The sequence below is a fragment of the Heterocephalus glaber genome, unplaced genomic scaffold (assembly GCF_053883595.1).
Source record: "Heterocephalus glaber isolate CG9 unplaced genomic scaffold, H.glaber_assembly_v1.0 deba00001761, whole genome shotgun sequence".
NCBI lineage: Eukaryota > Metazoa > Chordata > Mammalia > Rodentia > Bathyergidae > Heterocephalus > Heterocephalus glaber.
In genome coordinates, this window is record NW_028258458.1 from 4,440,075 (window position 1) to 4,511,786 (window position 71,712).

Sequence of the window (71,712 nt, forward strand, 5' to 3'; positions counted from 1 at the left end):
TTGAGCCCAATCAGTCTTATGTTATTCTTTTTTGCATCATCTAGCAGCTGCTGGATTGATTTCTCATGTTCCCTTATAATTTTGAAGCAATTTTTCTTTTCCTGGTCACTAATTGCAATCTTATCTTCTATATCTGAAATTCTGTCCTCACATTGGCTCATTCTGCTGTGTAGACTTTCAGTGGAGTTTTTCATGTCCTGGAAATCTATTTGCATCTGTTTTATGGATTCCATTTGTTTCTTATGTTGGGATTCCATCATGTTCCTCAGCTCCTCTCTAGATTTATTAACCATGTCTTGCACTAGGGGCACAGTTTCTCCTGTTATCTGAGAAATTATTTCTGATTTCATTTTTTCCAGATCCCCTTTTGTTGCCAGTTCAGTGGGTCCAGGTAGTTGAGTATCAGAGTGTTTCATCTCATTTCCCTTTGGGGCTGCTGTAGGTGACCTGGAAGTCTGGTTTTGAGACTTATTTATGTGTTTTCTCATTTCAAGTGGGGCAGGGGGCTGTTAGCGCCTGCACAGATTACCTCCTCTGAGCTGGATGAGGTGGGGCAGGGGCCGGGAGCAGCGGTAGGGATGGTGACCCTAAAGCCCTTTCCTGTGGGCTGGAAGCAGCCGGAGGGATGGTGGCCAGGAAACCCCTTCCTCTGGACCAGGAGCAGTGGGATGATGGCTCAGAAGCCCCTCCCTCTGGGCTGGGAACCGTGGGACTCAGTACCTTGGTCTGGTGGTCTGGTGCCCTCTGCGTCTTTGTAGTGTGGAATCAGGTGGCTGCCTGTCTGCAGCGGGGTGATTCAGTGTCTTCCCTGCGACTCAGGACTTCGGTAGGGCGTGGGCAGACCTGCCTGTCTGCAGCGGGCTGATTCGGCGTGTTCTGTGCTACTCAGGACTTCGGTAGGGCATCAACTTAGCGTATCTTGATGGGAAAAAAATAGATCTTATGGAAGCAAGAGGTCATAAAATCTTACAGGAACAAAGTTAACAACAGCCATAAGGTGGGGTGAAGTCTGAGGAGGAACTGCTTAGGGTTGGGGAGACTTGTTTTTCCTTTTCTTTAAAGTTTTGCTTTAGTAAGCTATGTTATTTAAAAACCTGAGATAAAAATTGGTATTCAAGCAAAGAACTATGTCTCAATTGGCAATGAATATGCCCTCTGTGTACTGATTTGCTCCATTGAGGAGACACAATTTCACATCTCTACACAGTCACCCACTTGCTGTTACTCTGACCCTAACCCTAACCCTTTAAGAAACAGCAAGAAATATGGTATCTCTTATGAGTTTATCAGAAGGTAGCTTTTCAAATTTGAAATAGCCTCACTGATGCATTTAGTGATTTGGGCGTTTTTGTTTGTTTGTTTGCAATCTGTCCCTGGATAATGTGTCAGAACATGTAGAATACAGTTTACCTCTGATATTTGTATCTGTGCTCAGATGAGATCAAAGCACTACCTCTGTGTGTGTGCCTGGAGGTCTTACAGTTTGGGGACCTAGCTTGCCACAGGCTGGGAACTGAGGAGAATCAAAGCTAGAAGGCCCCATCCAGCAGCTGATGCAGCCAATCACATGGAAGGTGAGCAGTGGGCCCAGGGCTGGCCATGTGGGTGGCATCTGGGGGCCGAGACCCCCAGTGTCCTGAGGCCTGGCTATTGCAGACAGGGCCTGTTGGGCCCTCTGTCTCCAGTGAGTCCCTGGCAGGCCAAGCAGAGATGGGGTCTGCAGGGCTGGATGTGTCTGCTGGTCCTCGGTTGGGGGCAGGTCTCCAGGGCCAGGTGGCCGGACTTCTGTGCGTGCTGCGGTGATGTCTGTCATTCCCGAGCCTCTGCTTGCATCCTTCCACAGCCCAGTGTGTGAGGAGATGCTGCATGCATGTTCCTGGCCTGGCATCCCCACCCCAAGGCTGCACGGGAAGTAGGGCTCCTCTGGTACTCAAGTGCACAGTCCTGCAGCTCCCATGAAGACAATTCAGAACTCAAGAAGTGCAGGTTCCAAGGCATAGCTCACCTTGTTATTTACAGTAGCCAGTTAAGAAGGTGTGGGTGGCCTCCCAAGTCTCCTGATCTCTGCCCCTGCTTGGTATTAGACACACTCACTAGTAATGTTTTCACCTGGGTGTCCTCAGACCATTGGTACAAAACCTGGGCCTACCAAGTTTACCTCTTTGCTAGTTGTTGCCATAAAATTCTGTCCTAAAAAAAGGTACCTCTCATAGTTCTTAAAAATCTAAATTATTTCATATGCTGTTCCAATTCATACAGCTCTGGGCAAGCTGTTTTTTCAGTTGGTGGCTCAATCAAATACCTCTACTTGGTCTCTTTTTCTGCAACTATGTCCTTATAGCCTTCCACAGCCCTTAAGAAAAAACTTAGGAAAACAGCCTTTTTTTCTTCCACCATGGTGACAATAATTTTTTAGGAAAAAGTAAGAAAGTTTTTAAGAAGAATTTGTCCAATCCAACACCTCTTTTACTGATTTTTTGAAATATGAATTCTTTACTCTTCATGAACATCCTTTGCTTGGGAAAAGCATCAACAGCTTCAAAACCTGATCACAGTTTAGATGTACAGTGGCCCCAGTGGAAGCCAACATACAGGCAGCTACACGGCATGGCTGATAATATTTGAAATGTTAACAGAGACATCAGAGAGAATAGTGGTTGCTGTTGAGTCTTCATAATCAAAGAGTAGTTTCAGGAAGCCAGGTCTTACTAGGCAGTGAACTTAATAGCCTGCACTGTAAGTACAATGTAGACAAATTCCCTGTCATGTCTTGGCATGGAGTAGAGCTCTCTTAAGAGAAAAAGCCAGCCCGGCTTCACACTGACTGTGGTTTCTCTTCCATCAGGATCTGCAAATCCACTTAGTAAGCATGGATTGGGTTTTAAGTAGAAGTAATGACCATTAGATATAAATGCCTCTCAAGATAGGAAGGATAGAGGTGAGCAGCGGGTCCTTGGCAGTCCTGTGTGCTCCTGGCCTGGGAGGAGGTGGGTGGCCATATTAATGCAAATGTGGCTTGTTATGGAGAAGTAGTTTGCTTGGGCAGGGGTTTCTAGGTAGATCTACATGGCCAGATGTTTTTCAAGACAGGGCCTCTCGACCTAGACCAGCCTGGCCTCAGAGTCACTCCTGCCTCAGTGTCCCAAGGTGTAATCTCACACCTGAGATTACAGGTGTGTGCACCACCTCCAGCCAATGTCTAGGTTTTAACCCCAGCTCTCCCATTTATCAGCTCTGTGGTTTTAAAGGAATAGTGTTTGTTAGTCAGTTTGCTCATCTATACCATGAGGTTAGCAGGCCTCCTTGCCTCACTGTGTATAGAGAGAAAGAAAGTAATGTATCAGATACTCAGCCCTGCCCTGGCAATTTTGTGGGATTCCTAAGAGAAAAACACCTGGCTTTGAGCAAATTTGGAGGGTATCACATGCCTGGCTTCTCAAGAATTAGGAATCTGCATTCATTGGGAGCCCATCAGGAAACCAGCTCAACTTGCAGGTGGAGGGAGGCCCACATCTGCCCTGCATGCTGCCTCTGACCTGGGCTTTTTCCAGATAGTTCTGTACATCTCCTGGGCCCACCCCTACCTCTGTCCTGCCAGGACTATAATTTAGAATAATTCAGTGGAAGTGGACATGTTGGTTTGGTGGGGCTGCTGGAATGGGATCAGGTGGGAGGGAGTCCCTGATACTGGGGCCTCTTTAAGTACTGCAGTCTTTATATCAACAGCAAAGACAGGGCAATTAAACACAACAGGTGCTTTCTTTTTAAAAATGTAGTGAAAGCCAGAGTGTGCTCATCTGTAATCCCAGATGCTCAGGAGGCTGATGGAAGAAGAATCCCATATGATGTGAGACATTTCTACATACCAAAATATTTCAAAGGTAACATCACTTCTAAAGACTTTGCTTATATCTGAGAATTTAACTCCAAATGAATCAGTTTCATTGTAACCTGAGGGATTGTTGGAAACAAATAGTTCTTAAAAGTGAGCCCAATACAAAGAATGCACTGATACATTTTTCTGGCCTTTTATCACAGCTGTTCTGGCTGTATTATACGTGATCAACAGGTCTCATAAGATCATGCTCCAAATCACTCCCTTTGCATTGAAACAAGCAAATCATATTTTAAAAAATATTTTGTGGCAAAAAAGGCTCATATGAGCCACCTCATATGAGGTGGCTTTTTTGGGGGGGGAGTCAATATCTAAAAAGTGCCAGGTACTTATTTTTCACCAGTATCAGACATTTTATAAATAGTATATACTATGAAGACATTTGTGTTTTCATGAACGCTGTGATTATTTGCACAACATGCTTGGTGAACGTAGCTAAGATGCAATAGGTTACAGGCACTGTTCATTTAACTACAAAGCTATATTCCTCCAACTAGATTTTAAATGTGTTGGTCACTAAATGAGGAACTGTACATAGTGTAGTATCTACATATATTCAGAACAAAGAAATGGTCAAAGCAAACTCCAACTTAATGACTTTGCTTTCATTTGCATAACTCCTACATACTGCACTGTATTGCACAACAGAACATAAAACTACAGCACTGTACTGTTCAGCATAATCAGCAAAAATGACCATACCATATAAACAATGGGTACTGTACCCAAAAAGGACATCGAGGCTCTTAATGACCGTGGTCCTGTGGGCCATCATCTCAGTGAGTGTTGACGCTGAGGACTGGCAACTGACACAAATACAAGAAAGTCAGAATGCGAAATGAATACCCCAATCCTTCCCACATGAAAACACGAATATACTTAACATCTCAGCCATGAAAGAAATGTAGCAATGATTTAATGGAATGTAGCAAATGTTGGTAAGGATGCAGAGAACCTGGAAACCTTACACATGGTGGAACCCCTGTGTGAAATTCTTTCACATTTCCTGAAAAAACTGTATATAGGTTTACTATACTACTCAACCCTTCCATTCCTAGGTAGATGCCCAAAAGAAAAGAAAGCATATATTCAAACAAAAAGGGATATGTTGTCCACATCTGTCAAAGTCATGGCAATGAAAGAGTCCTGGCCATGAGTTCCAGAAAAGAAAACTGGATCCCAATAAAAAAAGGATTTTTGTCTCATCCAAGAGAGACAGTGTAAGTGAAGGGGACCTAAGGATTGGCTATTCAAATGGAAGCTCTTAATTACTAACACGGGGGCTTTGTGGTGGTCATCTAGGAGTGTCTGGCAGTGTTTCGCATAGACTTGCAAATCTGGAAAAGCAATACCCACCGGAGAAGGTGAGTGGATAGCTGAAGGGTACTTCCTAACATGATTATAAATTTGAGATTATTGAAAAGTAAAGTACTTTTTACATTATCCATGTCAGCAACATGCCAGACAAAGAAACATCAATCTTCACTCTACTGGCTAAGTGATTAGTGAGCTTTCTCACTGTGGAGACGCAGTATCTGACACCCACAACTAAGGAGGGGGAAGTTTTAGCTCATGTCTGTTGGGGATTCAGTCCATGGCTGGCCCAAGAGGCAACATCATGGAGGAAGTGTGTGGCAGAAAAAGCTTCTTCATTCATGGTGGCCTGGAAGCAGAGCAGGCGAACAGAGAGGAAGGGGTAAGTGACCAGCTAGAGACATCAAGGTCACCTCCATGTCCCATGCAGACACGCCCACAAGTGTACACCAACTATTCCTGGGTAGATCTCAAAGCCAATCAAGGTGACACTCCACCTGAACTGTCATTTACATGACATTGACTCTACCACGTTGTTTATTATACATGTAGTTCAGCATTAGGTAGTGTTGTTAATCTCTACCTGTCCAAAATTTATCAAATAAATTTTATCATAGTTCTCATGTATAGGAAAAAGCAATATATATGTGGTTTATATGGTTATTAATATCTAGAGTTGGGTTTGAGACATACATTGGAGACGCTGAAACACAGCCCTTTCAAATAGGAAATATATGACTCAGTATATTTTTCATGGAAACAGAGAAGGGGCAGAACTGATGTTGTCTGAGCAGACTCATGGACGAATATCTTGCCTCCAGACAGGCAGCATAATATAATCTGTGTTATGTAGACCATGTGGGATGGGCCACAAAGAGTTGAGCTGCAATGGCAGAGCTCAAAACATGGGAAGAATTACCCACCCTGGTTTGGGTTGTAGAAGTGGAGAAATGAAAAAATCCTCCAGGTTTGGAAGGTGCCTGGACATCTTTCCCACTCTGTGTCTTGTTATCCAGCTGGCTCAGCTGCCTGATGTAGCTGCTAGGTCAATGGCTTTCATTATGTGGACATGTCTGCAGATTTTTTTCTCAAGACAGAGGAGGAGTGGATTTTACTGGTATCTTGTGACATTGGGCCACAGATGATGCTAAATATTATATAAGGAACAAGAGAGCTTTCATTACAAGTAAACAATTTTATGGTATATTGACATGACCGTTTAGACTTTTGGTTTTGATTATGAACTCAATCTCAAGCCCTTTTCTCCTCTGTACAGGTCTAGTGGATGCATCTTATCCTTTCATCCCACTTGTGAGTTATAAATAAAAATTATTCTGCCTTGCAAGCGCAAGGACCCAAGTTTGATCCCCGGTACCAAAAAGAAAAATAAATAAATAAATAAAAATTATTTTTACAAGCTCCATCTTTTAAGTATTATGTGGTCTTTCTGGATTTCAGACTACTCTCCATCAAGAAACTAATAACAGCCCCACAGCCACTAATGATCTTACTGTCGTACAAATCACAAGTTTCATGTAAGACCTTTCGAGGGGCATTGAATTTCTTGTATTAGAATTCCTAAACTATGATCCAATGATGTAATATTCTGGGTGCTTTCATAGTTCCTGTGATGTGACAGGCTGTGCAGAAGACCCACAGTAAATTTGTCCCTAGAGTTCACCTAAAATATCACTATATTCAACATAACACAATTTGAATTAAACAATTAGAGGAATGCAGTTGAACATCCAGAAGATTAAACCGTAAGGAAGGTACACTTATTTGAAAGGGAGAGGTACTAATAAATGATTAGGATTTGACTAGAGAAATAGGTGGGTCTATAGTGCCGGGAGAGGATCAAGAGTTTGTTCTAGAAAGGTAAACAGAATATGAAAATCCCTGGGCACGGAGCACCTCATGACAATATCCAGCTGGGATGATGAGGGAACCAATACACAGGACAATACAATGGACAATTCACATTCCGTTAGCTGTTTTTTATACGTTTGTCATAGGGATATACGTTCATGGTATTTATGTTTTTCTTTTTTTTTTTGGTATTTATGTTTTTCAATAAGTAATAATTCTTACATGTTTTGAATCCACATACAGAAACCTAGAATTGCCTTTTTCTTCTTCATTAACAAGCACAGAAGGAAAACAAAGTTGCTCCTGGTTTAAATTTATCTCATAACTCATCAGTATTGGTATAAAGCCCATGAATAAATTGTAGAGGGGAGCAGAGCTTTAAATTCGGTGACTTGAACCAGAGATGTACGTTGAGCCTAAAGCAGAAGGGTCAAGACCATCCCCCTGGGGCCTCACGGGCTGCGGATCTCTTTGGTGTGTCGCCACTGTTAGGAATTCCAAAGCCCCCACAGAGCAAGCTCCCTCCCCCTTCCCAACAGCGGCCAACAGGGACTTTCTGCGTAACCAAGGCTTGACCCCTCCTAGTTAATGACCTCCTACCGAGTTAGGGGCTTCTCTGCCCCACCAGTTTTCAGGACCAAATGTTCCCTTAAGATAGGGACTTCCTGGAGCCTGTTTCTCCGTCCTCCAGCCAGAATTCACTACTATATGGCCTAACCGCAATCACCCACCCCCACCAACGGACAACGTGCTCTTCCACATGCAAAGACCCCATATAAGCCTCCAGCTCAGCTCAAGCTGCTGCTGGTCTCCCTTTTGTGTCAGCCCGGCAGGCTGCAGACTGCCACCCCAATAAAGCTGGCTTGAACATTTGTGTGCCCCTTCCTCCTTTTCGGTGACCCTTTCAGCCACCAGCTGCTCAGAACAGCTCTAGGAGTGGTGACAGCCACAGGCTGCAGAGCAGTGGAAAGCAGGTGACATGTGCCAATTGGACTGGGGGTTTTGTCCTCTCAGAGGTTCTTACTGCTTACCATGGTGCTTTCCCTGGAAGTGGTCTTGATGTGCATAGCTGCTGGAGTCACACTGAAACATGTTCCTATGAAGATCTCTGAAGAGCATTCATAGAGATAACTCATTCATATAGAGGTCCTAAAGAAAGGGTTGATGCATTTGGCAGTTTATTTTGTTGAGACACCTACTGTAAATTTTACTAATTTTTTTGTTGTAAGTACAAAATACCTCACATACAAGACTTAAATATAATAGGATTCTTTTAACTTGTTACTTGACTCCACTGGACAAATACCATAGTGGAAGGAAATGAAGAAAGAAAAAATCCTGCTACATGAGAAACAGGAACCACAGAGCAAACCAGGTGCCAGAGAGGAAAAGGGAGGTAGAAGATAAGGTCCCTGATGTCTCACCTCCATGACTCCACCAGGTGCACCAGGAGTGGGCTTCACTAAGGTCCTACGCACTTCTCATGCCAGACAAGATATTGATCAAGAGCGTCACATGACTCTGTGTTGGGAGCAATGCTTCATAATTTTAGGGAAAAATCATTTGATTAGGCCTAGTTCTCCTGCCTACAGGCCAGCTATGGCATTTCAAGACACAATTCCATTTTGGCCTCGGATCACAACTGAGACCTCAATGATCCCGTGATGCTCTGATGTTCCTGGGCAAGAGCACACCAGCGGGAGACATCCTGGGAGGAACCAAATCTTCATCTGCATAGTTTCTCATTGCTCTTGGATTTCCACTGCCCCCCAGTCTTGTGTTACACTTTGTTTCTCCCGAGGTACTGAATAAAAAGTGGTGCAAGCTAGGGGTCTTTGTCTTTGCTGCCGAGAGCAGCACTGATCAGGCCCAAAGCTCAGCTTCTTCTCCAAGTCTCATTTTTCCTGCCTTTCCTGTGTAATATGTTAATTCGCCTTGTGCTGCCACGGTTTGCAGGAGACTAGGACTCACTGCAGAGGTTCTAGTAACGTTCTCTTTCCCTGTTCCCTACAACTCCGGATAATATTTCCTTCTAGCAATATTAATGTGTTAAAGACAGATAGTTGCAACTTTTGAGGAGGGAACTACAGGGCACAGTGAGCTTACAGGCTGAAGTCCTTTGGTTTCCCTGCCTCAACACCAGAAAGTGTGTTTATTCAGCAATCCTACGCCTCTCTCTGGCATGTATTTCCTTGGCTTAGAATGAGTAAATCAAGAGCTACAGCACGAGAAAGCTGTTAGAGTTGGAGCCCCCACAAAGCAAGCCCCTCCTCTCCCTTTTCCCCCTGCCCCACTCTGGCCACAGAGAGCAGGGAACTTGCGCGTAACTAAGGCATGACCTCCCTTTGTTAGTGACTCTCTGCCTAGTTAAGGACTTTCTGCCCCACTGGTTTCGTGGCCAGATGTTCCCGTAAGACAGGGGCTTCCCGAAAACGGTGACTCCATCCCCCGAGCCGAAACCTGTTGCTACACGCCCCAGCCCCAACCAATCACCCACCCACACCAATGTACTAGTGCTCTCCTGTCTATCGGCCTCGAGAAGATAGGGGCCGAGAGTGAAGGGCCGCAAAGAAACAAAAGCGGGACACAGGGGATCCTGAAGAAAAACAGGACGTTTATTCTTGGTTCATGCATCTCTTATATAGTACTTACAGCGGTTATTTAAGGTGAATGCATAAACAGCAGGTGTTGTTTACTGTTCTCTTCTCTATGAATATAATCTAATCTCTACAGAAACGGGCTGAGACACTTCTCAGGACGTTCCCATCCTTGAACTATTCCCTCAAGGGAACCAAGGCAAGACAAGCAGGATTGTAGCTATGGGAAGTATGACAAGGGGCGTGACCTCTTCTTGGACCAGAGTCAGCAGCACAAACTATCTCGGGAATGACCTCTCATTCCCTTCGGCCACAGCCTGCTGGGCCTACAAGATTAGTAAACTTGAATGTGCGACTCTTTGCCAAGAGGATCTTCCCTTAACTTCATGTCACTCTCCCACCTGCAAAATCCCATGTAAGCCTCCAGTTCAGCCCATACTGCGGCTGACCTCCCTTCTGTGAGTCAGTCCCGGCAGGCTGCAGACTGCCGCCCCTAATAAAGGCTTGCTGCCTGAACATCCGTGTGTGCCCCCTTCTTCGGCGACCCTTTCAAAAGCCTGTCCACGAAACCTTATTCCTAACTTCTCTCCTCTCACGGCAGCAGGCCCCCTCTCTTCGTTCTGTCCTGGCCTTGCCTGGACTTGTGCCGCCCTCTCAGTGATTTCTCCGTGGTGAGCTAACTCTGGAACTGGCTCAGCAGACTGGTGACCGCATTTGCAAGAGCAACACACAGGAAGCGTCCACCGAGTGCAGTAAGAAGACTGGAGTACCCGGCGCGGTGGTGCATCCCTCTAAACCCAGCCCTGGAGAGGGTGATGCAGGAGGATCGCAGAGAGTTCAGGACCAGCCAGAGATACGTGGTGAGTTCAAGATCAGACTAAACTACATGGCAACACGCTATCTTAAAAACAAAAGAGACGGAGGCCGCTCTGCAAAGGCAGGAGTAAACTCCCCCTCAATGCAGGGCAGGACAGGTCGGCATCCTGGCAGACAAGCTGGTCGCGAAGTCTCTGGTTCATAGCATCCCTTTCGAGCTCCTAGCGCTCGGGAAAGTACTCGCTTCTGCTGTCACTCTCAGCTCAGAGGGCGGGCGGTAGGGCGGCAGCCAATCAGCTTTGAGGGGAGGCTGTGTGACCGGTCCAATCAGGTGGCCCGGGGGCGGGCCCCGTTTCCTGGCGCCAAAGCGCAGCTCCGGGCGCAGTGGAGAGCGGCGGATGTGGACGCTCGCCGGGCCGGGACGCCCTCCGCCCGCGTGCCGCGGAGGACCCGGAAGCCTCAAGCAGCGCCATGGTGACGTTGCTGGTCGGGTGCTGAAGCTGGGGGCGGGCGGGTCTGGCGGAGCGGTGGGCGCGGCAGTGGCTCCGCCGGAGCGGGGTGCGGGAGACCCCGGGGCCGGCGGGAGTCGGGTGGGCCTGCGGTGTGCGGGGCGGAGCGGACCTGGGCTACGCGGGCTCCGAGCCGCCCTGTAGCCCCTCAGGCCAGCGCTTCTCTGCTTCGACAGTAAATTGCCCCGATTCCAGTACGTGCCCGCATTGCTAAACTCGGGATGAGTGAGATGATCAACGCCGTGAGAATTGGAAGAAAGGATCACCCGGGCATGCACACCTGTAATCGCGGCACTCCGGGAGGGAGGCCGAGGCAGTTCGCTGCGAGTTGGAGCCCACCCTGGGCTACCTGGAGAGATCAAGGCCAGCCCGAAGTACATTGTGAGACCATGAGTCAAACAAACAAACAAACAAACACAAAACAAAATACGGAAGAAAAGAACAAAAACAGAAAGAAATGTTCGATGTTTTGGCGAAGCATGCAGGGACACCTGTGTTACATACACAGGAATGCAAAGACAGTGGTCATCTTAGAGTCAGGTGGCGCATCCACTAACAGACAGACCACTTAAGTGAGGCCTTCCCACGGAGCTCAGAATGCTGAGAGAAGTGGATGTTAGTGCCTGAGCAAGGGCAGGGGAGAGTGTGCCTGCTAAGGGCCACTTCCAGAAGGAGCTGCCTGTTAGCCACAGCGTGGGAATCACTACCCGCACGTGTGATTCTGCAGGAGTAGGAAAAGAGGGATAGCACCTCAAATAATTGCTGTAGACCTTGGACCGTACACACTGTTTTGAGAAGTAAAATGCTGATTGAGGTGGACTTTGTATTAAAGGAATATTGTAGTAGAGTAAAGCCTGAAATGTGAGCTCTGCAGCCATATGGGTGGTTAGTGATAAAGGACTTTTCTGTGCAGGGAGCAGCAAATGGAAGGAGAAAGAAGGTGGGAGAAGAGGAAATGGTGATGGTGGTAAAATCCCCCCTACAGCAGACAGGGTCTTCCCCTGAGGTCATGTTTTTTTCTAGTGTGGCTATAAGGGAGTTGTGTGCTGGCTCAGTCTGAGAGTGGTCAAACATCACAGGCACTAAGAAAGAAGACTTTGTAAAATTTAGATAAATGTGTCTTATATTACTTCTAATTAGGTAACCTAATCAGTTTTCTTTGCTTTTTGAGGGAGAGTTCTACCATGTAATCCAGCCTGGCCTAGAACTTACTATGTAGCCCAGGATTGGCTCCAACTTGTGGCTCTGCTCCTGACTCAGCCTCCTGAGTACTGAGACTAGAAGTGTGTGCCTACACACTCATCCCTAATTGTTTTTGAGGGAAAAATGGGAATGAGGAAACTGTCTGAGCTTGTTTGACTTAGAAACTGGTGGCTATCATCATCTAAACGTGGTAGAAAGGGATTTCTCCAGGATACAACAGATTTGATGGTTGATGTTTTTATTGTACAGAAGATTGAGCTCAGCACTTTTTCTCTGGAATGCATTCTCCACATCTTTTAATACTTTAAAAATTTGAGACCAGATCTCACTGTGTTTCCCAGACTAGTAAAGTTTTGATCTCATTTCAGCCTCCTGGGTTGCTGTGGTGACAGGCATGTGCCACCATTGCATTAGTATGTATTTTATGTACATAACAAATATATTCACGGGGAGTTGGTGTATGTACATATCTCATCTTGATCTATTATGGTGAAGTTTCATGGAAGCACCTGTAATCCCACTGCAAGATGAATCTATGAAGGGAAGTTTTTTGTTTGCCACTTGAGTTGCTTGCCAACTTGTTGGATTTTCCACAGTCCCTCTTATTCATATACCATGTTTGCAATTTTACATATTACGAAGAATTTATATCTGTTATCTAAAGTTCATTAAATGATAATTTAAGTATACTTTTCAACTTAAAATATCGTCGATCAGCCGGGTGCAGAGGTACAGTAAGCTCATGTAATGCCAGCATTCCAGAGGCTGATCAACAGGATCAAAATTGGATGGCCAGCATGGGCCATATAGTGACTCTTTCTCAGAATTAAAATATCAACAGTCTTTGCAAATATTTCTCATTTGCACAGTGAGTTTTGCTGTTACACCTGACTTCTTTTTATTCCCTGTCTTGTTCATATTTTTCAGATTACTGATTGCAGTTCTTTTCAATTACGTTTATTGGTACATTTTAGATATAAATACAGTTACATTCATCATTGGCATCTTGTACCTTTACATGACTTATCTTCGTTCTTATTTTTCCCCATTTCTCTGCCCTCCCTTCACCCCCTCCACCCTTCCCTATTTACAGAGACTTTGTTTCCATTTTTCCTTTTCTCATATTTTTTCTTTTCCCTACCCTTCCTATGACCCCCACTCCTTTAGACCTTTTCTTCTGATTTCACATTATCAATTATACCATTTGAACCTTATTTACACTTTTAGTGTTTCACACCACAGGAACTATTTTATTGCACGTGTGTGTCCTATTTAGTTCACTTAAGTGTATTGCCTCAATGTGCATCCATTTAGCTATAAATGTCTCTAGTTTCTTGTTCTTTAGGGCTGAGTAGTACTCCATTTTATAGAAAAACCACATCTTCTTGATCCAGTCTCCAGTTGATGGGCATTTGGGCTGTTTCCAAGTTTTGGCTATTACAAACTGCTGATATAAACATAGGTGCACATATATCGCTGTGGTATGATTCTTTTGGAAAGATACTCAGGAGAGGGATACCTGGCCAAATGGAACTTCTAATCCAAATTTTTTGCGATATCTCCATATTGATTTCCACAGTGGTTGCACCAGTCTACACTCCCACAACAGTGGAGAAGGATTCCTTTCTCCCCACACCCCTGCCAGCATTTGTTATTGGTTGATTTCTTGGTAGTAGCCATTCTTTCTGGGGTGAGGTGGAATCTCAGTGTTGTTTTCATCTGCATCTCTTGAATCACCAGTGATGTTGAACATTTTTTCGTGTATTTTCTGCTTTTACTTGTTTGTCTGAGAAATGTCTGTTCATTTCAGATGCCCATTTTTGGATTGAGTTTTTATATTTTGGGGTCTGATTTTTTTGAGTTCTTTATATATTCTAGATAGTAGACCTTTGAAGAACAGCTGGTAATTTTTTCTACATTGTAGGTTGTCTCTTAGCTCTGTTAGTGGTTTCTCTTGCAGTGCAGAAGCTTTTTAATAAGATGAGATCCCAATTGTTGATTCTTTGTGCAAGTTCCTGTGCTACTGAGGATTTGTTCATAAAATCTTTTCCTATGCCAGTATCTTTGAGAGTTCTACCTAACTTACCTTCCAGTAAGTTTGGTGTTTCTACTTTAATATTTAGATCTTTAATCCACTTTGATTTTAGTTTAGTGCTTGGTGAAAGATAGAGGTCTAGTTTTAATTTTTGGCAAGTTGAAGTCCAGTTTTTCCAACACCATTTATTAAAAAGGCTATCTTTTCTCCAGTGAGTATAGTTGGCTCCTTTGTCAAAGACGAGGTAGCTAAATATGTCTGGAATTGTTTCTGTTATCTTCTAATCTATTCCACTGATCTTCAGGTCTGTTTCTTTGCCAGTACCATGCTGTTTTTATCACAGTAGCTTTGTAGTATAGTTTCAGGTTGGGGATTGTGATACCTCCTGCCATGTCTCTGTTGCTTAGAATTGCTTTTGCTATTCTTGGCCTCTTCTGGCTCCAGAATTTTTGGATTGTCTTCTCGAGTTCTGTGAAGTATATTGTTGGAATTTCAATTGGCATTGCATTGAATCTATATAGTAATTTTGGAAGTATGGCCATTTTCACTATATTGGTTCTTCCTACCCAGGAACAAGGGATATCTTTCCATTTTCTTATATCCTCTTCAATCTCCTTCTTCAGTGTGCTGTAGTTTTCAGTGTAGAGGTCTTTTGCTTCCTTTGTTAGGTTGATTCCTAGATATTTCATTTTTTTGGATGCTATTGTAAAAGGAATTATTTCCCTAATTTCTCTCTCAATGGGTCTGCTATTTGCGTATAAGAAGGCTATTGTTTTTTGAGTGTTGACCTTGTATCCAGCTACTCTACTGAATCTGTCAATTAGGTCTAGAAGGCTTTTGACAGAGTTATTTTGGGTCTTCTATGTAAAGTATCATATCATCAGCAAATAATGACAGTTTCACTTCTTCCTTTCCTATCTTTATTCCTTTTATTTCTTCTCTTTTCTAATTGCTATGGCTAATATTTCCAGAACAATATTGAACAGGAGTGGTGATAGTGGCATCCTTGTCTTGTTCCTGATTTTAGCTTGAAAGTTTTCAGTTTTTGACCATTTAGTATGATGTTGGCTGTTGGTTTTTCATAGATAGCCTTAATCAGGTTGAGATAAAGACCTCTTATTCCAATTTTCTCTAGCGTTTGTATCATGAATGGGTGTTGGATTTTGTCAAATGCTTTTTCTGCATCTATTGAGATGATCATGTGGTTTTTTGTCCTTGACTCTGTTAATGTAGTGTATTACATTTATTGATTTATGGATGTTGAAACATCCTTGCATCCCTGGGATAAATCCGACTTGGTCAGGGTGTATGATCTTCCTGCTGACACTCTCTATTCTTTTTACCAGTATCTTGTTGAGGATTTTTGCTTCTATGTTCATTTTTGAGATTGCCCTGTAGTTCTCTTTTTGGTTTGAGTCTTTCCCTGGTTTTGGAATCAAAGTAACACTTGCTTCCAGGAATGAATTTGGAAGCCTTGGTTCCCTTTCAATTTCCTTGATGAGTTTAAAGAGTAATGGTGATAGTTCTTCTTTAAATGTCTTGTAGAATTCAGCAGTGAAGCCATCAGTACCTGGGCTTTTCTTTGTTGGTAAGTTTTTTACTACATTTTCAATTTCACTCATTGTAATTGGGGTGTTTAGAATTTCTATATCTTCTTCATTTAATTTTGGCAATTCATATGTATCTAGGAATCTGTCCATTTCTTCTGTGTTTTCCATTTTATTAGAGTATAGGTTCTCAGAGTAGGTATTGATGATTCTCTGGATTTCTGCTGGATTTGTTGTGGCTTCAACTTTTTCATTCTTAATTGCATGGATTTGAGCCTTTACTTTTTTGGATAAGGTTGGCTAAAGGTTTATTGATTTTATTTATTCTTTCAAAAAACCAACTCTTTGATTCATTGATTTTTTTATATTGTTCTTGTAGTCTCCATTGCATTGATTTCTGCTCGGATCTTTATAATTTCCTTTCTTGTATGAGCTTTGGGTTTGTTATGCTCTTCTTTTTCTAGGAGCTTGAGGTTCTACAGTAAGTTATTTAACTGAGTTCTCTGTGTTGTCATAATATGGGCATTCACTGCTATGAATTTCCTGCGTAGAACTGCCTTCATTGTGTTCCACAGATTCCTGTATGTTGTACTGGCATTATCATTTACTTGTAGAAACTATCTAATTTCTTCTTTAATTTCCTCTGTCACTCATCGGTTGTTCAGGAGTGTGTTGTTCAATTTCCATGTTTGTGGGTGTTTTGTGGTTTCTTATGTTATTGATCTCCAATTGTATTGCACTATCATCTTATAATATACAGGGGATAACTTTGATTCTTTTACATTTACTTAGATATGTCCTATGAGCTGGCATGTGATCTATATTGGAGAATGACCAGTGTGCAGCTGAAAAGAATGTGTATTCTGATTTTGTGGGGTAGAACACTCTGTAAACATCTATTAAGTCCATTTGTTCAGTAGCTTCATTTAATTCTAGAATTTCATTGTTAATTTTGTTTCTAGTTCACCTGTCTATTTGTGATAGAGGGGTGTTGAGTTCCCCCACTACAATTGTATTAGTGCTTATTTGGTTTTTCATGTCCATTAATATTTGTTTTGTATAGTTGGGGGCATTCGTATTTGGTGCATATATATTTAGGATTGTCATCTCTTCCTCTTGGATTGTTCCTTTCACAAGGATGTAGTAACCATCTTTGTCACTCTTACTTAGTTTTTGTTTGAAATCTGCTTTGTCTGCAAATAAAATTGCTACTCCTGCTTTTTTCTGGGTTCCTGTCGCATGGAGAACTGTTTTCCATCCTTTTACTTTCAGTCTATGGATTTCCTTTTGAGTTAGGTGTATTTCTTGTATACAGCATATTGCTGGGTTTTGCTTCTTAATCCATTCTGCCAGTCTATTTCTTTTGATTGGTGAATTGAGGCCATTAACATTGATAGTTATAACTGATAGGTATTGACTCATCCTTGTCATGATGTTTTACTCTTGTTGGCTCTTTTATTTCTTATTTTCCCCCTTTCATTTTAGTGTTACCTTGTGTGGTGCCTTCTCTCTGCTGGGCCTCAAGGAGTTGTGACCTTCATTGTCTTTTTCTAGGATATTGCTTAAAATTGTTTGGAGTGCTGGTTTGGTGTTCGTAAAATTTCTCCGGTGTTCTTTGTCATGGAAGTATCTAATTTCCCCATTGATTTTGAAAGATAATTTTGCCAGATACAACAGTCTAGGTTGGAAGTTATTTTCTTTTAGGGCTTGAAATACTTCACTCCAGGCTCTCCTTGATTTGAGGGTTTGTGTTGAGAAATCTGCCATGATTCTGATGGGCTTTCCTTTGTAGGTGATTTGTTTCTTTTCTCTAAGTTCCCGTAGAATTTTGTTCTTCTATTGGGTTTCTGGGATCTTGAGTATTATATGTCTAGGTGTAGATTTTTTTTGGTCATGGCTGGATGGAGTTCTATATGCCTCACTTATCTGTACGTCCAATTCTCTACCTCGGTCTGGGAAGTTTTCTACTATTACTTCTGTGAACAGTTTTTTTTATGTCCATTGTACTTTCTCCTCTTTTTTTGTAGACTCCTATGAGTCCTATGTTATTCTTCTTTGCATCATCTAGCAGCTGTTGGATTGATTTCTCATAGTCCCTTACTATCTTTAAGAAATCTCTGTTTTCATGGTCCTTCACCGCAATCCTGTCTTCTATATCTGATATTCTGTCTTCAGATTCTCTTAGTCTGCTCTGCATGCTTTCAATGGAGTTTTTAATCTCCTGAATATCTGTTTGAATCTGTTTCATGGATTCCATTTCTTTCTTATGTTGGGCGATCATGTTTTCCATTTCTTTCTTATGCTGGGCATCCATGGCTTCCAGCATGTTTCTGATCTCATCTATTTTCTAATGTTTCTGTTCTTGAGCTTCTAATCATGTCTTTCACTCTGCTCACCATGTCTGTATTTATCTGGGAGATCATTTCTGTTTTGAAATTTTCTAGAGCCTCATGCATCTTCTTTGTTACTTCCTGTGCTATCAGTTCCGGGTGTCCAAGTGGTTGCTTATCAGTCTTTTCCACCTCATTTCCCCCAGAAATTCCTTTTTGTGGTGTGGAAGCCTGCATTTGTGCCTTACTTAAGTGTCTTCTCATTTTTGTTTTTGGTACTGTCCTTGATTTAATTCCTGGGTTAATATTTCAAGATTGCTTAATGTAGGTATCTTTGTTGCTTGTGTTTAAAACCCTTGTGGAATGGTTGCTTTTCAGAGGTGTCTTCAAGATATAGCTTGTGTTTGGGCTTTGAGACTCTAATGACTCTGAAGCTATTATATTTTTCTTATACCAGGAAGGAGAACTAATTAGATCAATCACAACATGTTAGCCCAAATGACATAGTCAGCAATACCATAGCATCAAGCACAGCTTAGAAAATGACAATTTGTGGTAGTTATTAATCTATCACCTTGAACTATGTGAATTAAATTAAAACTGAAGACCAACCCAACATAAGTTTATAATGAATAAAGTCTTCAGTATAGCATCTTTCCCCTTCAGGGTGGGGAGTTAAAAGGAGTTGGGGAGGGAGGGACAGGTAGAAAGAACAGGTAAGATTAGCGGTGAGGCCAGAAGACACAGAAAGATCACACAAACTCTAAGAAGTTGTTAAAGGCAAGAGAAAATGGTAGAATGAAAGAACAAAGATGTGAATAGTATCACCTAACAGCAACAGGGAGGCTAGACCAAATTTACTTTCCTTTAAACCTAATGATAATCAAGAGAAGGAAAAAGAGAAGAAAAGAACAGTAAGGGAGAAATCTGAATTCAGTGCAGAAAGGAACAAATGGGGAGATGAGGAGCAATGTGGAACAATGAGAAAATGAGTCAGAGAGAAAGAAAAGGTAAAAGAAAGAAAAGTAAAACTTTGAAGAGTAGAAAAAAAGTAAAAATTAAGAATTAAAGATAAGAAAAAATTTTATTTTCTTTTTTGCAAATAGCAGTAGAAATTATGGGCCTCCTTCAGGGTATGTCTCTGCTGTCACAGTAGCAACATAGGAATCCCTGTGCATATAGGAGTCAATGAGTCTCAGCAAGCCAGCACCAGGCCAAGTACAGTGGTCTGATGTGCCTTTATTGTAGAGATTCTCTTTACTTTTCTGCTGAGCTTCAGTTTTCTTTGAGGAGGCTGAGAAGCCCTCTTTCTGTTACTAACTTCTGCTCTATCTTGTGACGCTCAGGACAAGGGTCTTTATAATCTCCTGTGCCTCTGTAGTGGGACCAGGTAGCAGAAAAGCCAGAAGGTAGGTGGCGCATGGCAGGGGGGCTGAGTATTGGAGGCCCCTGGGCAGCTAAGCGGACCTCACTGTGCCATGGGTGGGGCCCGGGACGGCCGCAGGAGCTTCAAGCTGCTTGTCTTGTCTCACCAGGCCGGTAGCCGCAGCTTAGAGAGCGTCGGGTCCCATCTTCTGGATTTTAGCAGTGTGTGTTGTGATTTTACAGTTTTCATTTCTCTGTGACTGAAAAGGTGTTAGTCTCACTGTCTCCTGGATGGCAGCTGGCCACCATACTACTACCCCCCTCAGTGCCGAGGAGGTGAGCCACTCCCAGCACCCAGGAGGAGGCATCCGGACTGGCATACCAACACTCCACCCAGAACAGAGGAGGTGAGACACTCCTAGCACTTAGGAGGAGGCTTCTGGGCCACCGTACAACCACCCTGCCAGCACAGAGGAGGTGAGCTGCTCCCAGCACCCAGGAGAAGGCTTCTGGACCACTGTACCCCCATGCCCCCCAGCTTAGAGGAGGTGAGCTGCTCCCAGCACCCAGGAGGAGGCTTCTGGGCCTCTGTACCCCACCCCCCCAAAGAGCAGAGGAGGTGAGCTGCTCCCAGCACCCAGGAGGAGGCTTCTGGGCCACCAAACCACCCCCCCCCCAGGGCTGAGGAGGTGAGCCACTCCCAATGCCCAGTTGGAGGCTTCCAATCTGCAGTACCACCATCACCCCCAGTGTAGAGGAGGTAAGCCACTCCCAGAGGCCAAGAGTAGGCTTCCATCCCACTGTACCACTGCAAACTCCAGAGCAGAGGAAGTGAGCCACTCCTAGCACCCAGGAGGAGGCTTCTAGTCCATCGAACCACCACCACCCCAGCTCAGAGGAGGTGAGCCACTCCCAGTGCCCAGGAGGAGGCTTTCAGGCTACTGTACCACCGCCACTCCCCACCCCCACCCCCAGTGCAGAGGAGGTGAGCTGCTCCCAGTACCCAAGAGGAGACTTCTGATCCACCATACCAATGTCACCCCCAGAGCAGAGGAGGTGAGCTGCTCCCAGCACTGCAGAGGAGGCTTCTGGGCTGCTGTACCACTGTCCCCCCAGCGCGGAGGAAATGAGCCACTCCCAGCACCCAGGAGGAGGCTTCTGGGCTGCTGTACCACCCCCTCATCACAGAGGAGGTGAGCTGTTCCCAGTGCCCAGGAGTCCATGGTGCCGATCCTGGCTTACTCCCTTCCTGGCTGCCCACACTATGAGCCACTCTTCTGGCTTCCATGTGGTCATTTGCATACCAGTGTCCCCATTCTCCTGGTCTGGGAGGTGGCCTGAAAGAGGTCCGCCTCGGCTGGGACTCTGCACCCAGGAAGCCCTGCACTTTCCAAGGTGCTGATGGGGAGAGGACTCAGCGAGCTAGCATGGACACCAGGGGATGTCTGAGCCCTCATGGTGACCGCAGTCCCTGAGGTGTGGGGACCAAGGCTGTGTAGGTGGGCTCCAGGCAGCCTGGTCATGCCTCAGGAGATGCCGTGTCCTGTGTATGGAGGAGCCTGGTTCAGACAAGTGGCCACAGGAGGGTGGACACTGGCATGCTCGGACCTGGGCCCAGGAGGACACAGTGGCACACGGGCCAGCAGGGGGAGTGCAAGTCATGCTGTGACCCCGGGGAGTAGCAGTGGGCACAGGCCTCCCAGGGGGTGCTACAGTGTCCCGACCCCTAGCGCAGGCTGGCCCCACCAACCACACCCCAACTGTGCTACACCGTGACTGGCCGAGGTCCCCAATGTGCCGCAGAGCCCAGAGCAGTGGGGACGGCAGGGCACTCTGGCCCTGGGCACCCTGATTCTGCTGGGGGTCACCACCTTGGCCAGCCTCTCCCGACAACAAAAGGAAGGCACCCTGACCTTCCCTGCCTGGGTGCTGCCGGTGAGGCCACAGGGGCAGCAGAGCCCCATGCTGGAGCCTGTTTGGGTTGGGGAGAGGGAAGGGCATGCATGGAGCCCCAGAAGGGACAGTGCCCCCCTTGCCTTGTCCAGTGTGGCCTGGCATGCCGTCCTCTGCCTGTGGCTGTCATAGTGTCCTGGCCTTGCTCCTGGGGACCACCTGCTGAAGTTGCCCTTGGAAACCGCAGGTGCCTGAGCCCAGTGGCTGAGAGCAGGGCTTGGGGATAGGGCAGGGCTAGGCACCTCTAAGAGGAAGGAAGATGTGGGGCTAGGGGGTCACCTGCACATCCAAATCAGCATGTGGAGGACGCATGTGCCAGGGAGCTGGTGCGTGTAGATACCCTGGAGACCTGGTGCCCTGGGCACCCTGCTGAAGGCTCCTGTGCTGGGGACCCACACAGGGGACCCTGTTGGCCACAAATCTGTGTTCCCTTAAGTGGTTGTCAGGTAATGTGTCTCTGATAACAAAGTACTAAAGCAGGGCAAGATTTGGGGTTGGGTGAGCCTGGATTGAGCAAAAGCAGCACATACATGCCCCTCAGTATGGTCAGGGAGGCTGAGGCAGTCCATAGGAATAGACAAGTGGCCCCACCAACACTAGTTCTGATATCAACATTGGAGGAAGGCCACCCCAGAAATTACTACTGTCACAGTCCTTTATTATATCCATCCACATGCCCCTGCTCATTGTCCAAGGCCTGGAATTTTGAAAAGAACAAATAAAACAATGTAAACTTCTCACTAGCTTGTAAGGGTGGGGAACCTCCTACCAAGGCAGGGCATGTGTTTATACTGGACTTTCAGGGCTTGGACAGAAAGAGAGGGCTTGAGCCCAGTAGGCATTTGGCTCAGTGACGTAAATATTCTGGTGACCCCAACACCCTGGGAGGGGGCAAGAAAATAGACCAACCCCTGTTCCAGGAAGTCAAGTGTGTGGGCAAAGACTCATTGTATTCTCTCTCTCTCTCTCTCTTTCTTTCTTTCTTTCTTTCTTTCTTTCTTTCTTTCTTTCATTCTTTCCTTCCTTCCTTCCTCCCTTCCTTCCTTCCTTTCCTTCCTGGTACCATGGTTGTCCTGTGCATGGCACTGAGTGGTCTGTCCACATCCTGAAGCCACAGTTGCTCCTGAAACCCAGACAAGTCCTTCTCAAAAAGAGAGGACTAAGTTTTTATTTTCTTTTTGTGGCTCATAAAAGAGATTGTTCTCTTGATTTCTTTTGTGCATTGCATGTGTGACTTTGTATGTTGATTTGTGTCCAACAACTTCATTGAATTTGTTTTAACAGCTTTGGATCCTGTCCAAAAAGTGACAACTTCTCCAGAAGCCCCCCATTCCATTGGTGAGTGCATGCAGATAGTATGGAGCAGCTGTGTGGCCCAGACCAGTGCTGCTGCAGGCAGATCCCAGTCTGGTGACCACCTCGACCCCAGAGGCTCCTGTGCTCCTGCCCATGCTGGGCCCATACAGAGAGGAGCTGCAGGGGTGCACTGGCTTTCACCAGAGGCTTGCCATACCATTGCCCACAGCCAGGGACCCACCTGAAGAAGAGCTACACAGGCCCACAAGCAATACCTAGAGGCTTTCCTGATACCATTGATAAGTATGTGGAGTGCAGACAGGAAGTGGGGTGCACAGCCCCCAGCCAAAGGCCCTCCAAGAAAATAGCTACATAGCCCCAGTGAGAGGCACACCTAAATATCATCCCAAGTGTGCACAGGCCCAGCCAGAAGCCCACTTGGACAACAGGTCAGCTCAGGGATCCAGAAGGCCACCACTGTGAACCCAGGAATTGGTGTACTGCTGAGCAGCAGAGTAAATGCTGCTCCATGGCTTGCTGAGAATTCAAGACAACTGGGTGAGCAAAAAGTCACCTCAACAAAGGCACAGCAGGCTGCATCTGTCGAAATGAGAAGACATGTAAAGTCTCAAAACCAGACTTCCAGATCACCTAAGGCTACCCCAAAGGGCAACAAGATGGCACAATCTGATATTCAACCACCTGGACTCTCTGAACTGGCAATGAAAGAGGACCTGGAAAAATGAAATGGGAAATAATATCTCAATTAACAGCAGAGATTGTGTCCATAGTACAAGACATGATTAATAAATCTAGAGTGGACACAGAAAAAAATAGAGCAGCTGAGGAACATGATCAAATTCCAACATAGGAAATAAATGAAATCCATAAAACAGATGCAAACAGCTTTCCAGGAGATTAGAAACTCCATTGAAAGTTTATGCAAAAGAATGAGCCAATGCAAGGATAGAATTTCAGATATAGAAGATAGGATTGCAATTAGTGACCAGGAAAAGAAAAATTTCTTAAAAATAGTGAGGGACCATGAGAAATCAATCCAGCAGCTCCTAGATGATGCAAAGAATAACATCAGACTGATTGGTGTCAATGAAGAAACAGGAGAGAGTACAGATGGCATAAAAAAAACTTCACAGAAGTAATGGCAGAAAACTTCCCAAATAGGGGAAAAGAATTTGACATAGAGATAAGTGAGGCATATAGGACTCCAACTAGTCATGATGAAAAAAAATCTATACATAGGCGTGTAATCATTAAGATTCCAGAAACCCAACAGAAGGACAAAATTCTACAAGCTGTTAGAGAAAAGAAACAAATCACATACAAAAGAAAGGCCATCAGAATCACAGCAGACTTCTCAACACAAACCCACAAGGCAAGAAGAGCATGGAGTGATGTATTTCAAGCCCTAAAGGAAAACAACCTTCAACCCAGATTGGTGTACCCTGCAAAACTATTTTTCAAAATTGATGGAGAAATAAGATACTTTCATGACAAAGAGCACATAGGAACTTCATGAATACCAAACCAGGACTCCAAAAAATTTTAAACAATATCCTAGGAAAAGACAGTGAGGATCACAGCCCCAGGAAGCCCAGCAGAATGAATCCATCAGGCATGACAAGAAATTAAATGCAAAGTGGGGGGACGAATCCAACAAAAAACCAGTTCATGACAAGGATAAGTCAATTTGTATCAGTTATAACCATCAATGTTAAAGGTAATCAAAAGAAACAGATGGGCAGAATCGGTCAAGAAGTATAACCCAACAATATGCTGCATATAAGAAACAATTAAAAAAGAAACTCATAGACTGAAAGTTAAAGGGTGGAAAAAAAATACTCCATGTGACACAAACCTGAAAAAAAGCAGGAGTAGCTATCCTTTTTGCAGATAAAGTGGACTTCAACACTGATTAAGAGAGACAAAGAAGGACACTACATCCTTGTAAAGGGAACAATCCTAGAGGAAGAAATGACAATCATTAATATATATGCACTAAACACTACTGCATGCAACTATATAAAACTGTATAAAACACAACTATATAAAATACTAATGGACAGGAAAAATCATATAAGCACTAATACAATAGTAGTGGGGGACCTCAATACCCCACTGTCACAAACAGATAAATCAACTAGACCAAAACTAACAACAAAATACTAGAATTCAATCAAACTCTTGAACAAATGAACTTAACAGAAGTTCACAGAGTGTTCCACCCCCACAAAATCAGAATACACATTCTTTTCAGCTGCACATGGGTCATTCTCTAAAATAGACCACATGCTCACTCATACAACATGCTTAAGTGAGTGCAAAGGAATTGAAGTTATCCCCTGTATATTGTCAGACCATAGTGTGATGAAATTGGAGATCTATAGCAAAAGAAACTCAAAAAATTTCATAAACATGTGGAAATTGAACAACACACTTCTGAATAACTAGTGGGTCACAGAGGAAATTAAAGACGCAATCAGACAGTTCCTTCAATTAAATGACAATCACAATACAACATATCAGAATCTATGGGACACAATGAAAGCAGTCTTATGAGGGAAATTCATAGCAGTGAATACACATATTAGGAAAACAGAACGAGCCCAATTAAACAACCTGATGCTGAACCTCAAGCTTCTAGAAAAAGAAGAGCAGGACAACCCCAAAGCTCATACAAGGGAGGAAATTATAAAGATCAGAGGAGAAATCAATGCAATGGAGACTAAGAGAACGATACAAAAAAATCAATGAAACCAACAGCTGGTTCTTCGAAAGAATCAACAAAATTGACAAACCTTTAGCCAACCTTGTCAGAAAAAGGAAAGAAAAGGCCCAAATCCATGCAATTAAGAATGAAAAGGGTGAAATTACAGTGGACCCAGCAGAAATCCAGAGGATCATCATTACCTACTTTGAGAACCTATACACCAATAAGATGGAAAACACAGAAGAAATGGACAGATTCCTAGATATGTGTGAATTACCAAAGTTGAACAAAGATGACTTAAAAATTCTAAACAACCCAATATCAATCAATGAAATAGAAAATGTAATGAAAAACTTACAAACTAAAAAAAGCCCAGATCCTGATGGCTTCACTGCCAAATTCTACAAGACATTTAGAGAGAAACTAATATCACTACTGTTTAATGAAAGTCAATGGAATTGAATTCAATGAAATTCAAGTCAATGAAATTGAATTCAATGAAATTGAAAGGGAAGCAATACTCTCAAATTCATTCCTGAAAGCAAGCATCACCTTGATCCCCAAAGCAGAGACAGACCCAACCAAAAAAGAGAACTATAGACCAATCTCACTACTGAACATAGATGCAAAAATCCTTAATAAGACACTTGCAAAAAGAATGCAGAAGTTCATCAAGAAGATATACATCCTGACCAAGTGGGATTCATCCCAGGGATGCAGGGATGGTTTAACATACACAAATCAATAAATGTAATACACTATATCAATAGAGCCAAGGACAAAAACCATATGATCATCTCAATAGATGCATAAAAAGCATTCAACAAAATCCAAAATGCACTGATGATAAAAACCCTACAAAAAATTGGAATAGATGCACTCTATCTCAATCTGATAAAAGCCATCCATGAAAAACCAACAGCCAATATACTAAATGGTCAAAATCAGGAACAAGAAAAGGATGTCCATTATCACCACTCCTGTTCAATATAGTTTTGCAAACGTTAGCCACAGCAATTAGACAAGAGAAAGAAATAAAAGGAATAAAGATAGGAAAGGAACAAGTCAAGTTGTCATTATTTGCAGATAAAATGATAATCTATATAGAAGACCCTAAGAACTCCACCAAAAGTCTTCTAGACTTAATAACCAAATTCAGTAAAGTAACTGGATACAAGGTCAACACACAAAAATCAATAGCCTTCCTATACATGAACATCAGACTCACTGAGAGAGATATGAGTCAATTCCTTTCACAATAGCATCCAAAAACTTGAAACACCTAGGAATCAACCTAACAAAAGAAATCAAAGACCTCTACTCTGAAAACTATAGCACTCTGAAAAGAGCTTGAAGATGATATTAGAAAATGGAAAGACATCCCTTGCTCCTGGGTAGGAAGAATCAACATAGTGAAAATGGCCATATTTCCAAAACTGCTATATAGATTTAATGCAATCCCAATTGAAATTCCAGCAGCACACTTCACAGACCTAGAGAAAAATTGATTTGGAACAAGAAGAGATCTAGAATAGCGAAAGCAATACTAGGCAATAAAGGCAAGGTAGGGAATATCACAATTCCCAAGTTGAAACTATACTAAAAAGCTACTGAGATAAAAACAGCATGCCACTGGCAACAAAATAGACCTGAGGACCAGTGGAACAGATTACAAGTTGCAGAAGCAACTCCAGACACACTCAGCCATCTCATCTTCAACGAAGGAGCCAAATACCTTCCCTGGGAGAAAGATAGGGTCTTTAATAAATGGTATTGGAAAAATTGGATTTCAACTTGCCAAAGGTGAAAAATAGACCTATATCTCTCACCGTGCACTAAAGTAAAATCAAAATGGATTAAAGATCTAAATATTAAAGCAGAAACACTAATCTGGCTGGAAGAGAGGTTAGGTAGAACTCTTGAAGACATTGGCATAGGAAAAGACTTCATGAACAAAACCTCAGTTGCCTATGAACTAGCACAATCAACAAGTGTGATCTCTTTATACTGAGGAACCGCGAGCAGTGTAAAGAGAGAACCCACAGTGTGGGAAAAAATTTTCACTAGCTGTCACTCAGACAAAGTTTTGCTGTCCAGAATCTACAAAGGACTTTTTAAAAATCAGACCTCACAAATTTAAAGACCCAATCCAAAAATGGGCATCTGAAATGAACAGACATTTCCCAGACAAAGAGGCAGAAATGGAAAATAAACATAAAAATATGTTCAACATCACTGGGTCATTTGAGAGATGCAAATGAAAACAACGTTGAGATTCCACCACACTCCAGAAAGAATGGCTGCTATCATGAAATCAACCAAAAACAAATGTTGGTGGGGCTTTGGGGGAAGAGGAACCCTGCTCCACTGCTGGTGGGAGTGTAGACTGGTGCAACCACTGTGGAAATCAGTATGGAGATACCTCAAAGAACTATATTTGGAAGTCCCATTTTACCGAGCTATTCCCCTGCTGGGTATCTTCCCCAAAGAATTAAAAGAATCATACCACATTGATATATGTGCACCCATGTTCATGGCAGCACAATTCATGATAGATAAAACTTGGAAACAGCCCAATGGCCCATCAACTGGAGACTGGATAAAGAAAATGTGTTTTTTTAAAAATAAAATGGAGTGTTACTCAGCCATAAAAAATGAGAAATTACAGACATTTATAGCTAAATGGATGCACATTGTGGCGGTACTCTTAAGTGAAAAAAAATAGGATACACAAGTAAATACCGAATAGTTTCTCTGGTGTGAGAAACTGAAAGTGTAAATAAGGACTAAAATGTATAACATAATGTGAAATGGGAAGAAAAGGGGCAAAGGGGAAGGGGAAGTGGGAGGGGTAGGGGAAAGGAAAGAAGGGAATGGAATTAATATGAGAAAAGGAAAAAATAGAAATAAAGTCTTTGTAGATAGGGAGGGGTGGAGGGATTGAAGGGAGGGCAGGGAAATGGGGATAAAATGAGAACCAAGGTGTATTATGTAAAGGTGCAAATTTCCAATGATGAATGTCAGTATATTGTACACCTTGAATGTACCAATAAAGTTAATTAAAAAAAATTAAAAGTGACAACTTCCGGATTTTTCTATCTGGATGGCATTTATTACTTTTACTTGCTTCATTGCTCTGCCTCCCATTTCTAGCACCGTGTTGAGAAGCAGTGTTGAGGGTGACTATCCTTGTCTTGTTTCCCACCTTAAAGGGTTTCCACATTTCACCACTGAGGGTGATGCAAGCTATGGGCTTGTGACAATGAACTTTATTGTGTTGATTTACATTCCTGTACTCAATTTGCTTAGAGCATTTATCATAAAAAGATGCATAATGTTAGCACGCGTTCCTTCTGCATCAGGTGAGGTGACCATTTAGGTGTTTACCCCTTTATTCTGTTTATGTGTGACACCATATTTCCTGACTTGAATGTGTTCAGACACCATGGCATCATGGGGATAAACTCCACACGATCACATAAATGGTCCTGGCAATATATTGCTGAGTTTAGCTTGCTAGAATTGTGTTTAGAATTTTATTTTTGTATATATTTAAGAGGGATGTTGGGCCATAATTTTCCTGTACACCCTTGTCTGGCTTAGGTTCCAGGGTACAGTGTGCCTCTAAAGTAAATTTGGAAATATTTTCTTCTGTCCAATTTTGAAAGAGTGGGAGAAGGGTTTGACCTAGCATTATGCAATTAACATTTTTGCCTTTTCTCTGGTGATATCCTGTAGCAGTGGAAGCTTGGGATGTGTTCTTTGAGGATTTAACTGATCGGTGCTGAAACATCATGAATATGGGAACACTGCAAAGAGAGGGTGACACTATAGCACTACGCTGGATTCTAAAACCCATGCAAGAAAGTGTAGAAGAGAGAGACCAACACCACATGTGGTTCAGTAAACCTCCCGAAGAAAAAGAGCAGGAAGCTCACACACCTGGCATCACTGCAGGGTTTATAATGGCCCCAAGCTGTAAAGATATTTCATGACTGTGATATAGATGGACGGACAGATACACAGGTAGACTCTCAAATTTAATAGCAGAAAATGAAATGTTTTCATAGGGAATGATCTCCATTGACTTATAGTGACCTATAGACTATATGACCTAAAGTGAAAAAAATCACAAAAAAGAGTAAAACACAATGTATAATTTATCTCTATTTCAATAAAAACACTGAGAAAGAAGAGAAGCTCAGAGTAGTTAAAGATGTGTAAAAAAGAAAAGGCATTGGAAGGGCAATTCAAATTGGTGACAATGGGGCCTTGAGGAACAGTGGTGAGACGCCCCACCCTGATCCCAGGCTGGTCAGAGTGGAGCTGGACATGAGAGCCAGCTCTGTCAGGAGCTCACAGCTCAGGTTTCACTGAGTGCCGAGCCTGTCTGGCCCTGATGGCACATGTCTTCAGGGGTTCCTGAGACTTAGGACGAAGTCTTCCTGTCCCTGAGTGTGCTGCTGTCCTGCTGGGCTCGGGGCTCCAGAAGGCAGGACAGGTTGTAGCTGCAGGACAGAGAGCAATCTGTGAGTCCACTGAGACCTCCAACTGGAGTCTCCCTCCCAATGCCCACCCAGCAGCCCGAGTCCCGCTGCCTCAGCAGCCGCCTTGCAGCAGGGTCTGGCTGACACGGGAGCCATGGCCACAGGATCTCTGTGGCAGGCAGCCAGGGAGAGCCTCCCCAACCCTGGGCTTTCACACGAGTCCTGCCTGGCCTCACCTCTCGTTCTCAGTGAGCCACTCCCTCGAGTGGAACCAGACCTCAAAATTTTCCTCACACTGAAAATTATATTTCCTTGCTGTTCTGACAGTCCAGCTTTGCCAAGGCCCTCTGCAGCTTTGCAGCCAGGCAGCTCCACGGCTTCAGGATTTGGAAAAGAGGGACTTGGGGTCATTGTGGAGGGTGCTTCACCCCTAGGCAGGATGGACTTGGAGCCTCCAGCACCCAGGGCCAGGTGTGAGGCTCTCCCTCGTAACAGCAGGTTGCCGAGTGCCAGGACCTGAGGGTTCAACACAGGGGCCTTCCCTTCCAAGACCCAGGATCCTGCTCCCAAAGCTGCTGCCCGAGGGTCACTCACATCCGGGTAATCCTTCATCGCCGTGTCCAGCATCACCAGGTCAGTGAGGAACGTGCCCAGGAAGGGGATGGAACCCTGTGCCGTCGGAGGGTGGAGATGATGAGCACCCAGCCCCGCTCCCACTTAGAGCATGGAAGTCCCCCTGAACCTGCACACACCCATCTCCCGCCCCTCTGGGGCTCCGAACTAAGTCCTTCCAATTCTCTCCCATCTTCCTGCCAGGCTTCCTGTGACACTGAACACCCCGAGGTACCTCCCTGGTGCTGATTTTCTTATTTCATACTGAGGACTGGAACTAGGGCCTTTGCACCATGCTACATCCCCAGCCTTTTTTATTGTTCACCCAGGGACAGGGGCCTGCTGAGGCATTAAGTTGCCTAAACTGGGTGTGAACTTGTGAGATCCTTGTGCCTCTGCCTCCCGGAGTGCTGTGGTTGCAGGCACGTGCCACCCTGCCTGGCTTCCATGGGGATGACTGGTGTGGGTCACACGATGCTGTGCCCATCTCCAGCTCTAGCCTATATGTGCTGTGTGCAGCCCTTCCAGGGTCTTGCTCTGGCTTCTCTGATGGAGGCATCTCCAGCACAGCAGGGAAAGGCTGGAGGAGGAAGGTGCCCTGCTCTCTGGGTGTGGAATGTCCTGGCAGGAAGGGAGGCTCTCCTGTCCTCTGACTCCTGGGACCTTCCCTACCCCTGGACACTCACCTTCTTCTTCTGCTGCTGCCTCATCTGGGCTCTCTGGAGCTTGTTCTCCAGGGTGGCCTTCTTGGAGAGCCCCTCCTGCCAGGTTAGACAGGGATGTTGAGACTTTTCTGCCCTTATAAAACTGTCTCCCTGAGCTGAGACCCTGCACAGCTGGCTCCTGCCAGCTGATACAGCTTTGTTACCACTTGACATCTAGAGACAATGTTGCTGCCAACTGTGCACTGAAGTAGGAATCTGAAGACCCATCAGTGTGAGCAAAGGAGCAGAGGGGAGTGACAGCACACCCATGAATCAGTCCCAAGTGTACCCACTGGCACAGGAACTGAGCTTCCCCTTGACCACCTGTCCCAATGGGATTTCTCTGCTATAGTCAGGGTGTCCCCTTCTGTCAGAGGTTTAGTGAACATGGAAGAGGAACAGGCCTAAAAGATTGTGGGCCAAGTTACTGGAGTAAGGAAGCCTTACCACCTCCAGCCAACTGCATGGGGGAAGCCACTTTCCAGCAGGAGGGACCAGCATGGCAGCCAGAGACCTGCTGATTCTGCCAGCTCATCCACCCTCCCTGGAGAGCCCAGCGACATCCCTTAAGCCTCATGTGCCCCCAGGCCTTCAGCCTAAGGACAGACACAGCCAGTCCTATGAGTCCGGAAGATATGAATGGAATTTCTCAAGCTTCAAATGAGAAAAGCAACCACATCTGGCACAGAACCTTTTCCGATTTCACCCCTTTCCTTCTGTTTCACACAGTTTCAGCCCAGATCCCAGCTCCAATTTACCTTCATGAGCAGATTCCTGCTCTCTGCAGTGTCCTGGGCACACAACTTATTGAAACTTTTGAAGCTTTTCCTATTTGAGAGGGGAAACAGTGAGGAGGAATTGCAGAATAATAGGAGGTATGTGAGTTCAAATTCGTTTTATTTGAGAACCCAGAGGATACAACCTGCCTGAGTGAGCGATTCTAGCTGGGTTCATATAAAATGCATGAGAGCCCCAGGACTGGGATGGGACCTTTCCTTTGACCCTCTGGGTCCCCTCCCCATTTCCACTGATCATCTGTTTTGTCAGGTTTGGAAGTTATGGTTTCAGCTGGACAAACAGTTCTGTTGCTGTCTAGTGCTCACTTGAAAGACCCTTGTGTACAGCTGTGCCTGGCAGTTAAGTAACTCTTATGGCTTCTGTCTGTTTGTCCCCTCAGAGCCCCATGTGGGGGCAGGTCAGGCTTCTGAGAGGTGGCTGGATCCAGAGTGTGTGATGCTGGGATCAATGGGGTGTGCGTACTAAATGAGTCCAGTCATTGGTTTGGCGTAATTCGGGGTGTACATAAGGGCAAGGCCCACCCTGGCTGTGGGCGTGACCTGCCTGAATGGTGTGCATCCTGGATGGACTGTAAGGGACCAGAAGAGGGCTGCTGTTGTTGCTTGCTGCTGGCTGCATCCTCACTACTTTGCTGTTTGGCTTCCTTAGGCCTGCCTTACCCTGCCATCAACTGCTTCTCCTCTCCAACGTTCCTCTGCCATTCTCCCTTCCTTGGAGCCAGACAACTTTAGACTGACTGCAAATGGTGAGGAAATTAAACCTTTCCTCCTTTAACTTTGGATGTGGGTTATTTTGTCTCAGCAAAGAGAAAAGAAACTAAGAGAGTAACCTGAGTCAGAAACCCAGGGAAGTGAGTGCAGGGAAGCTTAGGGATCCCACCTACAAGGTGATGGCTCCCCTCTGTGTCCCTGGCTTCCCAACCCCTCCCAGGGTCATGTAGGAGGCAGAGTCAGATCTATTACAATAGACGGGCCCTTGTGTGCCCCAGTGTCACTATGGAGAAAGCCAGGCCCACCTGGATACCTCTCCCCAGGTGCTACTCAGCCAATGGACCAATGTGCTCTGCAGAGCAGAGATGATGGCATGCAGTGAGGAGAAGTTCCTGAGCCTTAGGCACTCCTAGGGAGTGAAGGGAGGAAACCATTGCATGTAGGGTGGGGCAGCTGGAGATCAGCCTGGTCCAGTTTCAGCTACCTCAGCTGCCTTTCCCCTCCTGGGTGAGATGATGCCCAGGGAGCCATGGGAGGGGCTCACTGGGCCCAAATGACAGCACTCTCAGGGAGGAAGAGTTTTTACTTTATTTTTTTAGTTCTTTTATTGGTACATTTTAGGTATACAATTCATTTACATTTACCATTGGGTGCTTGTACCTGTACATGATGCATCTTGGTTCTTATTTTTTCCCCCATTCCCTGTGTGCCCTTCACCCCCTCCACCCTTCCCTATTTACATAGACTTTGTTTCCTTTTTTTTCCCTTTTCTCATAGTTTTTGCTTTCCCTCTTTTCCTTTCCCCTTCCCCTCCCTTCACTCCTTCATCTTTGGACATTTTTTCCTATTTGAAATTGTCAATTATTCATTTTAATCATTTTAACCCTTGTTTACACAATCAGTTTCTCACACTAGAGAAACTATTTGGTATTTACACATGTGTGTCCTATTTATTTCACTTAAGAGGATGGCCTCTATATGCATCCATTTAGCTATAAATGTCTCTAGTTTCTCATTCTTTATGGCTGAGTAGTACTCCATTTTATAAAAAAACCCACATCTTCTTTATCCAGTTCCCAGTTGATGGGTATTTGGGCTGTTTCCAAGCTTTAGCTATTACAAACTGTGCTGCTATGAACATGGGTGCACATATATCACTGTGGTATGATTCTTTTAATTGTTTTCGGAAGATACCCAGCAGGGGAATAGCTCAGTCAAATGGAACTTACAGTCCTAGTTCTTTGAGGAATCTCCACACTGATTTCCACAGTGGTTGCACCAGTCTGCACTCCCACCAACAATGGAAAAGGGTTCCTTTCTCCCCACAACCCAACCAGCATTTGTTATTGGATGATTTCTTGATAGCAGCCATTCTTTTTGGGGTGAGGTGGAATCTCAGTGTTGTTTTCATCTGCATCTCTTGAATGATGAGTGATGTTGAACATTTTTTCATATATTGGTTTGCTGCTTTTGCTTCTTTGAGAAATGTCTGTTCATTTCAGATGCCCATTTTTGAATTGGGCCTTTGAATTAGGGGGGTCTGATTTTTTTCAATTCTGTATATATTCTAGATAGCAGTCCTTTGTCTGAGGTACAGCTGCTAAAATTTTTTTTTCACATTGTAGGTTGTCTGTTAGCTTTGTTGGTGGTTTCTTTCGCAGTGCAGAAGCTTTTTAATAAGATGAGATCCCAGTTGCTGATTATTTCTGCTAGTTCCCATGCTGCTGAGGTTTTGTTCATGAAGTCTTTTCCTATGCCAATGTCTTCAAGAGTTCTACCTAACTTATCTTAAAGCAAGTTTAGTGTTTCTGTCTTAATATTTAGATCTTTAATCCACTTTGATCTCAGTTTAGTGCATGGTGATAGGTATGGATCTAGTTTGAATGTTTGGCAGGTTGAAATCCAGTTGTTCCAGCACCATTTATTAAATAGGCTATCTTTCGGGGAGGAGGATTTTAGTGAAACTCAAAGAAGCTTAGATCACATGACAGCACCCACCACACCACATGACCTATGAGTCGAGGTCAGGGTCCCCATGACAAGGAGGCACTAGGGATCATGGAACATCTTAGAAAAGAGCCTACAGTCCCAAGAGCTGACGGAGGAAAAGAGGCAGATTGGAGATGTCCAGAGGAAATTGCCAGCACCCTCTTACCACTTAGCTTGGCCACCCGGATCCAGTGCTCCACCACCCTGGCCCTGTCTCCAGCCCTCGTGCTGGGACCCCCAAAGCAGGAGGTGATCGTGCAGTTGGCCACGTGATTAAAATGTGTGATAGTGGCCCAAGCAGTGGGCGCCAGAGGTTCTTTGCCCTTTTTGTTTCTCCGGGTGCAGATGGAACCCAGGCATTCCCAGGGCACCACATTCTTGAACAGCTCCTGTGGAGGATGACAGCATCACACGGGCAGAACCCACCCCAGATAGTCGATGGCTTCAGCCATCCACAGGCAGGTGGCCGTGGCCTGAGCTGGAGATCAGGAAGCTGCAGATATGGACAGAGACTTCTGCAAATAGCCGGTTTTCCTCCACTGCCCACTGATGATGTCCAACTTATGACCTAGGACCTAGCACTGACGTGAAAATCAGTGGCATTTTCCCCGTGCCCATCCTCCCAAACCTCCAGCACAAGCAGACATCTCAGTCCCGCTCATTTTGAGGTATTGTCTTCTTTCCAACCTCACCTGCCCTCTGCTCCTTTGCCCAGGTCAGTGGCACATTTCCTGGGACAGCTATGACTCAGGGCTCTGTGTGGGTGTCTGCTGTAGAACCCGTGAATCTCAAATGCCTACAAAGTGATAAGGCTGGCCAGGTCTCCTGGGATGATGGCAAGGTGACACATGCTCCTGCCTGCACCTCAGTGCACACCCTCCTTGGCCAGTTGGTCTGACTCCCCGCCCTGTTTCCCAATTGTTCAATCTCAGTTGACATCACAGTCACTGTGTGAAGCGGGCATGTGAGTGCGGTCCTTTCTGTGGCTAGACCTTCGGAAAGCGGGAAAATGACCATAGCTCATCCTCCCCTCTCCACTGTCTCCCTCCAAGGAGTCAGGATGGGAGACAGCTTCAGAAGTGCACCCAGCTTCATTGGATTCTAATACCAAGGAAGTGAGGTTGCATCCTCAAAGTTCTGCTACATTTAGGGTGAGGAAGTGGCTTAGGATGAATGGGCAAGGTACAGTTCGGGTTGCGGTTTTTGTTGGGATTTGATGGAGGTTTAGGAATACATTTAGGGTTCTATCATGGCTGAGGGTGGGAGATTCAGTGTTAGAAAGTAGGCCTGCAGTTTACATTGATGTTCATTTTTATTGTGCGGTTCACAATCATTTGAGGAGTGGCTACATGTACATAACAGAGCTTGAAGGGCCGGGGATTTAGCTCAGTGGCACCATGCCTGCCTCACAAGCACAAGGTCCTGAGTTCAATCCCCGGTACCAAAAGAAAGAAAAACCAAAAAAACAACAACTCATAGTACAGCTTGTATATATTATGAGTTTTAGATTTATATACAATTAAGATGGTGTCAGGTAAAAGGGCTGAAGACCAAGACCAGACCAGGCCACAGCAAGCTTTTGTTAGGGGAATAGATCTGCCGGGCTGCCTCTGAACAAAGGAGAGACAAAAGCAATATGGCCGGGGCAGGGAGAGTCTTTTATAGAGACTGGGGTGGGGTTTGTAGGGGCTTAGGTGGGGTTGAGTGAGGTAGTGACTAGGGAATGGAGGAGCCAGTGATGTCACTAGGTTGTAGGAGGTGAGTGAGTATTAGGTTACTTTCTAGGTGGGAACAGGGGCATGCTGGGAAGAACGGTTTATTCTTTGGTGGGAGCTACCATCTTGGAATGACATCACACAGGGGAGGGGGCAAGGCACCATAGGAAGAGGGCAGCTACGCTACATAATAGCTGCTGAGGTGGTGGGAGACCTATCATTCCAGGCTTTTGTTGTATGATAGTTGGGCGAAGGTCTCTTCTTCTGGAGCTACTTCCTGCTGACCAGGGGCAAAGATCGGGGCTAGACCTGGATCTCATGAGGCCGGTGGCAAGTGGGGACCTCTTCCTTTTGCCATACTGGCTGGTACCCTGCCATGATGAACTCTGTGACTGTCTGGTTGGTGAATGCCCTCCATCGTTCCTGCAAGAAAATTTGAAAACAGCAAACCAGGCACAGTCCAGAAGAGAGAATTAAACAGATAATACTGAGGGGTCCCAAGAGTAGTAATAGTACCCCACCATTGATTAGTACCTTGGGGGGGCATATCTATCTGGCCCATTGAGTTTTAATTTTTTTCATTTGACATGTAATTTTTTATTTATTATTTACATAGGTTTTACAGAGACAGCTGGATGTTTAGGGGCTCATTTGTTATAGAAGTAAGAGACTGTTATGGAAGAGATCATAGCTCCTGATCTAAGGGCCCCTGTGTCATGTCCTTGCTCTTAGAGAATGAGTGGAAAAGTGATAAACACAATTTATATAATCTTTATAATCCTTTTTGTGGAATATAAAAGGTGTATGTAACTGAGCAAATGTCTTTTGGTCGCCAACCTCCCGATGAGTGTAGTGTTACTATGAACCTGACTTCTCCTTTAAATTCAAGGCCAGCACAGTTTTATTCCTGTATCGCTCAGTTTTTGGAAGCCTCCTAGATATATTTAAAAGTAAAGAGAACTGATAACCTCCACAAGGACCCTGGCCAACTTGAGGTGATCAAGTGTAACATAAAAGGCTTGATCTTTTTAGACATGGGTAGGTATCCAGGAAATATGAGCACAATGAGAAGAGGCATCATACACAGAGAACAAGGATGTACATTATTTTAAAAGGAATAAATCTTGTAGCTACTTGGTATAGAACTTATCCTGACTGTGGCTGACAAGCAGGTGATTTTTTCCCCAATACTCTTACTTTATGGTTTTTTGTTTTTGTTTTTTTTTGATCCCTACACAATAGTTAATTAGTTATCACAGAATCAGAAAAACACTTATCTAAAAGGAGAGATCTGGAGACCAGTGGTTTCTAGGATTGGGTATCCGTAAAGAACTTCTTTTAATTTTTTTGAAAAGAATCTGTACACACTTGTAGCTAATTAATGATTTTCGCTTCTATTTAGTGCCCAAAGTTTTGTCTTTTTGAAATGGCTGTGTCATGAGTGAACCAAAAGATTTTAATGGGTGGGCTATGTCTTAATTTTTCTGAAGCCTAGCTTTATTATTATGTCATTGTTTTATACCTCTTTTGGTTATTTTTTCTGCTGGATGTTTAAGACAAAGTTAAAGAGAGACCTATGTCAATCAATATGAACCTCTTGTTATCTATTAAGGTCAGTTAAGTCTCCCCAGGCCATTACTTTGGAACCATGCATAGTGCCTCTCTGCTCCTCTGTCAGTGTCAGCCATCTGGATGGGTCATGGCCTTGCTTGACCAAGTTGCTTTCAGTGAAAGCATTGGAGATATTTTTCTTGGTGACCCTCCTTTGGCACACAGTATATTGTCCTCTGGTGTCCAGCAATCTCCCAGTTTAGGAGGTTGAGTGACTTACCAAAGATGTAGGACCCTGTAGAGAAGGTTCCCTCATGTCCTGGAACTTTGTTGACCTTGAGGGGCCAGGGCCAAAATATTGGCTGTCCTCATAGCCAAATTACCTTTTAGTTCTGGTCTCCAAACTTTAGTTGTTGAACATCCAGAAGAGAAGGTCAATAGCATTAGCATTGTAACAAGAATAGTGAATTTAACTATTATAGTTTTACTGTAATAGCAAGCATTTTGGAATTTAAAATATAGAGAACTGTTACTGTTATCAGTCATGGTTGCTTTTTAGTAGTTGAATTCCTGTAGAATATTAACAGACAGACACAAATAATATTTTCACATGACAATTATGATGACTTTACCTTTGTAACACATTTAAATGCCCATCTTGATATAAAATAGCCATTGTTAAATGTACTCATTTTTTAAAAACACCAAAAGTTTTTACCTAAATTATTATCTTTAAAAAACAAATAAATATTCTTTTGATAGGATACCATCTAAAGAAAATAGCCCATGTATGTATGTGTTATCATAAATAGCTAGAGTGTATGAAAAGGCAAATACCTGAACCAAAAAGAGGTTATTATCATAAACAAATATTAGAAAACCTGTACAGTCAGAAAGTACAAATACATTTAATACACTAGAAAAAATAAAACCTTGTTATTGTTGTTTTTTACAGGATATTTAGTCCTTTGAAAATGACCAGTGTAAGCACACCATAATAACATATTTAGAATTTATCCCTTTGATGACAACTGATATTAACAGTATAATAATATATTTAAATGATATTTATTCCTGTAAGTCTTTTATAAGGCTATGAAAACTATCGGGTCAGTCTGTTGTAAGACGAGAACTGTGGAGGTCCCCCTAGTGAACAAAGACTGGAAAATATTTCCATGCGGCCGCTCCTTTGTTCAACAAGGGGAGCATGCCTTGAACTTAATAACCTTTATCTATAAACAAAACAGCTGTACGATTGGACAAAAAACAAAGATATAAGACAATTTCTAAAACTAGGGTGCACTCAAATATATTTAGCCCAAAGGAATTATAATCTCTTTATAATTTTAGGTTTATAATTATAAATAAGACTATTTAAAACTTTTCATAAGTCAATTAACAGAGATCTCTTGTAGAATTAAAATCAGAAGGAAGGAAACCTCTATTCCCGTAAACCTTTTATAACAAAATTGAAACCAACAGGTAAACATATATATTTCCTTTATAAATCACTTTTGCACACCTTCTTTATGTACCTAGGCCTTTTGGTCTTGTCCTGCTAATAAGACAAACATATAAAATCCTTTTATATCAAAGCTGGGCGCAATTCTGAAGCTGTCTCCTGATCATCAGTGTGAAGTGGAAACCCATGTTAGCATTAGCCTAGTGGGACAAAGTCAGCCAAGGCTAGGACAGTCACAGAGGGCTTGGGGTGGTGTCAGCTTTCCTCTACACTGAGGGATGGAGGACCACAGAAGACACGACGCTGTCTCAGAGAGGCAGGGTGGAAGAAAAGCCTGGGTCTCTGAATCTGCTGCTCACTCGTCTATCCCCAGCGCCACCTCTCCCATTTTGGTAATGTTGTGTCCAGATCGTGAAGTCCCAGAGACCACCAGGAGGCCGTTTCCGATGTAAGCACACGAGGGTCGTTTATTTAAGCTTAAGCAGGGACTCTCAATTGTCACCGACGCAGCGGATCGAGATTGAGAGCCCCGAGCCTCAAAACTAGCAGGGTTTTTATTGAGTATACAACAAGCTTTGGTTGTTAGTAGCCAGGTGATTGGTTAATACTAAATACATATGAAGTGTAGGGTTTTGATTGGTTAGGCTTAGGGGGGGTTAAGGGGGTTACGTATAGATTTTTGCAAGGGAGAAGGGGGCAAAGGTTAGTGGTCGACTGTCATAAGCTGATGGTTAGCAGATCCACTGACTAATGGTCACATCTATCTTTTGTGGGCAGTTAGCCATCAACTGCTTATCTTATAGATAGTGTGTCCGGAATGTTTTTCCTGAGTACACAGATGGCTGGGTAATAAACTTAGGAATTTTGAGTGGATAAGCACAAATTTGAGAGAACAAAGGAGACGGCTCCAAAATGGAGTCATTTTGGCTCCACATTCCCCCCTTCTCATGGTGCTATAGAGGGCCAATCATGGGCCTCTGGGGGTTAATTCTGTCAAATCAATAGGTATTGGCTGGTATTGGGACCTGAGTACCATTAACTGAACAGCGTTAATTTGCTTTTTGATGAACGAAACTAGTCTATTGAGCATACAAGGTCCAAAGGTCAACAGTAGTAACACGATAAGCAAGGGGCCTAGCAGGGTAGAGATTAGGATAGTTAGCCAAGGGGAAGAATTAAACCAAGATTCGAACCAGTTTTGAGATAGTTTTTTTTTTCCGCTTACGTTTGGCGATGTCCTCTCTAACTTTAGCCATGGACTCTTTGACCACTCCTGAATGATCTACATAGAAGCAACATTTTTTACCTAAGGCAACGCAGAGTCCTCTCTGTAGAAGGGGGTGTCTCGTAATATTGTCCTGCGAATTACATGGTTGTAACCCGGTGTTTGTGAATCGACCGGGGGGAGGGTACACCCCTTTTTTTTTTGTTTTTCCACATTCAGGCCTTTCCCGTGACTCTAGGCTCCAGTGTCCGATATTTTAGCTGTCAGTGGCTAGCCGACAGAGATCAAACTCTAGAGCAGGCCACCAGGTTAATGGTGGGCTCACTTTGGACGAGCTGTTAATAATGTCACCTGTGGCGGTATTGATGATCATCCAGGTTAAATTTAAGGGAGCATGTGGGTTCTGTCCTCCTAAAATCGGTGTCAAAAGTACAGTTACCACAATCATGACCGTCGACGACGCAGCTTGAGTTTGAGGGGATTGTCTTGGTCTTTGGACACCTGCCATGATGGAACGAAGTCCTCTAGGACAGCGTGAGGATCTGCAAGGCGAACGTGGGTGTAGTGCACCCACGAGGCAATCCCGTCGACCTTGAGAGCGGTGGGCGTGGTCAGGACTGTGCCGTAGGGTCTTTTTTAACGGGGCTCAAGGTCCTTTTGTCGGTGTCTCCGGACAAAGACTCAGTCTTTTGGTCGATAGCGATGGGGCTCGGGAGGCGGTCCAGTTTGATATAAGGCTTTTAATTTAGGCCAGATATCCTCATGCACACTTTGGAGGCTTTTTAAAGAAAGTAACAACTTTTGGTCATCAAATTTAACAAGCACATTTGATTGAAGGTTGGGAATAATGGGAGGGGGAATTTTAAACATGATTTTAAAGGGAGTTAATCTCATCTTATAGGGTGAATTGTGTACCCTATAGAGGGCGAAGGGAAGGAGAGTCACCCAGTCACCGCCAGTCTCTAAGGTTAATTTAGTTAAGGTCTCTTTTAATGTTCTATTTATCCTCTCTACCTGTCCTGAACTTTGGGGTCTGTACGCACAATGTAATTTCTAATCCGTCTCCAATATCTGTGTTAGGGTTTGACTCACCTTGGAAATAAAGGCGGGTCCATTATCTGATCCTAGCATTACTGGAAAACCATATCTTGGCAGGATGTCTTTTAGCAGTTTCTTAGTCACACTTTACGCTGTTTCATGTTTGGTAGGAAACGCTTCTGTCCATCCTGAAAAAGTGTCTACAAAAACTAACAAGTATTTATAACCATACCTTTCAGGTTTTACCTTGGTGAAGTCCAATTCTCAATAGGCTCCAGGTCGGCTTCTCCTCAGCCTATTTTCTGGGTTGGCCCTATTGTGGGTGGCATTTGTCAATTGACAGGCTTTGTAGGTAGCAACAATATGTTCAATTTTAGAATTAGCATCACGGATCTTAATTTCAGCATGTCTCAGGAGATCTTGCATTTTTTGAGTGTCCATGTGGGTGGTCCGGTGCATCTTGGAGAGAACTTGTTCTCCCAGCGCTTTAGGCAAGATGACTTTACAATCAGAAGATTTTTATCACCCGTTGAGGCACTGAGGCATAGGTAATTGTTTTATCTAATTTAAATCTTCTTCAGTGTACTGGGGTTTTTCTGGTAGGGCTGCACTTCCCGGATCGGGCAGCTGAGTGGCCAGTGTCAGATTAATCTTTAAGGCTATTTTTCGGGCTGTCTGGTCAGCTAAATTATTTTCTCTGGCAATTGGAGTGTCGCCTTTTTGGTGTCCTGGGCAATGGATAATGGCTAATTTTTTTTAGGTAGCCAGAGGGCTGTTAAGAGGGCAAGGATCTCCTCTTTGTTTTTAATAGTCTTTTCTTTAGCTGTCAGGAGTCTCTTTTTTTTGTAGATGGCCCCATGGACAAAGGCATACCGGCTATCTGTGTATATATTTAACTTTTGGCCCCGTCCTAAAGTCAATGTCTTGGTCAGGGCTACGAGCTCTGCCCGTTGTGCTGAGGTCCCGGTGGGCAATGGTTCTGCCCAAATGACCTCAGTTTTTGTCACCACAGCTGTCCCAGCATACCTGTGGCCCTCACGAACAAAGCTGCTCTCATCAGTGTACCAGGTGTTGTCTGCATCTGGCCATGGTTGGTCACTCAGATCTGCTCGAATTCCGTGTACCTGGGCCAGGATGTCTGTGCAGTCGTGAAGCGGAGCCTCTAAGTTCGGGTCTGGCAACAGTGTGGCTGGGTTTAAAGCAGCCGGGGCCTGAAAGACAACTCGGGTTGGATTTAGGAGTAAGCTCTGGTAGTGGGTCAGGCGAGCATTACTGAGCCATCGATCCGGAGGCTGTTTTAGGATTCCCTCAATGGCGTGAGGGGTGGTCACGCATAGTTCTTGGCCTAATGTCAACTTGTCAGCGTCTTTGACCATTAGAGCTACTGCTGTAATCATTTTTAGGCACGGGGGCCATCTTGACGCAACTGGATCAAGTCTTTTTGATAAGTACGCCACTGGGCGGCGCCATGGCCCTAGATGCTGGACCAGGACGCCCTTAGCGACTCCTTTGTTTTTATCAATGTAAAGGTGGAATGGCTTAGTAATATCGGGCAAGCCCAAGGCTGGTGCCGTCAGCAAGGCTGTTTTAATTTGATCGAAAGATTTTTGTAGCTTTTCTGTCTATTGAAAAGCCTGATTGTCTTTGGTTGTCTCATAAAGGGGCCTTGCGAGCTCTGCGAACCCCGGTATCCATAGGCGGCAGAAGCCCGCCGATCCCAAGAACTCTCTGACTTTCCGAGGAGAATCTGGTGTGGGTATCTTAAGAACTGTCTCTTTTTTAGCATCCGACAGCCATCTCTGCCCTTTCTTAAGCATGTACCCCAAGTAGCTTATCTCGGGTTTGCAGATCTGGGCCTTTTTGGCGGACACCCGATACCCCAGCTCTCCTATGACCATCAAGAGTCTCTTGGTTTTATTTAAGCAGTCTTTTTGTGTCTCAGCTGTCACAAGAAGGTCATCTACATATTGTAACAGAGTTAGTTGGGGGTTCTGGAGGCGAAACTCACCCAGGTCTTTATGTAGGGCCTCGTCGAAGATGGTGGGAGAGTTTTTGAATCCTTGAGGTAATCGGGTCCACGTCAGCTGTCTGTTGATGTCTTGTTCTGGATCACTCCATTTAAACGCAAAGATGTGTTGGCTTTTAGGTGTCAGTGGAAGGCTAAAAAAAGCATCTTTGAGATCCAAGACTGTGTACCATCGATGGCTCGGGGGAAGTGAACTCAAAAGGGTGTATGGATTAGGCACTGTGGGGTGGATGTCCATAACCCTCTTGTTCACTTCTCGGAGATCCTGCACTGGCCGATAGTCATTAGAATGAGGTTTTTGCACTGGCAACAAGGGGGTGTTCCAGGCTGATTGACAAGGCCTAAGAATCCCCTGAGCAAGCAACCTCCTGATGTGTGGAGTTATTCCCTTCTGGGCCTCTAGGGCCATAGGATATTGGCGAACTTGTACAGGATCTGCCCCAGGTTTTATTTTTACAAACACTGGTGCTCTGTGTGCAGCTAACCCCATGTCTCCAGTCTCTGCCCATGCTTGTGGGAACATGATGAGCCATCGTTTCATGTCAGGATCAGGAGGGGCCCTCTTCTGATGTAGCAGATATTTATCTTCTAGGTTTATGGTTAATACCTGAATGGGCCTTTCCTCTTGATTAAGGACTTTTGTGTCCCCGGGTTGGAAATGAATTTGAGCCCCTAATTTAGTCAGTAAGTCTCTTTCCAATAAGGGGTAGGGGCAGTCTGGTATAATCATAAATGAGTGGGTTACTTGGCCCACTCCCAAGTCTACTGTTTTTTGGGTTGTCCATGAATACTTTTTTATGCCTGTAGCTCTTTGAACCCAGGAGGTCTTATCAGAAACATGGCCACATGGTTTAAGTAGGACTGAATGTTGAGCCCCTGTATCCATTAGGAACTCGATAGGTCTCCCCTCCACTTTTAGGGTTACCCTGGGCTCGGGGAGGGGTGCCGAACCCCGTCCCCCCTAATCATTTAATTTATCTATAGCCAGGATAGGGGCCTTGGGGCGTCCTTCCTGTTGTTTCTTTTTGGGACAGTCTCTGGCCCAGTGTCCATACTCTTTGCAATGAGCACATTGATTTTTTCCCAACTGGGGGCGCTCTCTGCATCTCTCTTTGTTTTCTCCTTTCACCGCAATCTTTCTTAGTCTACGTTCACGTTCCTTCTGTTCTCCCGCAGTGGCAGCCAGAAGGATCCGAGCTAAGTCTCGGGTCTGGCGGTCATCAGCTTTTTTTCGTTTCTCCTCTGCGGTTTCTCTATTGTTATACACTTTCTCTGCCACTGTCACTAAGTCTTGAATACTCTTTTTTCCTAACCTATCTACTTTCTGTAACTTTTTCTTAACGTCTGGCGCCGCCTGGTTGACAAAATGTATTATTACAGCTGCCTTTGTCTCAATTGCTTCTGGGTCCATAGGAGTGTACCTACGAAAAGCTTCCTGAATTTTTTTTAGGAAAGCAGCAGGGCTTTTATCTAACTTTTGTTGTACATCCCCTACCTCAGCCAAATTTGTAGGCTTTCTCGCTGTTGCTTTCAGACCTTTTAATAGAGCCTGGCGATAGACCCAAAGCCTCTCCTTACCTTCTGCCGTGTTGAAGTCCCAGTTGGGTCGGGACAGAGGAAAAGAAGTGTTGATAGTGTCAGCATTGGTGGTGGGTTGACCACTGTCACCAGGAACCAATTTTCTGGCCTCATTCTGGATTTTTTCTCGTTCCTCAGTGGTGAACAGGACCTGCAGAAGCTGTTGACAGTCATCCCAAGTGGGCTGATGGGTAAACAAAACAGTTTCTAACAGGTTAATCAAATCTCTAGGGTTATCAGAGAAATTGGCATGTTGTCGGCGCCAATTATAAAGATCACTGGTAGCAAAGGGCCAGTAATGATGAGGCTGGTTTCCATGTTCATCAGGGGGCCCTATCGCTCGCAGCGGGCAGACAGTTGAGTCTGCCGGTCCTGCCGGCGAGGCGGCGCGCCGGTGACGAGTATTTTGGGCGGGACCATCACGGTTGTCGGCGGCGCCCGGGGCGGGCTCCCTAGCCCCGGCTGGGACTGGGTCACCTCCTCCAGCCTGCTGTGGCGGAAGAAAGGGGAGGGAATAGGGGGGAGGAAATATAAGATCTTCTTCGGTCCCTCCCTGGAGGACAGGGTAAAGTGGCGCGGTTGGCTTGGTTTCGGTTTGTTTTTTATCCGCGAGCTTTTTAGGAGCCTTTTCATTGGCCGTCAGGATTAACTCCGGTTGCTGTTGCTGTGAAGGCAAAAAGAGCTTAACCCATGGGGGCGGGTTAGAAATCAGAAATTTCCAAACGGCGATGTAGGGTATCTGATCGGGGGGGAGGATGGCTTTACGAACTCTGCGAATAATCTGCAAATCAAAAGTTCCCTCGGGGGGCCATCCTACCCCAAGGGTGGGCCACTCCGAGCTACAGAGGGTGATGAACTTAGCCTTTTTAATTTTTAAACTTAGGTTACGAGCGCTCTCCCTAACTTCCTTGAAATGATCTTTCATGAGGGAAAGGGGGTAGTCACAGTCTGTCCCATCGTCTCAGTCCAAGTCAGTACAACACACAGACAAACACAACAGAAAAACACGCGAGACAAAATCGTCCTCCGCCTGATCGGAGGCAATGCAAATGGGACGACGGCCTCCTGCCGTGCCGCGGGAGCGACCCGCACTGTCCCTCCAGGAGTCTCACTGACTCGTACTCTTGGGGCACTCCGTCCCCACCAGCGGAATCCGGAACGTCTTCCAGGATCCCGGGTCGGCGGCCCTTGCAGCGCGTCCGCCTAGACCGTCTGCCGACCTTCCCAGAAAATAGGCCCAGACTTTACAAACACAAAAAACACTCACCAGCCGGCGTTGACCCTCCGGTACGGGAGTCCTGAAGGTCTTGGGATCCCGGACGAGCCCCCAAATGTTGTGCCCAGATCGTGAAGTCCCAGAGACCACCAGGAGGCCGTTTCCGATGTAAGCACACGAGGGTCGTTTATTTAAGCTTAAGCAGGGACTCTCAATTGTCACCGACGCAGCGGATCGAGATTGAGAGCCCCGAGCCTCAAAACTAGCAGGGTTTTTATTGAGTATACAACAAGCTTTGGTTGTTAGTAGCCAGGTGATTGGTTAATACTAAATACATATGAAGTGTAGGGTTTTGATTGGTTAGGCTTAGGGGGGGTTAAGGGGGTTACGTATAGATTTTTGCAAGGGAGAAGGGGGCAAAGGTTAGTGGTCGACTGTCATAAGCTGATGGTTAGCAGATCCACTGACTAATGGTCACATCTATCTTTTGTGGGCAGTTAGCCATCAACTGCTTATCTTATAGATAGTGTGTCCGGAATGTTTTTCCTGAGTACACAGATGGCTGGGTAATAAACTTAGGAATTTTGAGTGGATAAGCACAAATTTGAGAGAACAAAGGAGACGGCTCCAAAATGGAGTCATTTTGGCTCCACAGTAACCTGGTCCGAATGGCACCATCCACTGGACATTCCCCAAATCAAGATCAAGAAGGCCGGCTTGCACGTGAACTCACCTGGAGCAGACATGGAGCCTCCCTTGTGCCTTCCCCTTGCTCAGGTGGAATATCTAGAGCTCAACGAGGCCAAAACAGATGGTGAGGGCCACAGCAGTCCAGAAGGCTTTCATGGCTTTTGGTTGGGCATTGGAATCCCTCAAATGGCCAGGATGTCTTTTCTATGCTCCACAGGGAACTGGCAAGAGACTAACACTGCTGAGGTTTCCTGCTCCTAGCTCCGGCTCCATGTCCAGAACACCATGGGCCTGCTCTGCAGCCAGAGCCAGCACCAGAGAAAGAGCCTCCTCTGGAGACAGGAGAGAAGCAGAAGCCAGCTCCACAGCACTCCTGCCTCTCTGCTGCCGCTGACGAGGACAGGTCCTTGCAGAAGGTGCTCTTAGCCTTCTCTCCCAAGCTGCTGGCAGAGCAGCTGACCTTGATGGGTGCGGTGAGCAGCTGAGCTCTGTGGGGTGGGGTGGGGTGGGGTGAGAGCCAGCCATCCTTCTCGCACTGATCTCCTCAGGCCTGACCTTCCCTGTTTACCAGATCAAAGTTCCTTCTTCTACCAACTGCATCACCTATACTTGTCTCTCAGCCCCAAGCCACTCCTGTCCTTGGGTGGAGGTCAACAGTAGAGACAGGGCACTCACATGCCCGCTTCACACAGTGACTGTGATGTCAACTGAGATTGAACAATTGGGAAACAGGGCGGGGAGTCAGACCAACTGGCCAAGGAGGGTGTGCACTGAGGTGCAGGCAGGAGCATGTGTCACCTTGCCATCATCCCAGGAGACCTGGCCAGCCTTATCACTTTGTAGGCATTTGAGATTCACGGGTTCTACAGCAGACACCCACACAGAGCCCCGAGTCATAGCTGTCCCAGGAAATGTGCCACTGACCTGGGCAAAGGAGCAGAGGGCAGGTGAGGTTGGAAAGAAGACAATACCTCAGAATGAGCGGGACTGAGATGTCTGCTTGTGCTGGAGTTTTGGGAGGATGGGCACGGGGAAAATGCCACTGATTTTCACGTCAGTGCTAGGTCCTAGGTCATAAGTTGGACATCACCAGTGGGCAGTGGAGGAAAACCGGCTATTTGCAGAAGTCTCTGTCCATATCTGCAGCTTCCTGATCTCCAGCTCAGGCCACGGCCACCTGCCTGTGGATGGCTGAAGCCATCGACTATCTGGGGTGGGTTCTGCCCATGTGATGCTGTCATCCTCCACAGGAGCTGTTCAAGAATGTGGTGCCCTGGGAACGCCTGGGTTCCATCTGCACCCGGAGAAACAAAAAGGGCAAAGAACCTCTGGCGCCCACCGCTCGGGCCACTATCACACATTTTAATCACGTGGCCAACTGCACGATCACCTCCTGCTTTGGGGGTCCCAGCACGAGGGCTGGAGACAGGGCCAGGGTGGTGGAGTACTGGATCCGGGTGGCCAAGCTAAGTGGTAAGAGGGTGCTGGCAATTTCCTCTGGACATCTCCAATCTGCCTCTTTTCCTCCGTCAGCTCTTGGGACTGTAGGCTCTTTTCTAAGATGTTCCATGATCCCTAGTGCCTCCTTGTCATGGGGACCCTGACCGCGACTCATAGGTCATGTGGTGTGGTGGGTGCTGTCATGTGATCTAAGCTTCTTTGAGTTTCACTAAAATCCTCCTCCCCGAAAGATAGCCTATTTAATAAATGGTGCTGGAACAACTGGATTTCAACCTGCCAAACATTCAAACTAGACCCATACCTATCACCATGCACTAAACTAGCCCCAGCTCTGGGCTCGCCGGTGTCCACACTCGCTTGGCCGTGAGGCAGAAATGGGCTCCTTTGCAGGCGGGACCTGGTGCTTCCTGGGGCCCGGTCAGGCCGGGCTGGAACCACCCGCACAGTCTGGGACCCAGCACCTCAGGGACCAGGGTCACCGTGCGGGCTCGGGCGCCCCCTGCTGGCCGCGTGGGCTCGCTGCGTGCTCTGCCCTTCGGCACCCAGGGGAGCGAGGAGCTTCCAGGGCACAGAAGCCCAGCAGAGGCGGCCCCCCTACAGGCCTCCTCCCGGACCAGGACAGCGGGGACACTGCCACACAGAGGACCGTGTGGAAGCCAGGAGAGCAGCTCAGAGCGCAGGCGAACAGGAAAAGAGGAAGCCAGGACCAGCGGGGCCCAGAATTCACTCTCCCTGTCAGCTCAGGGCAGCCACCGGGGTCCCTGAGAGGCCTTCGGGACAAGGAAGGAAGCGCCTGTCGCAGGACGCGGAAGACCCCGGACCACAGGAAGGCAGAGCGCCAGGGCGGCAATCAGCTCACTTGAGACCCCCCGTTCCACTGCAGAGCTCAGCTCAGGTGCCCAGCGGAGCCCTCAGGGCAATGATCCCAGCGGGGCGTCACTGTGGCCCCAGGAACAAACCATCAGATAACCGGGAAAGGGCAGGGTCCTCCTATGCAGAGGAGTAAGGAGTGCTTGTTGGAGATGCTCTGCCCTCTGGGGAGCCTAGGTCCCCGCCCTCGCTCTGAGCTGTGCCAGGCCAGCATTCTCTCAGTTTTCCTGGAAGCTAAACCTCTTCCAAACAAAAGTTAATCAAGAAATTTAAAGACCTAAATTGAACAAGCAAAAGTTCAGGGTGTGATATCTAAGGTCACTAGGGAAAAACCAGAAACCAGATACATCACTCCTAACTGCAAGAGAAAAGGAAAAGTCAGGTGTGGTGGTGCTTCCCAGCAATCTCAGATCTCAGACACTGAGCAAGACCTACACTCTCTCTCTCTCTCTCTGAAAAAGAAACAGTGAGGTGAATTACTTCTGAATAAAGAACGAAAAGCTTCAAGCCTACTTAGAGGAAGCAAGACAGAGAGGAAGACAGAATAAGGTGGTAGAAATAAGCACGAATATACGAACATATTCTCTTTATGCTAGGCATCCTCATACAATACTGGCAGAGCTGGGGCCCCTGGCAACGTCAGCGCGTGATCTCAGTGCAGGGCTCTGCTGCCCTCCAGTGGCCGCTCATTGTCACTGCATGCCCCGCCTGCTCTGGTCCCAGGAGGAGAGAGCTCCAGCTTGGGAAGCTGACCTGCAGGGATGCGCGCCCCTCCTCCTGCCCCCAAGGTCGCCCTCCCATCCCTCTCCCTTGGGGACAGTTTAGAGCACTCACAAGCCGCCTCTGGGAGGTGATTGCCTCATGGGCGTGGTACACCTGGGTTGTCAGGAGGTGGGATCTGGGCTGAGAGAAATCGCCTGGTTCAGGGCCTGGAAGCCTTCATCTCGCTGCCTCTGCTCCCTGGACTCTGCTTTCTGTCTGCCAGGCCCCTCTGCCATGCCGCGCTGCCTTCGAGCTGCTGACTAGGGACTGAAACGTCTCCCAAGTGCGAGCCGAGATAAACCTCTCCTCGGTTAACTTGTGTGTGTCCGGTATCGTGTCTCGGTGACCAAGTCACTCCCCTCGAGGTCCTGCCCTTGACACCTGCACGGCACGTGAGTGACACCTCTCGGGGGCAGGTCCAACCTTGGCTCTTGGGGAGGTTCTGGAGACGCGGTGGGGCAGCCCCCGGTGAGCCCTGGACGGGCCTAGGCCCCTGGCCCAGGTGTGTGGTCAAAAACAGTACGGTGTGTAGGCGCAGGAGTGGCTCTCCACAAGGCCCCGGCAGCTTCCCGGCTGGACCTGTGCCCACCTCAGCCTGAGGGTGTGGGCCCACCTGGGCCACACTAGAGCTCCTGACCTGGCAAGACCCGTGGGGTCCTGATCCTTCCACGAACTCTAGAAAGGCTCGATCGGTCTCCGGGAGGGCCTGACTCCCCTGCTGCTCAGCCACCACACAGCGCCCAGTCATGTCCTGTCCTCATGGGATTTCTTCCCCAGCTAGCAAGGGCGGTCCATTGTGACCTCACTGGTGTGTAGGGCTGTCTTAGTCTGCAAGCTGCAGTCCTTCTGCCCCAAGACCTCTGCTGCTTTGCTGATCTCAAGACACTGACAATATTGCTTGCTGTCTGCTCAGGGCCTGGTCGTCTCCATGGCAAAAGTCTTTGGCCATTCATACCCGTGTCCATCTGTTGCCTCAGCCTTTCTCTTTGGCCATAGCAAGTGTCCTAGCAGAGGTTCTTCAGCCTTAGTCAGTCCACTTTAGCTTGCTCCTTTTCTTCCTCATAGGCACAACAGGCATTGGGCTCTCCCATCCCAACAGCAGCATATGCATCCTTTTCAACTGGAATAAATTTTAAAGTGATTTTTTAAATAATGTCTCCCGTAATTCCTTCATTCATCTGTTATGGCCGAATTTGGGACCCATATCATTTAACCATATTTCAGGCTAAAAGTAAGAAATAAATTTGAAAGCCTTAAGTAACAAAAAGCTGGTTTGTTTGTTCAATTCTGACATCTGACTTCAGGAAGGATTAAAAAACTTCCAGCCTTCACTGTGTTGTTCTCCTTCCTCAGACCTGGCTCCACTTCTGGGTTCTTAGGCATACCTTCTCTTATCTATTCCAGGCTTTCCTTGGGCCGTAGCAGCTCTCAGATGATTTCCCCAGATGAGAGAATATGCATTTCCATCATTTCAAATAACATTCTTCACATTTGTTTTGATTGACCTTTTGTAAATGATTTATTCATAACCAACCTGTATAACCATGGAAATGACTGTTCTTATTTGGTTAAATCTGAAAAAATCCACTCCTGAAAGTACAGATTGGAGGTCTTGGGTTGAAGGTGGAGGTGTTTTCCCAAAAGGAGCTGGGATGTTCCTACAACTATGCATGACAAAAGTGTCTTTTACAGGGTTCTAACTGTCCCTGGGCATAAATGTACACATCCCATCCTCTTCCTTAGAAAATATGTTGCCTAAATCCTCACCCAATACAGTCCCTTAGACTGTTAAATTATTAAAGTAGAAGAGGTGTCTGATTTGGGAGATGTTTCTGAGAATCTCTAGGACCTCTTGGCTACATATGGAAAGGAGTAATTAAAGACCCCTGAGGTTTCTAGCTAGAGGTTCTGGGTGGGTAGTAAGACTGCCAACTGGGAGAGGGAATTTAATAACAGCAAGGCAGGTGTAAAGTTAAAGAGATTGATATTTGACATGCTGTAATAAAAGACCCTATGGAGATTCCATGGGGAACAGGAACCAAAAAAAAAAAAAGGCCCTTTACTGCAATGGGGGAAAAGGTATCTTTATAGTGGAGAAAGCTGGAAGACACCACCTCAACCCCAATGATTAGTCAACACCAAGTCCTATGACATGCCTTCTAGACAACACAGCCACAGGGATGCAAACCTTATCATGTATGAACTTCTACCACCAATCCATAACCTGATTTTGAGATATCAGGAGATAGCATGGAATAGATGGACACATTATACAAAACAACCATGCTGTCTTCTTTAAAAATATCAATGCCAGACCTGGGGATTTAGCTCAGTGGTAGAGCACTGGCCTAGCATGGATGAAGCTCTGGGTTGGATCCCAAATACTACAAAACAACCTCAAAATGTGAATGTCATTAAAGACAAACTGAAAAACTGATTATGGCAGCACAACTCATAAGAGAGAAATCTTCTAAGCAGCCTTTATGTCCATCAAGGCATGAATGGATATAGAAAACATGGTCTTTACACAAGTGGGGTATTATTACTATGTCATATAGAAGGATTATCTTGAAGGAAACTTGGTAGGAAATTTGTAGGAAAATAGATGCACCTTGAGACCACAATGTTAAGTGAAATAAATCAGACACACAAACTTAAATATGACAAGGTTTCTCTTATATAAGAAACCCAAAATATAAATAAAGAGGAAAATAAAATAAAAATCAGAGAGATAGATCTTTTGCAAAAGGGAAGGGGACCAAGAGATGAATGGAGGAGAAAAAGGATGAAGGGAAAGGAATTGAAAAAGAATTAAGATGTGTTATGCACATGTACCAACTCCCCAAGAGGAATTCAATCATTATGTACTGCAATAATATACTAATAAAATTTAATAAAGAAAAATGAAAAATGACACCATAGCAAATTGCAGTGTGTGGTCCTGGGTGGGGTCTTGGATCAGGCAGATAAACTGCCATAAAAAATCTCCACTATTGAAGTTCTCTTACAGCCTAGTTGAACTTGTAGGACTCTACGCGTTGATGTCAAGGCATTTATTTGCGCCTCCTTCAGTACTACTTCCTGCACATGCGCACTCTTGGGTACCTGCGCCACAATGGGGGTGCGTTGTAAGAACATCCGAGCGTCACAGGTGGCGTAAGAATGTCCGGGCATCACAGGTGTCGTAAGAACATCCGGGCACTTCCCAACTGGCGCACACTTGGCGACGGTTAGCAGTACCTTCCCGTACGGCTGCGGTGCCTGACTGCGGCGGTGGAGTCTCAGTCTTGTGAGAGGTTTCTAAAACTAACGTATGTAAAAAATGTGATTGAGGCCCAGTCCTCCAGACCCCTCTGTACTGAACAAGCTTTGCGGGCTTTACCTCCTCACGTTTCTGTTCGTTCATTTGGTTTGGCTGTAGGTTGGAAGGGAGGGAAGTGCCAGCTGCCATGGTGAACCACTCTCCAGGTGGGGCAGCTTTCCACAGCCATGAGGGGCTGGCTGTACTGGGATGGCTCAGACTCAGAGCGGGGGAGGTTTTCCCCAAGACTATGTCCTAGCAGGCTTAGAAAAAGCAGGTAGAGCCACAGAGTAGACATCCAGTGTATGAGTTATTGGCATGTTTAAAAGATTCCAGAACAAACGGAAGTTTTTTTAAAGTTGAGGGAAAACATTAAATGGTCGGTTTGAAAAGACCTAGCCCTAGCCAAAGTAAAACTGACAAATCTATCCAGGACCAGGGTATAAGCAACCAATGTTTTAAATTTGGAAGGTCGGGGCCAGGGGTTAGCGCAACGGTGCCGCACCTGCCTGGCAAGCGCAAGGTCCTGAGTTCAATTCTTGGTACCAAAAAAAAAAAAAAAAATCAATGGTAAAAATGTCAAAGGTTCTTGGAAAGAATACAAAAATTCAAAAGGAAAAATTATATAAGGCTTTGGTTGAGTGTCACAGGGTAGAGAACTCACAAGACTCTCACTGTGCATGTGTGTGTAATGGTGTGTAATATTTTTAAGGGGAAACCAGTAATTATCAAGTCATGTATGAAAGCCCCAATTAATTATACAAGAGATAAGAAACTCCCTCCCTCTGATAAAATCAACTCCTAGATGCACTACAAATATCTGAAAGATTAATAAAAATTTTTGAAGTACCGGTGCATGGTAGAAGTCCCGATGGTGAGGATAACATTGAAATTAGGATATAAGTCCAAAACGACTATTTTAAATGTTTTAAAAGCATTACAAACATTAAAACCCAGCAGTTTGCCATACTAATAAATGTCTGGAAGTGCACAGGCACCACTTTGAGCACCTCTTGTAATGGTAGAGGCCAAAGGTAACTTACATTAATCTCATGATGTCTCAATAAATTGAGTATTAAAATATTTATGTTTTTTCTGAAGTATGTATACATTTTTTTGGTGGACTATAGGTGAAAACATCATGTTGTACACTTTAAATATGTATAATACAAACATGAATGTTTCTAAGAACTTTTACTTGTGATTGAAACATTTTAACTATATGAAAGACATTTAAAAATACACATGTATATGCAATTCCAGTATCTCAGTGACATAATTTCTCATTTGTTTGAAATCTTTTAATATTTTTATCCATATGAACATATTGCTAAGTTGATAAAACTATATTTTATGCACTTATACATTTTACAGATTTTGTAACAATAATTTGGAACTATGCCTCCTTTTTCACTTTTTTGTAGAATTTTTAAGAGCTGTGTTACATCCACTGTATTTGTATATTACATGTTTTATTTATTCATTTTCTTATTACTAGATGCCAGTGCTATTTTTTGAAATTATAAATAACTCTGCTCTATGCCACACAGAGGGGTGCCTATAATCCTAGAATCAAGAGGCTGAGACAGGAGGATTTTGGAGAGTGCAGCGCCAGTCTGAGCGACATAGTATGTATAAGGCCATTTTAGATTACATCACAAGATCCTATCTCAAAAAACAAAGCAAAGAGGGCCAGGGATTTAGCTCAGTGGTTTCGCCACTTGCTGTGCAAGCACAAGGACCTGAGTTCGATCCCTGGTACCAAAACAAAACAAAACAAAACAACCAATCCAACTTCCCAGGTTAATTTGGGCCAGGGATTTAGTTCATTGGTTTTGCCACCTGCTACGCCAGCACAAGGATCCGAGTTCGATCACCAGTACCAAGAAACAACAAAAAAAGAGCAAAGAAACAAAAGCTAAGTCTGCTTTGAGTATATTTTTGTATATGGATTTTTCTCCTTTAATATTTTCATACTTCTTTTATTCCAAGGTATACATATTCTTTTATTGTGTATCAAGTAATATTTTAGTATATTTGGTTTTTCCTTTTTAAACATTATTGAATTGATATTAAATTTTAAAGTTGAAACTTAGAATTGGAGAAATAGAGCAATCCTACATATAAATTTGGACTAGGGGGTTTACTAAGTCAAACAAGTTTATGATACTTGATAAGTATATTCAAAATGTCACTTCAAAATGTTTTGCCAGTAACATCAGCATGGGTGTGTGCTGTTTTCCTATAGCTTTTCCAGCATATGTATTTTCCTGATTTTTAATAGTTTTAATAGATGTCAATTATTTCCTTATTATTTGACTTAATTTAATTAGTTTACTCTGTATGTGAAAAAGCTATGGATGTAAAGAGAACAAAAGACAAAATTTGAAGTCATTTAAAAAATCAGATACAAACACTTTGATGTTTAGTCAGTAACTTTGTGGAGAAAAAGTCAGAGTTCTTGGCTCTTATCTTTCCATATGTTACATCTGTTCCTCTGCCACATGCAAAACTGGAAGAATTCTGGACAACTGCTTTATAAAATCAAAGAAACTTTAGCTAGATGAACCAATAAGAATCATCTGGTTAGGGACCAGGGATTTAGCTCAGTGGTTCCACTGCATGCCTTGAAATCACAAGGTCCCAAGTTTGATCTCCAGTACCAAAAAAAAAAAAAAAAAAGAATCATATGGTTAAACCCTTCATTTTAATAAGATTAAATAAAAACCCATTGAGATTCAAATTATTCAAGATTTTTCAATTAGTAGGTGCCAGGGTGCAATTTCAGACCAAGGTTCCAGACCTTTCTATCAGGCATGCTGCCTTTCTGATGCAAATTCCATCTGGGGGCTAATCATGTACCTACAGTTGTCCTTGACATTTAGGCTGAGAAGTGTAAAATTTAGGCTTAGTATACTAATTCTTACTGAATAAAATAAAAGAGTGAATTTCTGTGGTCTTGGACTTATGAGTATAAAGCCAAACCTATATCTGAATAGGTTGCACAAAATGAGAAGCACATTTCATGAACTGTCTTTAATAGGCTTATACAAAGAATTCTGCAGAAGGTGTCTTAAGCATAGTAATTCAAATTGCAGGTGATTAAATCCTCTGGAAGACTGGATCATCATGATCTTGATTTTTTTCTCCCTGTTGATTGTCTTGTTACCTATTCAATTTGTTCACCATTTCTAGACCAAATTAGGAACTGAATTTTACAACTGAAGAAAAGCACCCTTTTAGCCTATCACCTTTATCATTGCATTTTCAATCTTTCTTGTTTATAAAATGTTCCCACAACCAGTAACATGAGTCTCAGACTTTAATAATCTTTGACAGCAAAAGTCATACTTCAGATTCAAGCCCAGCTTCCGTGGTGTAAGCTCAAATCAGCAAAACTGCAGAAAACTGTCCTTCCTCAAATTATTTCCCTGTTTCTGATGTCCCCAGGTTAGTGCCTAATGAATATTCAGGCCCAGTCACTTTTGACCCCTGCCTTTTTGTCTTTCTTCTGGACAGTAATGCTGCTGGATATCACTGTCTTCCCCTGATGACCACTGATGAGTCATCCTCCTATTATGGTCTCCAAGCAAGGTCATTCCTTCTTCAAATTCCTCATATCTAAAATGTGCTAAAATCATCCACTTTATCTTGAAAATCAAGGAAAAGAAACTTAAAACAGAATAATTTACAACAGCCAGGAGAATTAGATAGGTTTAGAACTGACACATCCAAACTGAAACTATGAAACCCTGCCTCATTCCCACATCCATCCTATGGTAGGGAGGCAGATCAGGGAGGCGAGAGACAGGCGACTCTGGGTACCTCCCTACTTTGGGACTGAGGTCCAATTTTTCCCACCTTAGAGAAGGAAGTTCTCCAAACTGTCTCAACCTGGGCCTGGCATTGTTTTACTGCCCTGGAATGTGTTCTTCCCATGATGACTGACAAAAGAAACATCCATTCTCTTGGGGGTAGTGGAAATCCTGTATTTGCTTCACAGCTTACACAAGATAATCACAATAGTAGGTTGTATATATTCTGAAGTTTGGGCTATACATTCTTAAATTTATGCCTTTACAGGAAAAGAAGTCCTACTCCCTATTGGGTTATCTTGTTCTTTGGGAGCTGCTTTACAACTTTGTAAATGATTGATAATAGAAATGCAAAGCATTTGTTGTTTATAAACACCAAATTATTTCCTGTCTGGCAGAGGAGAGAAGCTCAATCTCTCTCTCCTATGATGGAAAAGCCAATCTTGTCTCAATTTGCACATTCATTTCACTGTTCTTCCCCTATACATTGGACCCTCAAGATACGATGGGCCTGACATAGGAACAACTTGGGTTAATTAGGTTAATGGACCTAAGTCTGCCTTTTGTTATCTATAGTGTGTACCCAGGGAAAAATTCAGATCTCGGCTGTATTGACTTACAACCAACTTGAGTTACAACAAGTCCTTGGAAACCGATTGAGTTTGTAGGTCAAGAGTCCACTGTATTTGTGTCTATTCTTTGTTGTTTTCTTTTTTTTTGGTACCAGGGATCGAACTTGAGTCCTTGTGTTGCGCAGCAGGCAGCAAAACCACTGAGCTAAATCCCTGGCCCTTGTGTCTATTCTTTGGATTCTCTTTTAAACTGGTTAATACCTTAACATTTTTCAAATTCATGAGAAGAGTAAAATCTTTAACAAATGTTTATTTTGTATAGGAGAATCATGATTTTATCATTTAAAAATTATCTTTTAACACCATGTATAAGATCCTAAAATATGGTTACTCTTTGCTACCTTAAATCTAGTTTAATTCTAATTATATTTTCCTATTAATGTGAAGAATACAAAGGATCCAACTTGTGGGTATTCTCTCCTAGCATAATACACACACACACACACACACACACACACACACACACACACACACAGTACACATGCCCATAAACACAACCCCCAAAATAAGCAATAATGGTTATCCATAAAACAGTTGAAAATCCATGTGTAAGAAGCAAACATTCTCTAGTGCATGGAAGACACAGTTCTGATGATCCATCAGGCAGAATGGGTACCATCTCAGCTTGAATGGTCTATTTGGGTTACTTCCCCATTTTCAGGAGTCCTTCAGGAATGTAGAATAGATGGTTTCTATTTATACCACGGATTTTTCTCGGCACTGTTAACATTTTGGACCAGATGCATCTTCGATGTGGGAGCAGTCCTGTGCACTGTGGGAAGCTTAGCAGCTTCGCTGGCCTCTACCCATTAGATGGCAGTGTCACATCCCCCAAATGGCTCCAGACACTGCCCTGGCCAAAATTGCTCCACTTGTGAATCCCTGATGTATTTTATTAAAGGACACACAAAATAACTTATCCAATAGAAGAGGCAGGATCTCTCCAAAGATGTGTGTATACTCAATAAACATATATCAGCATGGATGGGTCTCAGTGGTAATGTTGTGTGATCACAGCAAGTTACAGAATGATTTGAACAGCATGACCATATTTATGTAAATTTTAAAATCACAAAACTTACAGTGTATATTGCTTATAGGGCCATGGATGTGGGGTGAAAATCATAAAACCATGAACATGAATAGACACCAATTTAATGAGTTTCACTGTGTTTTGGAAAAGAGGAAGGAAATTAGGATAGGTTATGTTTAAAAGAAAAGTCAACTCTTCCTATAACATTTTTCTCACTTTCAAAATAGGTCAAAAACACGACTGCAAATGTTACCTTTTTTTATCCGGCTAACTTATATAGAGACATTGTTATTCTACAAACTTTATTTGACAGAAAAATCTATAAAAAGCTATGAAACATGCAGCTTAAATTTTCTATAGTACTTTGATGCTGTTATTTTTCAATCATCTGTTTCATATTGTTCATATGACTGCTTGCCTTCCTAATTAAGAGTAGCTTTGAATTGGCAGTGTTTTATACAGCAATTTTCTGGTTCAGACTCTAATGACAACCATAATATAAATGTTCTCACCTTATATTTGTGGAGTGCTTTATCTTTTCTCAGTACTCTTACATCTGTCTTCTCATTTTGTGTTCACAATTTCTTTCACCATCAATCTTAGTTTCAAATCTATTCACCATGATAATGCACATTTCATCTTTCTATTGCAGTTACCTTAAGTTTGGGTTACTGACCCTGAGATACCAGATCCCCGGGCAGTTTACATAGGAAGTGACCCACAAAACACTGGTAGGTAAAGTGAGACAGGGAGAGAAAGAAGTTCAGAGGCAGCACGTTTAGAGCAGCTTACTGTTTAGGGCTATTGAGGCTCAATTTGACTCCTTTGTGTAAACTCCTATGGATGGCTTTCACAATAGAAAGACATAGTGAGTCATTTGAGATAGAAGTTGGCAAAACCAGAAGTACTTATGATCAGGCCCTTTACAAGAAAAGTTGGCTAACCTGTGCTCTATACCATAAAACTGGGAGAAGCATCCATATTTTCAAGAGTTTTGAGAGTTTCCAGTGTGAAGAAATGTGCAAGAAGGAAAATATCCATAAAAATTTCATTTTGAAAGAAGTAGGTTAGGGACAAAATAGTACTTCTATAAGAACAAATGTTGATCGTTTGCCCTAAAAAATGATCAAGATCCAAGCAGACACTTGAGACAGTTATAACTCTACTATGGAATGAGTTGGAAACAGTTCAGGCTTCGGAAATAGTAATCATTCATTGTGCCAAACAACAACTAATTAAAGATTATGGTAATAATTAGCCAAGACTATGTTCAGGCTGGGAACAGGAAGAGCTAGTGGTTGCCAATAACGACTACAGAAAACTAATGAAGCTTACCTGTCATTCCAGGAGAGGAGAAAACAAAAACAACAAAACGAAAATCTGTGAGTGAAAGGGAACATGTAGTGTTCCCTTCCTGTGTCCTCAGGGTGATAAGGAAGACTGAAGAAGGAAAATCTACCTACTGCAGGTAGGTTTAGAAGGTATCTAAAAGTGATAGCTATTTTTGTTAAATTAATAGACTGGTTTTTAGAATTTAGTTTTACAGAAAAGTTGAGTCAATCATACAGGGTTCCCATAGATTTTCTTCTCCACAGTTTCCCTTAATATTCACATCTTGCATTAGTGTGGTACATTTGATACAGTTAAGGAACCAACCCTTTTATATGTTTTATTAAGTAAAGACTATAGTTTACATTAAGGTTCACTCTGTGTTGTGTAATTCTATGAATTTTGACAAATGCATAATGTTATATATCCATCCTAATAGTATTGTATGGAATAATTTCTTTACACTGAAACTTCCCTGTTCTTCATATATTTACATTTCCCCTCACATTCACCCCAAATCCTAATACCCTAATAACCTGGTGACACCTGATGCTTTTTATTGTATACCTATATCTATATCTACACCTACATCTATATGTATATGTCCTCGCACTGCAAGGAATTGAACACGGGTCCTCCAGCATGGTAGGCAGTGCTCTACCACTGAGCTCTAAGCTCACTCCCTAGCCCAAGTGCCTGTGGTTTTGCCATTTCAAGATGTCATACAGTTGGAGTAATACAGTAGGGAGGAGTTTTAGGCCAAATACTTTCACTTAGGAATATGTACGGAAGGCTTCTCCATGCATCTTCTCCCCTTACAGGAAGTTGAATACAAGAAGCACTGAACTTCATTTTTAACCCTTTTCAATTTTATTTTGAGATCTGATCTCACCAAGTTACCCAAGTTGGCCTCGAACATGTGATGTTCTTGCCGCATCCATCTAAGTACCTGAAGTTAACAGCATGTGCCACCACACCTGGCTTCTTTGCATGTATATTTCCTTTTGTTTTGTTGCTGATATTCAGTACTGGAGATTGAACCCAAGGACTTGGACATGCTAGGCAAGCAGGCTACCAGGACACTACATACCAGCCCATTTTTTAAGTTGTTATTGCTTTTTGCATTGCTTCATGATATTCCATTGTATGAATGAACTAAAGTTTGTTCATCTGCTCACTTATTGATATCACTTGGTTGTTTCTAGTTTCTGGCGTTTTATTTCTCCTGTATGTTTTGTAGATTGTATCTTGCAGGGAATTGGTCCATTTCATTTAAATGATCAAATTTGTGACATAGTGTAGCTGACCCACCCCACTGGCCAAGTCAAGCCTTCTACTGGGACCTAGACCTGGCACTTTGTTCTTCTTGACCTGGGGGCAAGCAAGGATGAATGACAAAGAGACGTGACTCAGTTTAACTTTGGGCAGCCAGGGGGCTCTGGCCCCTTAGGAGCCCCAGCATCTGGCTCATCTTGCATTTATTCACCTAAACACCGGTACAAGCAATCAAAGTAGCACAAGGTTCATCTGCTTTCCAATATCCACTAGTACATACTCTGGTAAACAACTTAATCTTAGGTGTGCTAGCTTTTCCCTGGAACCCACAATCTGGAGTCACCCTGAGTGCAGCCTTTCTCCTTTGTGCTCAGAGAGGCCAGTTAGGCCTCACTTCTCTGGTCTCTGACAGCATAGAGTTGTTCAGAATACTGTTAATTATCTTCTTCATTTCAACGAGCTCAGTATTGATGTCCTCTCTTGTTTGTGATATTAGTAATTGACCTCTTTCTCTCTTTGTCTTGATGAGCCTGGTTAGGATTTATCGATTTCATTCATCTTCAAAGAACCATATTCTGCTTTTAGCAATATTTAAATTTTTTTTTTATTTTTCCATTGTATTGATTTATGCACTAATTTTTATTGTTTTTTTTGTTTGTTTGCATTCATTTTATTTATTTCTTTATTTGGGTACTGGGGACCGAAGCTGGGACCATGCACTTGTGAGGCAGGTGGCGGAACAACTGAGGTAAATCCCCGGCAATTAGATTCATTTTATATTGCTCTCACTTGTGTAGCTTCCTAAAGGGGAAGCTTAGATTATTGTTTCTTTTTTTCTAACACTATGCTTTCAATGTTATCAATTTTCCTCTATGCACTGGTTTTGCTGCCTTCAACATATTTTGATAATTTGTGTTCTCATCAGTGACTTTAAAATATTTTAAAGTTTCTTGAGACGCTCCTGATAAATGTTATTTGGAAGTGTGTTACAGTCTAAATATTTTGGGAATTTTCTAGCTATGATTCTATTATTGATATCGAGCTTAATTTGATTGTAGTACAAGAACAAACTACGATTTGTTAACATCTGTCCTGTGGCCTAGAATGGGGTCTGTCTTAGTAAATGTTCCCGGTGAGCTTCAAGAGAATTTCTTCTGCTTTGTTGGATGAAGTATTTGTGAAATGTCAGCTACATCCAATGAATTGATGGTGGCCTTTCATTCAACTGTGCGCTTTCATTTTTTCTTTCAGCTGCATCTATCAATTACTGATTGAAGAGTGTTGAAGTTTCCAAGTATAATAAAGTATGTGTCTATTTCTTCTGGTAGCTCTAATGGTCTTTTTTCCCCCATATTTTGAGAATCAGTTGTTCAGGTGCATATATGTTAAGATTTACTATGCTTTCTTGGAGAGCTGACTCCATTTATCATTATCTAGTACAATTCTATATCCCTGATTCTTTCTTGAAGTCTGCTTTGTCTGAAATTGATATTGCTAGTTCAGATTTCATTGGGTTGTGTTGCCATGGTAGATCATCCTTCTCTATCCTTCCACTTTTACGTACGTCAAATGGAATTATGTAGACTAGAAAAGCTATACTTGAATTTTTTTCAAAAGTATACTCTGACAGCCTTTACATTTAAATTGGTCTATTTAGGTAATTCAGATTAACAATAATCATTGATATAGTTCAGTTAATCTCTACCGTGCTTGTGTTTTCTAGTCATGACAGTTTGACATTTCTTCAAAAATCTTCCCTCGTTTTTCTTTTGTTTCTTTGTTAATGTTTAAATTTTAAGTTCTTTTATTGGTACATTTCAGGTATACGATTCATTTCCATTTTTCATTGTGTGTTTGTTCCTGTACATGATGTATCTTGGTTCTTATTTTTTTCCCCCATTACCTGTGTGCCCTTCACCCCCTCCACCCTTCCCTATTTACATAGACATCATTTCCATTTATGTTTTCTTTTCTCATAGTTTTTCATTTCCCTCTTTATCTTTCCCATTCCCCTCCCTTCACCCCTTCATCTTTGGACCTTTTTTCCTATTTCAAATGATCCATTATTCATTTTAATCATTTTAACCCTTGTCTACACTATCAGTTTGTCACACTAGCCAAAGTATTTGGTATTTACACATGTGTGTCCTATTTGTTTCCCTTAAGAGCATGGCCTTGATAGACATCCATTTAGCTATAAATGACTCTAGTTTTTCATTCTTTTTCATTCTTTATGGTTTTTATGAAAAACCCACACATTTTCTTTATCCAGGTTCCAGTTGATGGCCACTTGGGCTGCCTCCAAGCTTTAGCTATTACAAACTGTGCCACTATGAACGTGGGGTCACATATATCACTGTGGTATGATTCTTTTAATTCTTTGGGGAAGATACCCAGCAGGGGAATAGCTGGGTCAAATGGGACCTCTAGCCCTAGTTCTTTGAGGTATCTCCATACTGATTTCCACAGTGGCTGCACCAGCCTACACTCCCACCAGCAGTGGAGAAGGGTTCCTTTCTCCCCACAACCCTGCCAGCGATTGTGATTGGATGATTTCTTGATAGCAGCCATTCTTTGTGGTGTGAGGTGGAATCTCAGTGTTGTTTTCATCTGCATCTCTTGAATGATGAGTGATGTTGAACATTTTTTCATATATTTGTTTGCTGCTTTTACTTCTTTGAGAAATGTCTGTTCCCTTCAGGTGCCCATGTTTGAATTGGGTCTTTGAATCTGGGGGGTCAGATTCTTTTCAGTTCTTTATATATTCTAGAGAGCAGTCCTTCTGTCGTTTTTCTTGCCTTGTTTCTTTAATGAATACATTTTCTCTCTTCACTTAGCATAGCAATTATACCTTTTAAAAATGTTTGTGTGGGGCAAGGATTTAGCTCAGTGGTTTTGCCGCCTGCTGCGCAAGTGCAAGGACCAGAGTTCAATCCCCAGTACCAAAAAGAACTATTAAATAAATAAAAATTTTTAAAAAATGTTAGTGCCTGTCATAGAGTTTGCAATATATATTTACAGCTTATCTAAGACCATCAAGTCTAACTTGTTAGTTTCAAATAACAGTATACTGCTTCTCTGCTAACATAGGTACCTTATAGCGGAGCATTCTCAATTCCCCCGTGCTACTGCTCCCTATGCCAGTGGTGGCAAACCTATGGCACTTGTGCTGCAGCAGGCTGTTTGTATCACTGAAAGCTATAAAAGTTTCACCATCCCTGCCACTGTTGCTGTCACCGATTCCACTCATTCATAAATTATATGCACCCGATATAGTGTTGCTTCTATTACTTTGAGCAGTTATCTAATAGATTAAGAATAAAAGGTTCTATTTTACCTTTCTTTATTCCTCTCCAATGCCCTTTCTTTCTCCCTTCCCTTGTTACTGTCCGCCTCTCCCCACCTCTTTCCTCCCCCTCTCCTGTCTTTCTTCCTTCTACCTTCCTTAGTTCCTTCTTTCCTTTCTGCTTCCTTGGTCTCTTTCTTGTCATATTTGATTTCTATCTCTAAAGAACTTATTGGAACATTTCTTGTCTAGCATATCTGTTGGCATTACATTTCTTCAGTTGTTATTTGAAAAAGACATTTTTCTTTATGTCAGAAATAAAGTTTGGCGTACAAAGAATTTTAGCATTGTACGGATGGGTTATTTGTTTCAACACCTTACATATTTTCCTGCATTCTCTTCTTGCTTACATGATTTCTGAGAACGCTGGTGTAATTCTTACCTTTGTCTTTCCGTAGGTAAGGTCTTACCTCCCTCCTTTTTACAAGATTTTCTTTGTTTTTGATTTTTACACATTGAATTTGATATGTGTACTTATAATTTTTTCTGTATTTACCTTGCTTATTGTTGTAAAGGTTCTTGAACCTGAGATTTGGTGTGTGTCCTTCATTTTAGAAAATTCTGAGCTACTATTACTTCAGTTATTTTGTATGTTCCTCTCTTCTTCTAGAGTTCCCATTATGGGCATGTTATGCCTTTTGTAATTGTCCCACAATTCTTGAATGTTCTGGGTTTTTTTTTTATTCTTTTGTTTTCTCTTTGTCTTTCAGCCTGGGGAGTTTCTGTTGAGTTATCATTCAGCTCACTGATCTTTTCCCCAGTCATTTCTAGCCTGATCATCCTTCAAGGCATTCTTCATTTCTGCCACAATGTTTTTTTGTATCTCCCATTTCCTTTTGATTCTTTGTTAGAGTTTCCATTTTTTATTGATTATGTTATTGAACTCTTCTTTTTTATAGGTATTAATTTTGGGGTACCATTGTTTTAAAAAATGCTGGTTTTCTTTGTGGGATTTTCATACAAGCATATAACATATTTTGATCCTATCTAGCCCCCTATTACCCTGCCTCACACCTACTTCTTCCTCTTCTTTATTCCCTTCCTCTGGTCAAGTAGTGTCCCTCCTGCTTTCATGTACTTTTTCAAAAAATCCATGTACTTATCTTTCTCAGTCTGTCTTATTTCACTTATTGTGATGGTCTTTATTTCTATCCGTTTACCACAAATGACTTAATTTTGTTTCTTCTATGGCTGAATAACACTCCATGGTTTGTACATATTATATTTTCTTCATTTATCTGTTTTCATCTAGCCTGATTCCATATCTTGGCTATTTTCAATTTGTGCCACAATAAACCATGATATACAAGTTTCTCTGTAGCATACTGACTGTAATTCTTCTGTTCCACATGTGTTCTTAAATGTTTTCTCCTTTTTCCATTGTTTCTTGCTCTGATTCAATTCTACTCATTGCAGTTTGATTCCTGAACCATCTGTAATTTACAATTTAATTGTTTAGCCCTCCATAAAACTGCCTCTTACTCTAGATGCCAGCAGCAAGTGTAGTCCCCATATTTCCTATGCTTCTGACTGACAAGCTATAAATTTTGAAGTCCCAACAACCATTCCAATCTTGATAATTCACTCTAATGATTCACAGAACACATTAAAAATGCGTTACTGCTGGGGATTTAGCTCAGTGGTTCTACCACCAGGCTCAAAAGTGCAGCTTCCCAAAAATGCTGTTCTTATAGATACAGTTTTATTATGAAGGAAACACACAGGAAAAGTTCTGGAAGGCCCAGGATTCAGTGCTCTTGTATCATTTCTATGGAATCTGGATGTAGCATTGTGTGTGCACTGCAGTGTGTTCATCATTTGGGATGCTCCACTCGGTGTCCAGAGTTTTCGTATGGGCTGTCATCACACAGGCATGACTGTGTAAACCACTAGGCATGTGACTGAGTTCAATCTTCAGTGCTTTCTCCTTCATGGAGGTCAGATTGGCCCAGGATTCCAGCCTTCTAATCATGAGTTTGGTCTCTCTAGTGGCCAGCCCTGATCCTGAAGCTAATTAGGCATCTACCATGAGTCATTTCATTAAGATCAACAGTAACACAAACATGCCCATAACTCAGGAAGTTCCAAGGGATTTTGAAATTCTTTGCCAGGAATGGGATCAAAGACCAAATAAATTCTTTAGCATACCATAAAACCTTTAATATATCAATCACAGTTGTTTTAAGCTTCTTATCTGACAATTTCAAAATCTGTGTTATATCTGAATCCAGTACTGATGCTCATTCTGTTTCTTCAGATCGCATGTTCTTCCTGCCTTTAGTATATCCAAAATTTTGTTGTTGGGCACTGAGTCAGTCAGGCTATCAGTATAAAGATGATATCAGTCTGGCCAGGACCTGGGTGTTTCCTGTTTAAGGTTTATTATAACTGTGCACCAAAGATTCCATTTTTCTCTAATTTCCCATTGTTTTCCACTTCCATGCTGTCTCCAAGTCTCCTAAGAACCTCTTCTTAAATAGAATGTCTCTCTTAGGTGTCTCATTTGTAACCCACTGTTTTTATATAGGAGCTCTGTCAGTGTAGGGATAAGATTTTTGAGGAAGGGAAGCATTCCACCTTAAAATTATATATCAGTTTTTTAATGGACTTGAGTTCCCAAGTTGTAGCCATCAGTAACTTTTCTCAACTTTTTTTTCCCATTACACAAGACAGAAAATCTAGAATGACTAACAGTGTCTAGTTGCTCTTCCTCTTCATCAGATATGGCTGTAGCACAGTAGCTTCCCTTGAGCACAATCTCATTAGAGAAAGTAGAACTGTCTGGGCTTATTTCAAAGTGGTTACTTCTGTTCTTCACTGCTCACAGAAGAGAAGATTGTCTCTCATATTTTACTCACCCCTGGTGGGTCTTCTGAAGGCCAAACCCACACCAGTATAGGAGGCTCCCTAAAACTGGATACAGTGGATTTTAACTCTGGAGTTAGTCTGAAGTCAGCTTTCAGCAGTTCATCAGTTGCTGTTTATTTTTTCCTACCAGTTTCTATCTCCATATGTCTCTGGTCCTGGTAAACTGTGATTCTCTATATTTGCATGTCTGTCTGGTTTTTGCTGTGGCAGTTTGTGATGTGACCTCAGTGCTCTTACAGATTTAATTAAAGTTGCTGATTTTTAGTTTGTTCAGCTGTTTTTGTATAGTCAGAACAGGAAAGATAATTTCAGAGCTCTTTGTGTGTCAGAGCTAATCAGGAGGCATGACCAGTATGCAACTAGAAGCAGGGGTCTGAAATCCATATGTACTTAGGCCATGGCCCATGGGGACAGGCATATTGATTACTTCCAGTGGCCACTGACTCCTTCATAAAACCAGCTTTTCAGCTAAACTGCATTCTAAAAATTTACTACTTGCTAGGTTACTGGTCAGTTAAATGCAGTCTTCAAAAGAAAGACTTTTTAGTGAGATTTGGCTTTGTGATTTGAACTGGCATTTTTGTTTCCACTCTGTCCAATCTCAGAGGCCTTTTCAGCTGGTGAATGGGTTTCTCATATGTTCTGTGCATTCCTATTACTCTTAATGTATTCTAGAACATGATTTTTCTGGCTTGTAAGCATCTCCAACCCAACTTATGAGTTTTCAGCTCTTTGGATTTAAATCAGAAACATTTTAGTAAGTCTGAGCCCTAGAGACCCACTACTAATAAGACTATCACTAGGATGAATGGATGAAGGGGTGTGTGTGTGTGTGTTCAAACCGGTATCAGTGATTTTATAAATTTATACCTATGTTATAAATTTATGTATCTGATTTCTATGCTAGGTCTAGTAATATATATATACACTTATGTAAATCTTTTTGAACAATTATATAATAAGAATTATTTAATACCTATCTTTGTAAGCACATTTATAAACTTTTGACAAGATTTGTAAGTTCCTAACCAGCATTAATATTATATTAAGAAATTTGTAATAAAAGTGTCTGACATCTTTTTTCATAAAGTATATAACAGTTTAGAAAAATAGTGTATTTTAACACATATGTGGAGCAAACTGACATATTCTTTCATCTACAAAAGTTGCAAGAAGTTCTTGAGAAACAAAAAGATTGAGTTGTCAGTATTCATAGTGCTTCTCCCTGTTCATTTATTACTTTGTGCACCAGCATGTTCTGGTAAATGCTTAATAACTGGTTCTCCCAAAAGAAATGCCCCAAGTGTGGAATCTATTAACTTCTTTAGTGCAAATACCCCCATAATGGTCAATTCCAGGGCCGCGTAACACTGAGTAGCAGAGGCATGCACTAATCAGATCTCATTAGGTCCTAAGGACTGACTGGAGCATTTGCTGCCTGTAAACAGGAGACAAAGGATTGTTAGGGGCATCATAACTGTCTGAGAGTGTTGGGAGCAATGCTACATAATACTAGGGAAAAATCATTTGAGTAGGCCTAGTTCTCCTGCCTACAGCCCAGCTAGGACATTCCAGACATAATTGCATTTTGGCCTCTGGTCACAACTGAGACCTCAGTGATCCCCCCGGATGCTGCAATCTCCAGGACAAAACCACACCTGTGAGAGATGCCAGGGAGGAACCAAATCTTCATCTGCATAATTCCTCATTGTTCTTAGATTCCCACTGCCCCCCAGCTTTTTGTTACACCTTGTTTATCCCAATGTGAAGTACTGAACTCTATTTTTCACTTGTTACATTTGTTTCCCCATGTACTGAATAAAAGGTGCTGGAAGCTAGATGGTTTTTGTCTTTGCCACCCAGAGCAGCACTGATCAGACCCAAAGCTCAGCTTCTTCTCAGTCTCATTTGTCTACCTTTCCTGTAATTCGCTGTGTGCGGCCATGGCTCACAGGTGACTAGGACTTACTGCAGAGGTTCTGGTAATGTCCCCTTCTCCTGTTCCCTACATGAGAGTGTTCATATTTTATAAAGATGAGGGGAAAGTCAGAGGTTGGGGCTGGTGAGGCTTCTCAGTGATTTTTCATGGAGATTTTGCTCGTTTTTGAGTGACGATGTGGGCTTTAAAAATATATGGACCATTTGATTTTCAGATACCTAGGCAATCAAGGTGATATTTGTGTTATCATGCTTTTTGTGTGTCAGGTAGGAAAAAAATTGTCAGTTGGGAAATAATGCTGTTTTTTTATTCCTTAGCATTTAGAGTTTAAATATAATGACTTTAGTAATAATCCTATTAATAACTATATGTGTCTTGGTAAGATATACTATTTTTTCCACAGTATTGACCATTTAATCATTGAAGGTGTTATGTGAAGAGAATATGATGACTCTGAGAATGTTGCTGGTACTGAAGTTTTGATGGGATCCAAAGAGTGTTAACGGTTCCCCAATGATGAAAGTGGACCAAGGTTATTTGTTGGTATCTTGATAGAACAGACTGTGTCCTTAAATGTATTTATCACATGGATCTACTTAGGTTCCGGTCAAGACATCACTGTGTACATACATGTTTATTAACAGAGCTTTCCAGGTATCCAGGCAAGTGATAAGGAAGGATAGATAACACCCTTGACTAACACTGAGAAACCATGAAATTAGAACTGTGACACTGGAACTTGTGTTCTCAAGTCTTTTGCTCTCCCATCAAGCTCTTTCCAAGTGCACAGAGATGAGCTGCTGTTACATTTCTCATTAAAGATCTTTTTCCAGACATCAAGGTAGTTAATGATACTGTTGAAATTCTTCTACTGAAATTGTGTTTGGTATGTGTGCAGATGAAATAATGGCCAGCTTAAGTGGGAATACTCAGCTTAACTGAGGGTGATTCCACATGTGGGTGACCCACCTAAGGATTGTTGCCAGAACTGCGTAAAAGGAGGATAGGAGGGGAGGAATGCTGGCTGCTGATTTCCCAGGAGAAGCTTCGTTGGAACTGGAACTCAGTGGCTTTTCTTGCTGTTGCTCCCTCAGTGGGTGGGGGGTTGCTGGTCTTTGCCTTTGTCTTGAGTGTCACTCCCTGGTTCCAGTGCAGATCCCTCAGTGTTCTGGCACAGATTGTTCACCCTGCCGGCATAGACTTTTGAGCTTCTACCACTTGCCCTTGGGCCTTTTGGTGCAGATTCTTGATATGAACTTGCATGAGACATTGCTGAGGGCTGTAGGCCTCTGGCTGGACTCATGTGGAATATTATGTGGAAAGATCTATTGCACTTTTCTGGGTTTGACTTTTTGGGAGAATATTGTAAGACAGTCCTATAAATTTGTATATCCTGTGGTAAATCTGTTTCCTTGGAAACACTGACTAGAACAGTATGTTTATAGGTAAAAAATAAATTTGTAACAGTAAACATGGATTTTTCTTTATTTGCAGGTATAGACATGCAATGAGATGTGCACCAAACACTGGGATTTTTAGATTTCTGTCAAGACCTTATAGTAACCCTTTCAACTGTTGGTCAGCACACCATGTAGGTAGGTGGTTTCATGTAGATTCTGATGTAGGCCCAAACCACAGCACAGCTTGGCAATCTTACTGGTTTTACCTTCTCAAGTATTCTTAAAGATGTATTTTCTAAAGCCTTTGCAGATTTCTATCATGAGATCACAGTTAATCTAACATCAGCCTTTAATGGCAGGTATTGCTTTTATGCAAACAAGTGCTGATGTAGACCAAAACTAAAGCACAGACCACGTGATCTT

General features: G+C 43.4%; 1 protein-coding gene and 2 long non-coding RNA genes across 8 annotated transcripts in view; 2 read left to right on the forward strand and 1 right to left on the reverse strand.

Annotated features, from left to right (window-relative positions):
- Window positions 1–204: 204 nt before the first annotated feature.
- LOC147821149 (uncharacterized) lies at window positions 205–28,573 on the forward strand. 5 transcript variants are annotated; one of them, XR_015447644.1, is made up of 7 exons: window positions 205–1,574; window positions 3,777–3,881; window positions 4,954–5,115; window positions 5,198–10,965; window positions 11,177–19,957; window positions 20,527–20,673; window positions 22,718–28,573. It is a non-coding gene; the product is annotated as an uncharacterized LOC147821149 (long non-coding RNA). The 5 variants fall into 5 exon arrangements; XR_015447640.1 differs by having other exon boundaries at window positions 4,954–10,965; XR_015447641.1 differs by having other exon boundaries at window positions 4,954–10,965; window positions 19,749–19,957.
- A 7,367-nt stretch (window positions 28,574–35,940) lies between these two features.
- On the reverse strand, window positions 35,941–47,245 carry LOC147821150 (uncharacterized). Of its 2 annotated transcripts, none has more exons than XM_087201769.1 (2): window positions 45,353–47,245; window positions 35,941–36,895 (listed from the first exon to the last, which is right to left on the reverse strand). In XM_087201769.1, the coding sequence occupies exons 1-2, from the start codon at window positions 46,275–46,277 to the stop codon at window positions 36,789–36,791; spliced, it is 1,032 nt and encodes a 343-aa protein (XP_087057895.1). In that variant the 5' UTR covers window positions 46,278–47,245; the 3' UTR covers window positions 35,941–36,788. The 2 variants fall into 2 exon arrangements, with proteins under 2 accessions (XP_087057895.1, XP_087057896.1); XM_087201770.1 differs by lacking the exon at window positions 35,941–36,895 and adding an exon at window positions 39,926–41,488.
- A 6,236-nt stretch (window positions 47,246–53,481) lies between these two features.
- LOC147821151 (uncharacterized) overlaps window positions 53,482–71,712 on the forward strand; it is a 23,519-nt gene continuing 5,288 nt past the window's right edge. Inside the window, exons 1-4 of the long non-coding RNA XR_015447579.1 lie at window positions 53,482–53,662; window positions 55,203–55,280; window positions 60,480–60,600; window positions 71,384–71,484. This is a non-coding gene — a long non-coding RNA (uncharacterized LOC147821151). The remainder of the gene's footprint in view (window positions 53,663–55,202; window positions 55,281–60,479; window positions 60,601–71,383; window positions 71,485–71,712) is intronic.

Coding starts and splice junctions, on each gene's coding strand:
- LOC147821150 (XM_087201769.1), bottom strand. CDS start 46,277: ATGAAAGATCATTTCAAGGAAGTTAGGGAGAGCGCTCGTAACCTAAGT. Junction 36,896..45,352: donor GGACTTCAACACGGCAGAAG/GTAAGGAGAGGC, acceptor ATTTTCTTGCAG/GAACGATGGAGGGCATTCAC.